General features: G+C 44.7%; 1 long non-coding RNA gene across 2 annotated transcripts; it reads right to left on the minus strand.

The window, feature by feature from the left end:
* Nucleotides 1-4,530: 4,530 nt before the first annotated feature.
* On the minus strand, nucleotides 4,531-34,949 carry LOC125388362 (uncharacterized). Of its 2 annotated transcripts, XR_015005170.2 has the most exons (7): nucleotides 34,738-34,949; nucleotides 30,210-30,317; nucleotides 26,112-26,273; nucleotides 15,291-16,753; nucleotides 11,771-11,926; nucleotides 10,771-11,023; nucleotides 4,531-6,153 (listed from the first exon to the last, which is right to left on the minus strand). It is a non-coding gene; the product is annotated as an uncharacterized LOC125388362 (long non-coding RNA). The 2 variants fall into 2 exon arrangements; XR_015005171.2 differs by lacking the exon at nucleotides 15,291-16,753 and having other exon boundaries at nucleotides 34,738-34,948.
* Between the last annotated feature and the right edge of the window lie 37,140 nt (nucleotides 34,950-72,089).

The raw sequence follows: 72,089 nt of genomic DNA on the forward strand, positions 1-72,089 counted from the left end.
TGGCTGAACATGGACACAATGATGCTTGCCCCATCTGTGGGCACGGGTGAAGCCAATCGTGCCAGTCTGTTGGCCTGTGGGAGAGAGCATAAGGCTAGTGCCTCGTTCTCTGTCTCTATGGAGCCTGGGAACTTGGGGTCCGTTTTCTCCTCTGTAACTGTCTTAGGAGAATCAGTGCCTGAAGACGGGTATGCAGGAGGCTTGGTCTACTTGGCTGGAGCCCCGATTGCTTCCAAACAATTCTCAGCCACAAGTTCCTGAGTACCTGCAGGGACTCATGTTGCTCCTGTGTCTTAGTTATGGTTTCTATTGCTGTGAAGAGTCACCAGGACTATAGTAGCTCTTATAAAGGAAAACATTTAATTGGGTGGCTTACAGTTCAGAGGTTCAGTCCATTATCAGTATGGTGGGCCATGGCAGAGTTCAGGCAGACATGGTTCTGGAGAGGTAGCTGAGACTTCTACATCTTAAACAGGCAACAGGAAGTAATCTGAGGTACTAGGTGTAGCTTGAGCATGTATGAAACCTCAAAGCCCACCTCCACAGTGACACACTTCCTCCAACAAGGCCACACCTTCCTATAGTGTCATTCCCTATGAGCTTATGGGAGGCAATTATATTCAAGCTACCACATCTTGGGATACTGGATCAGAACCAACTGGGTATGTGTTAACCCCAACCCAAGGTATATAAAACCCTCTTTCCCTTCAGTTAAGCTCCTGGGACTGGAAATCTTTTTCTTTGGGTCTATCATTGGTTAAACTATTGTAGCTCCTGCACTATGGTATGCAAGGCGGGAACTAGGCTGGGGATTTTAAAACATATACACAGAGAGACACGGGGACACGGGTCATCTTTGAATTCCCCAAGAATGCCAAGAATGCCCACTTTATTGTGTTCAGTGGCAGCTTATATAGGGATCTGGCCACACCCCAATTCTCAGAATCCTTCAGCTGCAGACCCATCAGACTGACATCAGGGTCTCCTGCTCAGAGCAGCTGCAAACACAGAAAAGCAAGTTGTTTTGCCCAGAGCAGCTGCAAGCATAAGAAGTGGTTTACAGGAAATTCAGGGTCTGGGGGTCCACAGCTCCCAACAAACTCTGTTTCCTCAAAATGCACATTGACTCCCGGTACCTCAGGATGTGAGTCTGGAGGTATGGGCTTCACTGAGATGATGAGTCTACATGAGGCCATTTAGGTATGGTAGTAATTCAGACTGACTGATGTCGTTATAAGAGAAAGTCACCATGGACACTCAGTGGCATGGCCATGGGAGGATGCAGGAACACAACTATAATCTGGAAGCCAGGGAGATAGGACCCAAGAGAAACCAACCTTGCTGATAACTTGGTGTTGGACGTCCAGATTGTAGAGCAGCGAGAAAATAAAAGCCCGGTGTGCGAGCCCTTCCACCAGGGGTAGGTTATTATGTCCACCTGAAGCATTGAACACAGGCTCCTTAAAGCATAAATGGTATCGCCACACCATCCTGAACAGTGATGGTCACCCCTGTCATGGTGAGAACTTTCCTCTGACAATGACTACCATAGTCCAGGACAGAGGGCACAGGCAAGTTCCTCCTAGCTCCGCCTCCACCCCACTAAATCCCTGTCACACCTTGGATCACGGAGACCCTAGCTGACACACGCATGTTTTCTTCTCGGAGTTTTTCCCATATTAACTTGGTTTTTATCCTCTTGCACCTTTGCCACCCTCCCCCACCCATGGCTTTGCTTTATTTTCCAAATTCTTTTGGGGCCTCCACTGCATGACATTGGACTTTTCATTCATGAAGTGCTCTGATCCTTGGCTCGTGTAAGGATTCATTTTTTTAAAGTAAATATTATGTAAATCAACTCTTATCCCTCGAACCTATCAAAGAACCTACAGTTCACACTTTCTTGGGTCCCCTACCTTCATCAATAGAAACATACTGAAGCGTGTGTTCATCAAGGACTTCCTTCATTATACAACATTAGTCTAGTCTCTAAAGAACCTGTGTGCATGTGAGAGCATGCGTGCGAGCGTGCGTATGTGTATGTGTATATCCAGTATTTTCTACTGGAGATATATCCTGCATCAAAGCATACATACATACTATTTTGAGAAATCCACAATAGACTCCAGTATTGGAATGTTTGGTTCCCAGCTGGTTGTGCTGTGTGGGGAGGTGACACAGCCTTGCTGGAAGAGACACGTCCGTGGGGGTGGAGTGGAGATTTGAGAGTTTGCATCCTTGCTCCACTTACAGTTTGCTTTCTCAGTTTTTATGCTTGAAGATGTGATTGTTTTCTCAGCTTCCTGCTACCGTCACAATGCCTACTGTTTGTTGTCTTGCCTCCCCACCATATTGGATGCTTAACCTTCTGGAGCCAAAAGCCAAAATAAAGTCTTTTGTTCATCAGTTACTTCTGGTCATGGTATCCTATCAAAGGAACAGAGAAGTAGCTAACATACGTATACACACGTGAATGGACCTGGATCATACACTACTGAACATTCAACACCACCGGCAAGCTAAGCAGTCTAGGAGAGCTGGAGTAACTTGTGCCAAGTCAAAGGTCACAACGCTATTGTGATCGCTTTGTGAATGCGAATTTTTAATCTCATTATCTGCAGTACTGGACAGCCGTTTAGTCCGCATTGTCTTCATCTGTTGTCACCCTGAACTCAACTTACTGGCAGTATTTCCCACTGGCTGTTTGGAACCTGCAGTATTTGGAATTCTGTCCATGTTTAACCACTGGGGTCATTTTATTTTCCAAAGAACCTCCTTAAGGCTTTATGGCTCATCTTGGTTGGCTTGTGTTTCCTATTTCATTGGCTTCCATTTCTGTTTTTGTGTTCTTCTTCTCTCTTGCCTTCTTCTTTTCATCTTTTTGTCAGTGGTTTCATTTTTATTTTTAGCCTTTCTTCTTTCATGATTGAGGCATTTTATGTTTTGATTTTACCATGACCCCTCTTTTACCATGTCTCACAAGTTTTAATATTTAGTATTTTCATCACCATACATTATCAAGTTTTTTTTATTTCCAGTTTGCTTTCATTTTTGGCTTATACGCCTGGAACTTTCCCTTTTAGTGTTATTTTAAATATTTTTATTAATTTTTTGACAATTACATACATGCCTATAATGTATTCTGATCTCACATTTGCTCTGCACTGCTTCCCTTAACTCCTCCTAAATCCCGTGTCCACTGTCCTGTCAATCCTCGCCCAGCTCCAGCCCCCTTCTAATCACTCCAACCCCCCCCCCCCAACCTCATGTCCTCTTTTCTCTAATGATTCACCAAGTCCGATTTGTGCTGCTTGTATACTCATGGGTGTGGAACCATGGGTGTGGAACCATGGGTGTGGAACCATCCACTGGAACATGGTCAGCCTACCCTTAAAGACGATGGTGGAAGTCGTCAGTTGTTAACTCCTCAGTTAAGAGCAGGACCTTTGAACATCCCCTCTTTGTTTGCTCGAATGCTGATTGCCTTGGTTGTGCACAGGTAACCACAGCTGCTGTGAATTCACAAGTACTGTGATCCTGCCACGTCCAGAAGATTTTTGCAGTCTCATTCTTTGCCTTTCTGTCCCCTCATCCATGGTGGCCCCTAAGCCTTGGGGTGTAGGTTGTTATATAGCTGTTCCACTTATGACTGAGGACAGCACAGATACTTCTCTGGACTTTAACCGAGTTCTACATTTCTGAGTTAGTCACCATTTACTACACAAATAAACTCTCCTGATGAGGTCTGAGAGCTGCACTCATCCGGGTCCTGTATTTAGAGGGTAGTTTGATACTATGTCCTTTCAGCAGAGCAATAGAAGTAGACTCACCCCCTGGGTCCTGTGAACTCCCAGACATGGACTCTTGGCCATGTTTACAGAACCAGGCATGTGTTCCTTCCTGTAGAGCTGGCCTGAAATCCAATCATAAAGTAGTTGGCTATTCCCATGACATTCATGCCACTATTGTCTGTGGGTGTTGTCTTACCATAATAGCCATTAATGTAGCTCACAGAGTTCACATCTGGGTAAGATTGTTGATAACTTTTCTCTTCCTGTAGTCTACATAGTCAGCTATGGAGCTAGCCAGCAGGGAGGAAGCTTCCCAGTCAATAACCAAACTGTTCTCCATTTTCTGTGAGCAAAGTATGTGATATTTTTAGTAATAGGATCTTATGATCATGTTCTGGCAGGCAACCTAGAAAAATGATAATAACCTATGTAGTTTGGTATATTCTGGAGTCTGGCCAATAACTAGAGGAGAGATATCCTACACCTGGCATCTGGCTATTTACCTGGCAACTTTTAACTTCTGGGAGGAATATTATCTTTGTGTAGGTTAACACCAATTAAATTTTATATGCATATATGTAACATATGCATACTGCTTATAAAACTGTAGGTTTTCAGATGGCTTTTCAGAAATTCCTTAATGCTTTTTATCCCACCCCCTCTTCTTCTCTACCTTTCCATCCTCCCCATATAAACCTCTCTTCCCACTGATCCTTCCTTGCCCCCCCTTCATGTCACCAGTACTTTGACATGATACTCCCTTAAGATCTTCCTTCTCCCCAAGAATCTTTCCTTTCTCATTTCCTTGCTTCTACAGATACTCCAAGTTAAACACATAAATCTACAGATTCAGTGTTAGGATCCACATATCAGTGAGAATAAGCAACATTCGTCTTTCTGGGTCCGGGTTGCCTCACTCAGTATAATATTTTCCAGCTTCATTCAGCTATCTCCAAATTTCATATTTCTTTACAGCTGAATAAAATAATATTCTTGAAAATGTGGTTTTTCTTTCATAAATTTTGTGACACTGTTTTCCCGTCTTTATTTTTTCCAACACTGATCTCAAGGAAGGTGTCTCGTGCTATTTTGTGGTCTTAAGACAGAGTGTCCAAGACTGGAGGATATATAAAGAAAAAAGACTTACTTATTACAGTTCTGGGGATTGGAAAGGTCAAGGTGGAAGGGGTCCAGGGCTGTTAAGGAGGGTCTTGCTGCATCAGCATCCACTGCAGAAGGCTGAAGGGCATGTGAGCATGAAGGGAGAGAATGGAATGAGACCAAGCTCATTCTTTGGTCAGGATCCCACTCCTATGATCACCAATCCACTCCTACGATGGTGCGAGATCCACTCAGGACACCAGAACTCCACAGCCTCGTAAACCTTAAAGTGTCCCACCTCTAACGTGGTTGCACAGGGGACTAAGTTTATAACACACATTTCAGGGACACTTTCACGCCATAGCAGTCAATGTCACGGTCTTAGAAGGAAGTAGAAGTCCTCTGTATCTTCCTTCTGGCTTCCTCAAACAAATGGAATGTCCCCTTCCTGTCCACCTATCTCCTCTGCCTCCATGCCTTAAGTTGTTACGGTGAAATAGTTATGCCTATCAAAAGCTAATTTTTTAAATGTCACTGTTACCTCACAAAGCTCTTAGACTGTAGTTCCTTTTCATTCTTCAAGAGTCTCTTCTCTGCCCCACCTCCTAAGGAGAGCACACACTCCATGACGACAAGGAAGTTCCTACCACATCACCCTCCAGAGTCCTAAAACCTGGAGCAGCTGTGTCCAACACACAGTAGGATCACAGGCTTCTCTTATTCCTAGAGTCCACAAACACATGACATTTATTCCAATGTATTTCTTTGATTGGTTTTGTAGTTGTTAATCTGTTACTTTGTCCGTTGTGTATATTAGTTTTTTTTCCTGAGTATGTACATATAGAGAAAACACAGAAGATATAGTGGGTTTGGTGCCATCCACAATTTCAGGCGTCCACTGGTATCTTGGCACAGAGTCACTAGGGCCAAAGAGTAACACTGAACTTGTCAAGAAAAATGGGATCAGCACAATGGCTGAGTGGGTAAAGGTTCTCGCTGCCGTGCCTGAGAACCTGAGTTCAATGCCCAGAACTCACATGGTGGAAGGAGATAACTGGCTCCCAAAAGTTGTCCTTTGACCTTCCCAGGAACACCATGACACACTTGGGCATGCACATTTGCAGGAGTAGCAGGGAGACAGAGGCTCCCAGGAGGTATCTCCAAGAGCTTCCAAAGATCTTTTGTTGGGAAATCTGATAGAAGTGTTACTGTAGGAACATAGTAGATGGATCAAGTAGAGAAACATGGCAATATATAACTCCTGGAAAAACAAAGAGTCATGTAAGAAAGAAAATACAATCATAAAGAGGGATGTGTTGCTACTGTGAGCAAAACCTCCATAGTTTAATCAGATGTTTTCAGAGAGTTCTGTGTGGAGAATGTGGAGGAGGGGTGTGCATAGTTATACAGAAGATGGCCTTCAGGGAAATTTTCTGTACAAGTGTTTCTATGTATGTTTCATACAGAGAGTTAACAGATAACATCAAAAACAGAAAAAAAACAATAAATAATAAGAGTGTTCCTTAGAAAATTGGAAGTAAATACAGGAATTGATACTAAAGTTATTTAAATTGGTTGCCTCAGAATTACAGAAATCAGGCAGATGGAAGGCAAGTGAAAGGGATTTTGTAGCGCTATATGACAGAATAAATTCTGTATATTTATTATTCTGATAAAATTAAAGTTATGACAGAATCTATTTAGATAAATCTTGAATAACCTTTTGTTTTCTTTTTAAATTGTTTCTTATTTTTTTTAATTAAAATACAATCACATCACTCCCTTCCCCTCCCCTTTCCTCATTCCAACCCTCCCCATGCTCTCCTCTCAAATTCATAGTCTCTTTTCCTTTAATGATTGTTGATACACACACACACACACACACACACACACACACACACACACACACACACATCTATATATAGGGAGAAAGAGAGATAGACAGAGAGATGCATACACATAAGCATAACTATGTAAATACAACCTGCTGAGTCCATTTAGTGTCCTTGCATAAATATGACTTCAGGACTGAACACGGGGTATTGGATAATCAATTAGGGGCTCATCCCTGGGAAAGACTAATTCCTCCTTTCTCTGCTTGTATCAGCTGCTGTCGTCCTTTGTCTAGAGTTGGAGTCCTGTGAGAATTTCCACTTCCACATTAGCATGTCTATTGGTATTGTCATCGTTCAGGTCTTATTTAGGCAGCCATATTGTTGAAGCATCATGGATGTGGCTTCCCTGTCATTTCTAAGAGGGACAACCTCAGAGCAGACTTCCTGGCCCTCTGGTTCTTCACATCTTTCTTCCCTGCCTTCCATGATGTTTCCTGAGCCTCTGGTTCTGGAGTTGTATTGTAGGTGTATCTAATGGGGCTGAGCACCCCATTAATAGCTGTTCTCTGTGTTTTGACCAGTTGTAGTTTTCTGTAATGGTCCCTGCTGAACCATGACATGCTGAAAAGACATGCTTCTTTGATGAGGAGTCAGAGCTACAGTTACCTGTGGTTATAAGGATACATATTTGGAAAGAAGTTAAGCATCATTCTTGTTGACTGAGGTGACATTAGTAGGTTCCCCTACAAAGGTCCATTGGTTCGCTAACCGTAGACAGTTTGCTGGGGTTCCCGTACCAGGCATGGTTTTGTTCCTGCTGAGCAAGCCGTAAGTCCAATTAGACAGCTATTATTTCCCGCCAGGATATGAGATGGCCAGGGGTTCTTTGTGAAACAATCAGCAGAAATTTCAAGATGGTGACAGCCATCAAAGGACCTCATGGGTCTGCACAGTATGCAGCCCACAGAATTCCCCTGGGTGTATGCCATGAGAACATATAATCTGGATTAGAGTGTAGACTTACGTTGACCATTTGTTCATTAGAAATGAATGTGATGGTCAGACCATTAGGGACAGAGCTCATGGATCGGAAACCTATGTGTGTGCTCCCCTTCCACGTAGATGTTCACAGTGACGGACTGTGACTGTGGCAAAAGGAACATCAGAGCAGATGCCATGCTGTGTGACCCAGCAGCTGCATCTGAACTGGTCTGCAGTCTGGGCCACTGCCTGGTCTCACAGGCTGATGGTGTCCACACTGCCAACTACCTCCTTTCTTCTTGTGATCCCAGGAAGCCTCCGAGGGCTGTGAGAGCCCCTTAGCTAGGATTCTGAGACCCTCATACAGTCTGACTCTAGTTCTGCCTACTTGGAAGCCAGGTCTGAATATATATCCCCTACCCTTCTAATTAAATCTTCACCAGTCTGCTCTTTTCCTCGAACTTTCTCAGACAAGATTGTATTTGTCCTGTGGCTTCCAGGAATTAAGTGTACATGTCATTCATGTTTGCTGGCGCACAACCTCTGAAGACAGTGTGGCTCTCCCTAAAGTGTACAGGACAGGCCTGTTCCGCAGAGTCCCTTCCTGGTGCGGTGGTATCTAGCTATCTCTCTCACTCTGTCAACAATAGCACTAATCACTAGGATGCAGGCCCTGTTACAGCCGCTGCAGTGAAATCTCCATTTACAATGTGTGAAGCTTGTTTGCTTGGGGAAACAAACTTGGAAGGATCGTTTTCATAATTTGTGATATCTTGTACTAGGTACGATGTGTTCATCCCATGGACTCTAACAGCTAAGAGCATTGTAAGGTACAGCGCATGTCAAGCACGCACAGCTCCACCAAAGAAAACAGCCTTGACAAACGGCCGAAGGTAAACAATACAAAGCACAGAAGCTTGAAAGAAACACACAGAGAGGAAGAGCCCAAAAGACGGAACCAAGGCATTGATGTTCTTGGCCCAGGTATAGCTGAACTTTCCTGCTTCTGAAATAAAAGACGAGCATATGATCTTTGTGAACTCTGTAAGATTTCATATTCTCTGTCATTTTTTAAAGTTATTTTTAAGCTCACAAAGGTACCGTGGGACCCTTATAAAAGTTTCAAACGATGCAGAGCTTTCACATGAAAAGTGATTGTTGTCCTTTACTATTCCCTATGACCCTCCCCTCCCAGACGCCTTTGAATTTCTGCACACCACATGTGTGCTTTCATGCATGTAGGAACACATAGAGATCTTGCTTGTGTAAAAACAACATATATATATATATATATATGCATATAGAGAGAGACAGAGACAGAGGCAGAGGTATAGATAGATAGATAGATAGATAGATAGATAGATAGATAGATAGATAGATAGATACAAATATAGATAGATTGTTTACAGCTTTACTGAATATTATTTAATAACTGGTAGCTTTATATATCATGAAAGCAGAAGAGAGTGCTATGGTATGAAGAATGAGAGAGGCAAAAGGAGGAAAAGGGTAGAATAGGAATAAAGTATAACAACATCATACATACATGCACACACACATGCAAAGTTGCCACGATAAAACTCACTTCTTTGTATACTAACCAAAACCTCAACAGAAATTAAAGCAACAGAACCCCGATCTAAATTATTCCCAACACCTTTTCACCCCAGGACAACTAAACGTTTTCTCTACTAATGAGCTACACAATAGTATAACAATATAAGTAACCTGTGAAGGTACAGTTATCCCTCCACTTAAAGTCCCCTCAGTTCTTCTTATTTTGATTCTATATGAAGTGTTGCCGTGAGCATCCTTGTACAATTATCTTTGAGTGTATACATAAGTATTTTTATCAGACATATCTAGAAAAACTTCTGAATCCAAGTGGGTTAATGTTCTAATGTGAAGGGTTTTATCAGCTGACTTCCCAAGAATCATTTTATTTTTTGTTGAGAGAAAATGTTTGTACATTATTTGTGTAATGGATGATCTAATGCATGCATACAATATGTAATGATCAATTCTGGTCAATTAGCACTTCTGATTCCTCAAACATTAGTCATTTTTGTATATTGGTAACTATACACTCTCAGTTACTTTAAAATACATCATAGATCTTTGTAGACTATAGTTCCCCTTCACTATGCTATAGGGCACCAGAACCAATTCTCTTCCAATCATGCTTTGGTGACCCTAACATACCCCTTTCCTATCCCTGGAGGACAGGTAGAATGATTGACATGTCCAGCTCATGAAACACAATCAAGTATGGTATTTAGTACCAGCTGGGAGTTGTCCAGATTAATGACTGGGATGAAATTTGGCTCTTTATAGCCTTCAAATCATGCTATCCCCCATCAAAAAGAAATTTATCTTCTAAAATAAGGAGCAGAAAAGGGATATGGAGGCAGGGTGGCCAATTTATCACTGGGAATGAGATTAAAATTGCAGAATTCTAGCAGCTCTTAGTTTTCAATGTGGACCCAGACCCAGAATTGATCTTGCTGTGTGTGTGTGTGCACACACGTGTGCACGTGTGTACATGTGCAAGCCTGGGCATGGGGGTGGACAATATACTTTAAACCGAATTGTTAATATTTTTTTTATTGGATGAGCATCTTTTTGTGCTGCCTTTCAGTATAATGAGTTGCACCACTGAGTACAGTCAACACTCACAATGTAAGACAGACACCACCGACGCTAACACTCACATCACCCCACTGTCATTTGCCATTGATTCATCTCTGTGATTTCACACGCCCCTGTCCCGTGTCACTTCACACAAATGAGGACTGTATCCCCTCTACGTGTTCTTGTGCTATCTCAAACACTGTCATAGTCTCAGATGAGACTCTTGTTAAGAATTTCACTGGAAAGCCTCCCAAATAAATGATCTGTTAGAGAACCTAGCTCAGCACATTTTCCCACACCCAGCAGGTGCTCATTTTCTGCTTCCCGAGATGAATGGCCTGAAAGTCAAGAATAGAACTGATGGATGGAGGTTGAGCACAGAATTACAAATCCTTAAATCAAAAGTGCTTGGGATGTATGGGCATCCTTACCTCCTGCCTTTAGAGGTGGTTTTGTTGTTCTTGCTTTGAGAACAAAAGCTGGAGGCAAATTAATGACAATTCTCTTCCTCATTTGGCATCCGAGAGTGTCAGTTCTAAACGGCAGTGAGTACCTTCTTGCTGTGTGATAAGTGCTTTGGGGCTTGACTGTGTGGCAGGAGAGGGGATCAGAAAGGACACAGTGACAGTGCCGAAATTCGTGGTCACAGTTAGCACGGACAAGAAGCATGTGTGGTTCCTGTTCCTTGGGTAATGAAAGAAGAGTCAACACATCCTGGTTCCTTTTCTAGTCTGGATTCTCGGTCACCACCCGCCCTCTCTATGCAGAGCCCAGCCCTAATGCAGGGGAAAGAAGGGAACTGTTTGCCAGAAGAACTTGCAGCCGGGGTAACCCCAAGCCTCCTGGAGCTCCTGGGGGACAAAATATGTCATGGTAAGTTTTGCTCACTGAAACCTCTAACCCGCTTACAGAGGAACACTAGACCTGCCAGGGTTACTATCCAGTACTTCCTCCCACAAGGACCATTTTGTCTGCTCCAGTTGGCTATCTCTCAGGACATGTGCACCCTTGCATTCCCTCTTCTAGTTCCTCGTTATCTTCACTTTGTATATGAATAACAAAGGCTCAAGGAAAGTAAAGAAGTGAATAAGGTCCTATGATTTAAAAGGGCAAAATCAAGTTTGAATTTAACTAATCCGATAGAGAGCCCAAGTCTTTAGGTATTCTACCCCCATGTCTTCTAGGAGGAGTAAAGTTCAAGGTGCGCCCAGTGCCATGGAAGAGGAGGGGGAGCAATGTATTGGGGATCACAGTCATTACAAACCCCCTATTCAAAGAGCAGAAGACTTGAAGGTGGAAGAATGGACCAATGTTCCCCAGAACTGTTTGACACCAACAGGCTTAGAGAAATGAAAGCTATCCATGTGTCGAGTTCAATGTTAAACTGATGACACAGTAAGCAATGAGAAAAGTACACTTTCTTTAACTTACTATGTGTGTGGTTTGTACTCTGAAAAGCAGTTGAAGACAGCCCTTTCCTTGGGTTCCTGAGAGCCATGACAAAGAACAGCGGCCAAGCTCTCTGCATGGAGCTATATCCAGGCAATGCTTCACAGGTTTCCGATAGCAATGTTTCCCAGTGAGTCGCTGTAAACAAGGAAAGTGAACCTGAGTTGGCCATACTCAATGACTTATTTATTCTACCCACTATTTCCCTAAGGAGAGAGATCAGAGGGTTTATAAGACTAAGTCCTTCTCTGTTTTCCTTCTGGAATGTTCCACAGTTTTACAAGAATGTAAAGGGCCTTTCAAAAAGAGGGGAGAAGCATGCAGTGGTTCAAGAAGGGGAATGAGCTTCAAGGTATCACGGGAAGAATGAGGAGAGGCTTTGTGAGCGGGGTGGGTTCTGAAGGCTACACAACAGAAAGAGCAGCCATCAAGAGGAAACCAACAGAGGGGACCCCTTCACCTGACACTGTATCCAGAGCTGTAAGGGAACAATGTCTGTTGTTGAAGGCACCCAGTCTGTGGCACTCTGCACCACGGCAGCTAAAGCTGTGGGATCCGCCTGCCATTCCCAGCTTCACCAGATCCTAACTTCCCACCACTCCACTCCCTTTCACTTGAGGTAAAGAAGGCAGTGAACTGCTTCTTCCTAGATTTCTCTTACCGAGAATCACCAGAGGAGAGCAAGAAAAAAAAGCAAGAAGGGGAGTTCTCAGAGTAGACAGTGTAACATGAGGGAGCCAGGCCTGCTTGTTTGTGTTTCTGTCCTGCCCGGCCCCCAGCTGTTTAGTCCCAGAGAAAATCACACACAGGACTCCGTAAGTTATAAAGCCGACTGGCCCATTAGGTCAGGCTTCTTACTGGCTAACTCTCACATACTGATTAACCCATTTTTCTGATCTATGTTAGCCATGTGGCTCAGTACCTTTTTTCAGTGGGGCAGCTCACATCCTGCTGCTTCGGTGATCTGGGCAGGAGTGGGAAGAATCAACCTTCTCCTCCCCAGAATTCTCCTGCTCTCCTTGCATCATTTCCACTTCCTGTCTGATTTCCCTGCCTACACCTCCTGCCTGGCCAATCTGTGTTTATTTAAAACATGACTGACAGAATATAGACAATTCTCCCGTACCACTTCCCCCTCTTTTTTTAAAAAAAGAAAAACAAAGGAAAATATCCATAGTCCATTTTTGGGAATGTGAGTGTAGTATTCCAGACTACTTCCAGCTGGTTGGGGGTGCTGACAATCTTATGGGAACCTAAAGAAAATTTAGAGTTATGATCAAGTCCTGACTGAAGTATCCTATGAGTCCTGATCATCTCAGGCAGCTGTCTTGAATCTGTTCTGGATGAAGAACTCAGACATCTGGGCCATTTGTTCCTACTGGAGATTTCTCAGGTGGTCTCCCTTTGTCAAAGATGATTTTTCTTAACTCTGAATAAATCCAGAGCCTCTTATTTTCTGTGGAAACAAAAGCAAAATCTCTTTTTGAAAGTAACATACCTTTTGACTTTAATTTTGAAGCCAAGGTATTTTCAAAATGCCTATCTTGGATTAATTCTGCAGCATTTATAAGCAAATACCTTTTAGCAGCTGTTTCTCCTTCCTCAGCATTCAAACAATTCAAAGAGAGCATAATAGCAAACAGTATCAAGATTCTCTGTGTATTTTCTATCTTTACGTGGCTTTATTTTAACCTCTATTTCTTTTATTTTTACTTTTAACTTTTGGCTTTTTGAGACAGGTTCTCTGCATATCTTTGTCCTGGAACTCCCTCTGTAGACCAGGCTATCCTTGAACTCCCAGAGATCCGTCTGTCTCTGCCTCCCCAGTGCTGAGATTAAAGGTGTGTACCACCACACCCAACTACTCTCTTTATTTCTTTTTTTAGTTTAAGGCTTTAAACCTTTTTTTTAAGACTGCATATATTTTTAACACATTGTAAACCATTTAGAGGTTTTCTTAGTCTTTGAATCTCTCTTTACTGTAGATCTCTCTTTTTCTGACCACATGGGTCTTTAATTTGCTAAGGAATATGGAGAAAACAACAGGCAAAAGTTCTTAAGGCGTTTCAAGGTCATTGCCAGGAAGCAAGCTGCAACAGTGTTTCCATAGTCTGGACTGCCTGCTTGAAAGAGTCAGAGTTTTCCCTGGCCCAACGGCCCAGAAAGCCAGCATTTTAAAACAGCGTAGCTTTTTTCCTGCTACTGCTGAAAACTGAAATGCTTTAGTCTAGTCTTTCCCAAGCTTTCTCAGGCTTTTTGTGGATGCAGTTATCCACGTGGGCGCCATTCTGTAACATGAAAAGGCCGGGCCTGCTTGTTGGGGTTTTTGTCCTGCCCTGTTCCCCCAGCTGTTTATTCCCAAAGTAAAATCACACTGAGATCTCTATAAGTTATAAAGCTGATTGGCCCACTAGGTCAGGCTTCTTACTGGCTAACTCTCACATATTGATTAACCCATTTTTCTGATCTATGTTAGCCATGTGGCTCAGTACCTTTTTTCAGTGGGGCAGATCACATTCTGCTGCTTCAGTGATCTGGGCAGGAGTGGGAAGAATCAACTTCCTTCTCCCCAGAATTCTCCTGCTCTCCTTGCATCATTTCCACTTCCTGTCTGGTTTCCCCACCTACACCTCCTGCCTGGCCAATCAGTGTTTATTAAAACATGACTGACAGAATACAGACAATTCTCCCCCACCAAGACAGGGCATTGCTTGAGGGGTCCGTAGGATGCTGTGGATGCCAGAGAGAGTCCTTGGCAGAAACTTCTGGAGTCTCACCCGCAGATACCATCTGTGCATTGGTTAATCTGAAGGACGTGCAAAGAGAAGAGGGACCAGGTCCCTGGAAAGGCCACCTTGACTCCTAGTGAAGCTCCCCGACAAGCACTGGCAGATGGCATTTGGAAAAGGGATAGCATTTTTTTTTAACCTACCCTTTGGCCTGAGCAACTAAGCTCCACCCCCTGGCAGATCCTTGGTCCAGTTCCTCCCTCCCACACAGATAGGGAGACTTGGAAGGGCACAGGCCTGCTTCAGAGATCACCACTTTTAAACCTTCCCCATTGCCCTTCTCTTTGCTTCTCGCCTGAGTCCAGAAAGCTTACCAGGCTGTAACTAATATTTATTATCGTGTGTGTGTGTGTGTGTGTGTGTGTGTGTGTGTGTGTGTGTGGTGCATGCCTACACATATATGTGCGGAGGCCAGAGATCAATGCTGGGCTTCTTCCTCACTCACTCTCCACCCTGTATTTTGAGTCTTTCACTGAACCTGGAGCTCACTGGTTTGGCTAGACCAGCGGGCGGGTAAATTCCAACAATCCTCATGTCTTTGTCTCAGAGCTGAGACGGCAGCAAACTTTTTACAGGCTTGCTGGGGATCCAAATCCAGGTCCTCGTGCAAATGCTTTCCCCACTAAGTCAACCCCGCAGACTGTGGATATTACTTATTAGTATTAATTTGTATCAGGTCCCATTAATTTGGACAGTCCATGGAAGGAACTCACGTCAGCACAAAACTGCAGCCAGCCAGTGTGTTGGAATTAATTGGGCCAGGAGGCCGCCAGTTCCTTGGCTTCTGCGGTCAGTCTTTGTGGATTTTTTTTCTCTCTTGCTCTCTCCCAGCAAGTGCTGGGGCCGAGCGATGCCTCAATCCTTACTCCGCATGCGCTGAAAACTTGCAGATAAAAGCTGTGGCTGGGACCAGCCTAATTGGAGAGAATTGCAGTTTAGAGGTAAGGGCTGCAGCTAATAAGTCAATGGAGGAGCAGGGTGCAGAAGAGGAGGTGGAGCACGGCTCTTTTTTATGAAAATGTGGGCCTCCCCACAGTCTTTCCTCTTCAGCTGCTGCCTCACAGATGGACCCTTTAATTGAATTTTCCTACAAGCCTGGGGGAGGGAGTCATTGCGGGTCCAGGAGCAATTGAAGTGAATCCGATGGCTTGCGTTTCTTTTCATCAGGGGCTGAGGGCCAGGTGGGCAGTTGTCATTCTTGGCATTTTTAATCTTCTTCCTGTTCCCTCTTCTATTTTTTTTCCCCATTCACCTAAAGGTTTGTCCTCCTTTGAAGTCCCCACCCAGCGTTTTCTGGCTATATCCTGGTCTTATTCCCAAGGGCAAGCTTAGAGAAAGATGAATTGGGAAGACGGGATTCTGTTTAACTCCACTGCTTCCATTGACCTCTTATTGAGCATCTGAGCTATGTCGAGGCCTGGGTGCCACAAGGAAGGAGAAAATGAGAAGTTTAAAGTCTGCCTTTGGAGAACTTAGGCCTCGCCTGGAAGAACACTCGTTGCTGTTTAATCTTACTTGAGAATTTCACACACGAATACTGTGTTTACAGCATCTCTGCCTCTTCTCTTCCGTTCTGAAATGCCTCCCATGCAACCCGAACTCCCTCTCGAATCCAGGACCTCTTCTTTAAACATGGTTTTATATATCACATAGGGATATGCATAATGTAGTTATAAATGAAGTCTGCCGAGACTATTTCATGTTGTTCATTTGTCTATGTGTTTAGGACTGACCGCTTGGGATGACTAGCCTACCCAGGGCTCATCCTTGGAGAAGGCTGATTCTCCCTCTGTGAGTAGCCATTATTTGCCTGTAGCTCCAGTGGGGCCCTGAGAAATTTCAGTTCACATTGGCTCGTCAACTGGTGTTGTCATTTTGCGAGTCTTTTTTTAGGCAGCCGTATTTTTTGAGAGTTGGTGGCTACAGCTTCTTTGTCACATATAGAAGCCACTACATTGCCTCAGAGGTCCCGGTTCTTTAGCTCTTGCCATCTTTCTGTGCTCTCTTCTGAGATGTTCCCTGAGCCTTAGACATAGGGACTGTGGTGTAAAAATATAAGACTGGACACCCCTGGGCAGTTCTTTTCTGCATTTTGCCCAGCGGTGGCTTTCTGTGACGGTCTTCATCTATTGCAGAGAAAAAAGCTTCTTTGATGAGGGATGAGAGTCCCATTCATCTGTGATTATAAGCAGAAATATTTAGAATGCAGTTAGGAATTTTGCTGGTTTGGGAAACTGGCAGGAGTAGGTTCTCCCCTGGGGTTCGTGGCCTTGCAGGCCACAGGTAGTTATAATCCCAGGCAAGAATTCTCTTCCACTGAGCAGGACTTAAGCTCAATTAGGTAGCCATCAGTTGCCCCAAGAAGCAAATCTGCCCAAGGAATAACACTCTTTAAAATAAAAGCAAAAGACAGTGAGCAAAGCAATAGCTAAAGGCAACCAAGGGACAAGAGAGGCAGTAGAAAGTCTTAAATGTAATACGATGTAAGACTAAAAGATACAGGGCAACCATAAGAAGCCCCTTGGGAGTCAGAGGGGTTGAGGGATACTTCATTTGGGAATGACCTATAAGTTAACTCGTTTGGGGTGAGGCAGGGGGGGCTAACTCCTTTTGTCAGGAAGAGCAATAGATCTGGCAGTGTTCAAGAGAAGAGAAGAGAAGAGAAGAGAAATGAGTCCCATCTTCCTCCTCTTGTGCAAATATGTATGTGTCTATGCCTAGCTCTGAAATATGGACTTTCTAAGAACTCTTAGGATTTCTTCTTTTAAAATATCCAGTTTTGTTCCTTATCGTCGACTATGGCTATTTTTCGGGGTTCGAGATTCTCTTCTGTTAGAATCAAAGAAATTTTTGGGTAATGATTATTATAACTTTAAAGTATTTACTCAGAAAATATGGGGGTGTCTAATAAATCAGAGCACTTAATAATACTAGAACTGAAACTAGATTAAAAGTTTAATTTAAAAGCCAGGTCTGTCTCCCACATCTATACCCCAGCCCTTGTCAAGGCTGCCTCCAAGACCTTTCCCACCAAAGGCCTGGAGTGTAGACCCCACAAACATGTTTCCAGAGATCAGCCCATGCCACCCACTGCTAGCCACATATCTTGCCTCCTCTATTAGAAAATCAAAAACAAACTCTCTTCAATGCACGTACATCATGATTCATAAGTAATGAGAGCCCTTGTGCTGGTGGGCACAGGCAGCGGGCCACAGCTGGTGTGTGCTCAGTGCTCAGAGACCTCTGCAGTCACAGGAAAGAGGGAGACACCCAGTTCTGCCTTGCTTCTCCAGGGGGGATCCCAGCACCGCCTGTCAAGAGCTGCCAGCTCAGTCCTCAGGAAGACAGCCTGGCATACTGAGCAGCTATGGTGAGCTATTTGCTGATCTCTGCATAGTACTGTGCTAAGAATTTCACGTCATTGCTGAGATTCTTTTTCATTGCAGGCCATCTCAGTCTGAGCACTATGGGTAATCTGTGCCAAATAACCCTTGCTCATAGGGAGCTTTTTGTGCATCAGGAAGATGCTAAACAATATTCTGACTTCTACTCACTAGATGCCAAAAACGATCTCCAGATAGGGCTAACTGTCCCCTGAGTGACAGACTGTCCCAGTGAGGACCACTCACTGTTTCTGAGTCAATCTGCTGGATCTTTATATCGACACTTTGGGACCACTTGCCTCTAATTCGGGATGGCACTGTATCTGACATTCTTTGTCCTGGGTCACTAAGGCTACACTATTCTACCACTTGAAGTTCTGGGTGACAGGCTAGACCCTCCATAAGCCAATGCATCTGAATATGAGCTTGATTAACAAGGGGGCAAAAGCAGGATCCAAGTCCCTGGGGCTCATGTTTCCTGGGTTGACTTGCTTGGAAACAGAGGCCAGTGGACATAAAACCCTGGATGAAGCCTTTCAATTGCTACCTGGTCATTAGTTAGATGTGTAGCCTCAAAAGGGGACACAGGCTCTCTGAGATTCAGTGATACCTGTAAAATCCATCACATAGGATCTTGGGAGAATTGGACAGGGTGTTAAATATTCAGTTCCTACCCACCTGTTGGGCACCTAGAAGGTTCACTCCATCTGAATGGTTTGGTCCTACCCTTTAGACAAGCATAGGTTTTTATCTGTAATAAAAACCAGTGAGCACCAAGCCGAGAATCCCACTAAATGGGTGTGTTATGAATAGAGGGCAGTATTTCCTTCCAAGCGAGGCATTTGAACTTGGCATAATCCAATCCCTTTGTGAATCTCCAAGTGATCCCCCTGTGACGGTGTACACAGGCCTATGGGACCAGGGTTGTTGTCTGAGTGCTCACGGAGGGGACAGGTGGGGGCTCTGCAGGTGTCTGTTCTCACAAGCTTGTCACCAGGAGCTTTGCCAAAGCCCAGCTCATCTGTCAGGTGTACAGGTGTGTCTGGGCTCAGTTTACACCCTGGAGTAAAGGTCATGGTTGCCAGGGTAGAGGGGCCTCCTCCTCCTCTACCCTCTAGGGATGGGAGCTTTTATCAACTTACATAAGAGCCTGCTACACCCTAGGACCCACAGAGGGCAACGAATAGGTTTCTCTCCCCACTCACACCGGAGAGTCATGAACCAGAGCTCCTTTGCAAAGGATCCTGGCGCTCAGTTCCCCTGAGGTTTGGAAGAATCTTGATGAAGGTTTGGGTCGCCAGGCAGAGGACCAGGGAGGCAGATTCGGCTGCCCTGTGAGGCATCACGCCTTGAGAAAGTAAAGCAAAATGAGCAATAGCTGGCAGATTCTGGGGCCGGCAATCTAGCTCAGGATTGCCTCTGTTCTTCACTTCTCTTTCAGACAGGCATTTTCCTGACTCTCTCCGGGTGGGTTGGGGGCAGACAGAGCGGAATAAATGAGGAAGCTCTTGCCGATCCATTCTGAAAGCCTCTCTAATGGCTGCGATTGGAAGAAGCGGGCCAAATGGAGTCCGAGGGTCATTCCGATTTCATGTATTCACAATCCCCAATCTTCCATTGAGTCATCGGGGTCCTAGAACCACTCTTGATGTTCAGCATACAGCAGGCTACTTCCGGTGTGGCTGAGGAGGCAGAGTTACGGAGGAAACACAGAGAGCCTGAGTATTTAAGCTCTACAGTGTCACTAGACCAAGCCATTCAAGCTCGGTAAGAGCCCCCGAGGAAGAAGAGCCTCGGCCACCAGGCTGCTGAGACCCAGTTGTGCTGGGAACAGGGTGGGTGTTGTGCAAACTTTGTGAAAATTGCATGAGTTCGGCACAAACTCAACTGGGCTAATGAGGACAGGATTTAACACAAGCCTGTGACAACATCACTCTTATATTGCAGACTAATGCCTCGGGGATAGTAGATGATAGAATCCACTAAAATTTAAAACTTGGAAAGAAAAGTGCGTGTGTTTCCCAAGAAAATGACAGGACCAGAGGAACCCATTTGAATGTAACCTAATAATTAAGACTGCACACTCTAGGGCCAGGCCTGGCTTCGAATCCCAATTCATTTACTGACTAAGGGAAAATATTTATTCTGTGTCTCAGTTTCGACATCTGTACAATAAGAACACAACACAATGTAACTCGTGCTGTTTTTCTGGCACGGTAAGTTAGCCCAAGCTATGGGACTCAACAACAACCTGGACCTATTCTTTTCAAGTTCCAGAAGCCTGAGGGCCGGGAGGGCTACCCTCCCCCTTGAGGCTCCAGGAAGGAAGGACTCCTTGTGTCCTCCAGCATCTTAGGGGTGGCTAAGGATCCTGTACTCCTCTGTCTTTTGGCTACTGTGTCTCTAGCCACAGGGCTCTCTCCTTTGGCCGCATCTCCAATGAGGATACTAGTTATATGTGGGATTTAGGGCCTACAGTAACCCTTCGGATTGCATCCTAATTAACTACATCTACAGAGATTCAATTTTCAAATATCAGGATTAGAATTTCAATGTAATTTTTAGGGGGGAGATGCATTTCTAAACTTAGAAACTAGCTCAGTCGGGTAGGTACCACTGCACTTCTTCAACAGCAGGGAACCTAGATTAGGGTTTTATGGAAACTGGGCCAAGGCCACCGAACTAGTGAATGGTAAAATGAGATCTAGGCAGGGTCCCTTCTGTTCCAGAATCTCTATGACTTCTGCACACGTTCGAGGGCAACTTGGTTTCTGTTTTCATCTAGTTACTTTATGGACTTCACGTAAATCTCATTTTCCAATCCCCGGGTTCCTCCACATGACACCCCACCACACACAAATTACTCAATTTCTACTTCACTGCTTTAGAAACCCAAATTCAAAGACTTTTGACTACGGTGGTATTGACACTTACATTTAACACATGTCTTAAAAACCCTTACTGTGCCAAGGACCTCACAATATTTAATTAGCAGACCAAAGCAGACTGTGAACTTCTCTTCCTTCATGAGTCTGAAAAGACTACAAGGCCTAAAATATTTGGAAAGCTGAATCAGGGGGATTGTGAGTTCAAGGCCAGCCTGGGCTACATAGCAAAACTGTAATTTGAAATTTCAAAACATATAAGATTTTCAGATAGATCTATCCAGAATTAGCCACATACAAAACAGAATTGGGAAGTGCCCGCTACCCATATAATCTCCCCAACAACTCTGTGAAGGGAGGGGTCAGTCTATGACCATGTTGCAGATCAGACAATGGAGGCACAGGAAGCCTAGGATCACACAGCTGAAAGGTACCTCAGTGATCCAGAACAAGGACCAGCCCTAAGTAGCCTGCCTTTTGGCTCTAGCGACTGTGGTTTGGTGTGTGCCATTCCCTGTGTGCATAGGGATGTTAAAATCATGTTTAATAGTTAAACATTGGAGATGCCACAGTAAGCTTCCTTTAGTTAAATATGCACCCCCTGAACGAGCATTCTTATGGGAGAATCAATGTTAGAGCAGGCGTGTCACTAAGGCTTTGGTTCATCGTGTCCAGTTGCAGGAATGAGGGAAGGACTTCTCGGGAAGCGAAAATGTGATCAGCCGAAGCACGAGACAGAGAGAAAATGGATGCCCGAAAATAGCAAACACTCCAGATGAATGCAGCGCGCCGTGCTCAAGGGCGAGGGCCTGGAGAGCCACCTCTCAAGTGGCCAGCTCCAAGCTCAGGAGCAATCAGAACAGCAGACTGGGGACTGCAGACATTGTCAAGTGACCCTCAAGCCCCAGCACATGCTTGTGGGAGGGAGATGATCAGATTCTGTCTGAAAGAATCCTCAAGGAGAACTTCCTGTTTCCCATGATTCACTAGCATACCTACTCAGTGCCAATAGAAGTGGAGTGGAGGGGGGTTCCTACCTAGTTTTGTTTTTACCTGATGTATTCTTGAAATTACCTACTATAATATATAGGGAATAATATAAATAATAGTGTATTAGAAGTATTAGAAGCTATTATGTATCTAGTATTCCATGCTAGAAATGTACAATAATGATATAACTATGTATATGAAATAGTACCTAGTAATGCAAGGAAGAGCATAAAAGATCCAATCTTATCTAGAGTTCATCTACTTCTTGCACAATTTTCCATGTTTCTACTCAGTTTTATGTAAATATGAAGGGGCAATAAACAATGGCACATTGTCTGTGTTAAAATCTGATGCAAGTAGAATCGTGATGTGCATTTCCCTGCAAATCTGGTTCTTATTTCACTTTTTCCAAGAAATTATTATTATTGGTACATGTAGTATCTGTTTCTTCACGGCCATTCTGTATTCTAATCCTGAAATTCACGTGTTTTTCTCTTTTACTTAGTTCACTTTTAAAATGTAGCTGTTATAAATGATGCCATGGTGCTATCTTCATATTGTTCTCCAGGTCTGCTTGTGTAGAGGCCAAGAGCAAAGATCTCAGAACTCGACTGAGTTCCTCCGAGTCACAGGAGGCAGACAGCTGAGTAACTGGGTTTGCAAGCTGCCCATTCGTGATGCAGAAGGGAGAGGAGGCTATGCTTCATGAAACAGATGCCTAAGGGTTGGAGTCCTGAATCCATTACCAAAAAAAAAAAAAAAAAAAAAAGAAAAAAGGTGGGCACAATTGCTCTTTTACCTGGAGGTTCCAAAAAGCTGTAGCCAAGTGGACTTCCCAGTGACAGAGCCCAGTGCCGCACAGAACTGTGAGCCTGTGGGGGATGGGGATCAGACTGGGGAAACGCTTGCTCGAAAGCGGGTGGAGCAGCTTCTAGGGCACTGAACTTGCTTTCCTGTAGTGCCCAGGATGGAATTTCTTGCTTTATATTTTCATAAACTACGCTGTTTGCGTTTCCCTTTCTGAATGCCCTGTCCAAACCTCTCTCAATCTAATTCGTCTCTATCTGATTATTTGTCCGTTGGTAGGCCTTTACATATCGCTTCCTTTCTTTTCCTGAGAATTGCATAGACATGCCTGCTCACCCAAGAAAGAAAGAGCAACAAGAGACCAAAGAAATAATCTATCTAAGTATAGCTTGGTGACCCAGTGAGTTTACTGAACTAACCTGACAGGAACACACATGAGGAGTGACTTATGATCAGGTAACTGGATCACAGGAAAGCTCCTCACACCAGCTCATGGCCGCTGCATGGGCGCTTCCTGTGCAACACGCACCTACGTCATTAAAGGGTCTCCTCTTTCCCAGCAGCTGTGGAGGCTGGTGAGGCTCCTGCTTTGGTCTGCTAGCTTCCTGAATCTTCCTGGGTCTTCCTTAGGAGTTTCCCGTGCTTTGTGACCCCAACGCCCTCCACAACAATGTTTCAGTTCCTAGGAAACAGCTACTTAGGATACACTCTGATATTGATCTAAATCGTTAATGATGAACACACGGGGGGGGGGGGGGGGGGTGCAAGCTGGCTCAGTGGGTAAAGGGGCTTGTCACCAAGTTTGAACACCTGAATTCCATCCCCAGAACCAGCAGAATGAGATAAAAAAAAACCTTCCAAAAGTTGTCCTCTGACCTGCACAGACACACACACACACACATACACACACACACACACACACACACACACACACACACACACTGTGACACATGTGTGCTGCCCCAACAGTGAACTAAATGAAAAATAAATGTGATTAAGATTTTAGATAATTAATGTAATTGAAACCCCTTCAGTATGAATTTTAAGTTGTACTGAGTCCTACTACTTTAAGGCCAATGAGAGAGAGAGAGAGAGAGAGAGAGAGAGAGAGAGAGAGAGAGAGAGAGATTCCTAAGGAACCGTTACATTGGCAGCACTTCACTCAAGAGGTGGGTTCTGAGAGTCTCCTGTGAATTAGACTGTGGGAGAAAGTGTACAAATAGAGACGTAACAAAGATGGGCTGTCTACTCTTCAGAGAGGTGCCGTTTAGAGCAGAAAAGAGGCAGCCATTTAAGATCAGTTACCGTCTCACAAGTGGCATCATACCCAGCCACATGTGTTAGTCACCCTGACACCGCTTCAGGACAGAAAGAACAAACTGCTTCCGTGGCTCTTCACTGAATGGCAGAGTAAGCAGGAATGGTGAGGATAGCTGCCGTCCTGAGCCTTAGGCCCCATTCAAGGCAGGACCCAAGGTGGCCAGCCTAGGGTGTGGTCTCACCTGCCACCTCCCAGAGCTAAGGCCCCTGGCAGAACTCAGTCCTTATCAAAACCACACTCTGTGCCCCTCATTCTTACACACCTCACTGAGCAAGGCGTCCTGCTCCTGTCCCCATCAACTGCTCCCCGCGACAGTGTGGAAAGACTGTCACACTGCACTTGTCGGGAACTGCGGCGTAGCCAGCCGTGACAGCTGGTGGCACGGAGCCCCCGTGCATCTGCTTTCCTCTCCCTGAATAATGTGGGGTCTTGTGTATGTAAGAATGGTGCTATCGATCCTCCAACAGTGGGCTCCACGCACTGCACTGCTCTTAAAGTGGCTGGGGCTTGCTATCCACTGACCTACATACACACGGCTGCCTCCTTTGCCCTGAGTCCCGGGGAGCACATTTGCACTTGGTTTATAACTGTAAGGAGCCCTGGAGTCCTCGTCAAGAGAACAGTGTTTTGGTGGCATTTCTGTCACATACGAGCTGGGTGGCCATGGGGAAGTCATTAGGCCTGCATCTCTTCCCTTCAATGTAAAAGAGGAGAATCCTACCCGTCCCGACTCCCAGAGATGTATGTATAAAATTACTTTTGAAATTGATTTGGGAACTCTTTCGCATGAGGCAAATAGAAAAGATGGTAATTATTTGCCAAGATAGAGCCCACACTATACTGGTACAGAAGGCACAGGGCAAAGGGGACCGATAATTGCATCCTATGGCTTCTCTGTCCACACAGCTGGGACCCAACGCAAATGGGCACGAACCTTTGTTCTTGGACAGCTGAGACACTCAACCCTGATGAGGGGAAACCTAAGAAAAACAACCAGGGATTCTTCTCAGCTTTGTAGAGCCATGGACTGCTAAGTCCGTTCATTGTCCGTGGGATGATCAGGATGGATTCAGTCACAGGCTTGAAGCAGGGATGTGCTTCGGAACTCACCTTCAGAGAACAGGTGTGTACTGTCATTCACTCTTAAACCACAGATGGCTGGGTGTACATGATCATCTGTGGAAGCCTACACATTGCTAGACAACTTAAAAGTACAACGGAAGCTCCGTTTTCCTCCGACAAGACGAAAGGCCATCATCCCGGGAGGGCGTACCAATGAATGCAGAATCCTCCAGACAAACCAGGAAGCTGAGGCTCAGAAAGTTGAAATGACTTCCTCACAGTGAGGCAGCTAGTTAGTGACGGAGCTGACACACTGGTCTGGGGCGGTTACTTCCTGACCCAGGTGTGATCCCAAAGTTCACGTGGGTTGCAAAAAACCACAACGTAATTATCACATTGTCTAGTCTATTTCTTAGCACATTGAGATGCTTTGCAAAAAAAAAAAAATAAGAATAAATAAAAAATTAAACCACCCTTTTTCCTTTTAATTTCTGAGAGCGGATCTGAGAATGTGGGTATAGATTCCCCTCACGTGACAACGTGAGGAATAATAGAGAAAGATTGTATGTCACAGATGAAAACGCTGTATTTATGCCTCATTGTAATCCATTCATTGCTTTATGGATCTGGAGTCCCCTTGGGACTGTCACAAATCCACATAATGTTCCTGAGTGCAGGGCTTGGCATTTGGGTCTCTGATTTAGCTGTCAGATATGTAAAATCACATGTCGCCAGACAACTCCCTGGGGACTGCACAGCTGTGCACGTGGCGGAGCGCAAGCTACTCACAAGGCCAACATTAATTTACGCCCTCACGCTGGCCCCCTGGAGCCGCCCTTCCACTGCCATGGCTAATTTTTAGTGTGGCTCACAGAGCTCTGGGAGAGCGATTCCAGTGGTGTTTTCTTGTCCTGGACTTTGTCAAGATTTCTGGGGACAACGTTCAAGGGAGTCACTGGGGGCAGGGGATGTGGGTCAGTGGTAAAACAGCTTCCCTGGCAGGCACAGATCTTGTTCTACACACACACACACACACACACACACACACACACACACACACACCCCTTTAAGGGGAATAACAATTACCTGAGAACATCACACGGCTCTGAACAGCAGCTTCACCTTCTGGTCCTCTCAGACATCTCCGTGACCATGATCCCGACCCACCAGGTAAACACAGAGTAGATGGCCCCACTGCCGGACTGGGCGTCATCAACCGCAGCATCCTCTCTTACTTCCATATGAGAGCTACCGGCGAGGGATGAGAGACTGTAAATGAAGACCAAACTCTTGTTAACAGAAAAATGAGCTGGAATGTAAGCAATCACTTCTCTCGATGCCAGAGAGCGCCCAGAGAAAGTACTCTACTGAGTGGGGGGCTGGAGCTCATGCTCTTTCTGTCCTCTTCCAAACTGAGAGGAAATAAGAAAAGGGGGTGTTGAATCAGTCAGGTCTGGACTTAAAATCCCCCCTGCCAGCTGGTCCTTAAATACTTAGAGTCAGGAACTTTCTGTCCAGTTGTGCATGTTATTTCAACTCTTCTGAGCTCACACTCTGATTGTACATGAGAATGGCCACAATCCTAACAGAACTGTGGTGGTAACTACCACTCAGTGAGGAGTTTTGTAAATGAAGGGTAAAATAGAAGTGACGAAAAAACAAATAAAGGGAGGGGGGAGGGTCTGGAGATATAACTCAGTCAGCAGAGGGCTTAATAAACAAAGCCCTGAATTCAAGCTTTGATACTGCATAGAATCAGATGTGGCGGCCCACATCTGTAAGCCCGGAAGTCAGGAGGTAGAGGCAGGAGGAATGGAAGCTCAAGTTCATCTTCTGCTCCCCTGCTCCATAGCAACTCAGCTCAGGCAGTAGAGGCAGAGGATATGATGCTCAAACTCATCCTGTGTTCCACTGTTCCGTAGCAATTTCAGTGTAGACCTAGACCTACAGTGCAAGACTTGCTGAGAGAGGCTGGGGGAGGTAGGGACGGACAGACAGACAGACAGACAGACAGGCAGACAGATAGACAGATAGACAGATAAAGAGATCTGAATGTTTTTAATTCACTAGCAGGCGTGTCCAGCTTATAGCCCATGGGCCTTGTACGAGGATAGCTATGAATGTGGAAACTTACAACATACTCTGTGTGTGTGTGTGTGACTCAATTGTGAGCTTCTCAAGTGTGAACTTTGTAGGTGAATGTACCACAAGTTCAGAATGCTGGACCTGCCTGATGGTTTCAACACTTCAAAATGGGCAATGCTAAACCACAGCTTCCAAGAGGCCTCACCTTCTGGAGCCCTTTCTAGATAGGACAAGCTTGAAAGTAACCTCTGTCTTCACTGGTGCCCTCCAAGATTAAAGCCAACTCTGCAGGCATTCCTAGAACTAATGGATATCACTGGAAAGGACTTCCAGTCCTTTGGCGTCTCCTCTTAGTTCTGGTCGCCGCCTCTGCGTCTGTTCTGTGTCCAGACAGAGTGAGGAAGCCACAGCTTACTTCAGTTGTCTAGGGTGGAGCTCTCCGCCATTTTCCTTCCCCTTCCCTCTTCCAGATCTCCTTTCTCTTCCCTCATTCTTAGTCTGCCCAGTTCTCCTTCCTCTAAAAACAAGATGGTGCCCCGAGCCTTCCTGTCTCTATGTGGTAAACCACTCAACCCTTGCTCTGCTGCTCGTAAAACACGTGACCCTCAGCAGACAACTTAGCTTTTATGAAACCAGGTTTCCACTTGCCAGTCAGGAACGAGGGCCAAACCTCAGGGAACTTTTGGAGAATCCAGTGGAGGTGTGTGAAGGGTCTGGCATGGAGTGGGCATCCAGCAAGTCACATGTCTGTCCCCTGGGTCCTTGGGTGTCGCCTCGGCCAAGGACTGTGGATTTTTTGGAATCTGTTTCTTGAATTAAAAGGAGCAGGTACTAATGCTGAATGAGGCCATCTCTGGACCTCCTTGAAGAGGCCAACACCCCACTTTGTAAATCATGCTGCTCTGTGCTTTTAGTGCGTTTTCAAATGACCTGTTCATTCTTACAATCCTTTGATTAACACCTGCAACCTCCCTGGACTGTGTCTATTCCTGGGGTTTGGGTAGGACCCGGGCTCAGCTGTTTCTATCCAATCCCCAGCCACTTGATGCCTCAGATGACACATGAATGAAGGAGTAGACATAGAGGAACATGCTACATCTTGGTGGGAGAAGTTTGAGCATGGACTATCTCATAAGAATATCTCAGGTCACTGGTTCTAATTATGTGCGATGTAGAGAGAGATGGGTGGGGGCGGTGTTCTTCCCTTCCCCCTCTGTCCTTTCATCCCACTGGAGTCCTGGAGAAAGACAGTGCATGGGAGGTGGGGGGGTGTGTGAAAACAATGGACTTTCAGGCATGGAAGGAAACCAGCTGGCCACGTCTCTACACTGTCTATATTTAAGCAATTCTAGGGATTATGGGGAGAAGGAATGGACTTCAGTCTTTAGGGAATCTCAACAAACTCGTTGGCCTATCCATACCCTCCCTTCAATGATGGATATTGCATTCAGATAGCTCCAGCTGATGGACACCTAACATGGTCCATGGTGAGCAGCGTTCTGTCTGAGCCTCTTTATTCCTCCTAGGTCTAGGTGTGGTCTTCCAGTTCTAACCTGCCCCGCTACTCAGGATCTCCATCCTCAAAACCTGAAGAAACTAAGCAGACTTCTTACAACATTTGTTTAAGTAAGTCTTTTATCACGCTCTCCCCAACCCAGTCTCTGTAGCCTTAGGGTTTCCCCAGGCATTGGCTGAGTAGTGGCGCCCGGTATAATAGCTGCCTATTTGAGTTCATCTAGAATAGTTTACTCATAAATGTTTTTATGGAGATCTGCTCTTTTATACGGGAGGAAAATGAAAAGGTTGCCCCAATAAATGACTTAGTCGTGTTGTAAAAGAAGAAAGGAATTGCTTGTGTCTCCATGTTTAAGTTATGGAAGACGGAGAATCACTTTCATCATTCTCTTCCATGCAACCTAGCATGTTTATGGAATCAGATCATACCAGGTTCATGAGTCAGGGCATTGAAGCTAGCCTCCCAATACCTCACATATCCCCTCACTACCGGCTTCCATTTCATGCTCACAGAAAATGGGGGTACCGACCATCGTTCAATTGTCCTACACAAGGAGCTGAAGACAGAGAGATACCAGATTGAACGGGTTCATTTGGAGCAAACATTTTGAGGAGAGTGAAACGAGTCCAACCAGACACGAATAGAACCCCCGGGAGCAGTGATGGCTCCACATGGGTAGAGGAAGCCATGAGGGAAATTAGAGGCCGTGTGGAGTCACTATTGGGGAAGGTTACACTGCTGGGGTTGTTGACCGCTAGGCTGGGACTAAGATGCAAAAGAAAGCACTACCATCCGTCAGATCTTCTTGCTGTAGCAAACACAAAGCCAAGGTCAAGAAACCCTACAACTGTGTGAAGCTGGTGAGAGGACTTCAGCACTCCCCCTTAGTGTGTATCTCTAGACTTCTAAACAGATGCTGAAAATGGTAATTAGACTCACGTTGAAGGTTTATTAAAATCCTATGACCCCCCCCCCCTCTGGACCATAATTTCTTCTTCTGTACAAAGAGACTGGGCTGGAGAAGTGCTATTTTTTTTTCTTAGAGGCATGAATAAGATTTCCTTTTTTTTGCTTTGACTAACAAAAATAATGCAAAATTTAATTGGAAAATAATTAATATAGAAAATTACGAATAATATGGAAAAATAATTCTAAACCTACTACCTAGAAACAGCCACGATTATCTTTGGTATGCACATCTTTTAAGATTTCTTTTACAAGTTTTCTAATTTTGATAAAAATTCCAGTGCAGTAGCAATGATCTATTAACTTTTGAAAAATCAGATTCCATGAAAGTTAGGTGGCCCAGCAGGTGAAAGCACTTGTCACTAAGCCTGGGGTCATGAGTTTGCTCTTCAGAACCATGGGCGGAAGGAGAGGAACAACTCCTAAACGTCACCCTCTGACATCTTCCTATATGGCACATGCATGCACACACATGAGCATGCGTGTTCACAAACGTGCACACGCACACACGCACATGCATGAGCACACAGGTGCATGCGCGTTCACATATGTGCACATGCACACATACACACACACACATGGGAGGGCTACATTTCTAAAACTTGAAAACTAAATACCTTGCAGATTGCTGCTATGGTCGGGACAACTGTGGCTCCGTCTCATTTTCCGCAACTGCATAGTTTTCTACTCGGTACATTTTCAGCTGACCAGGCATTTGTTTGTCACTGAAAATAAGACACCAGTAAGTGTTATTTGACATCTCTCTTTGTAGTCAACCTCTTACTTCTTCGAAATTCGCTTTTAGAAATGGAATTATGGGCATTTGGTGCGCTGTAAACTACATGGTCACTGTGATTCATACCAGCAATTTCCCTGTATGAGCTGGGCTCAGCTCCTTTCCATACGGTCCCCAGTCATGTGGCGCCTCAGATGACCAATGAATGAGTTAGTGGATTCAAGGAGGAAATGGTACACACATGGCTGGGAGGAAGTTGGATGCAGACTGTCTCGGGACCCGGGTTCTAATGTAAGGCTCAGAAACAAAAGGGATGAAGGCATCTTCATTGTCTTCTCCTCCATTTCATAGAAGCCCTCACTTCACCACATCTGTCCTGGTGACAGATGAGTCATGGACAAACCGAAAGACTTTTCCTAAACCCTGATTTTATAAAGGAGACGTGATTTGCTGGTGGTCATGTGTAGTTGGTTTGTTTGTTTTTTGTTGTTTGTTTTGTTTTTATTCTTTGGGGGCCCACAACCCAGCTCCCAAAGATATGTACAGAGACTTATTCTTGCTTCTGAATGCCCAGACTTAGCTTAGCTTGTTTCTAGCTGACTTTCTAACCTAAATTATTCCATTTATTTTTAACTACATTTTGTCTATGGGCCTTTTACCTTTCTTTATTCTATATATCTTTCTTTTCTTCTTATTCCATGGCTGATTGGCTGGGTGGCTGGCTGGGTGGCTGGGTGGCTGGCTGGGTGGCTGGCTGGGTGGCTGGGTGGCTGGCTGGGTGGCTGGCTGGGTGGCTGGGTGGCTAGCTGGGTGGCTGGGTGGCTGGGTGGGTGGCTGAGTGACTGGCTAGGTGGCTGAGTGGCTGGCTAGGTGGCTGGGTGGCTGGGTGGGTGACTGGGTGGCTGGGTGGCTGGGTAGTGACTGGGTGGCTGGGTGGCTGGCTGGTCAGCCCCTAGCATCCTCCTCGCCTCCTTTTCTTGTTTCTCACTTTTTTTCTCTTGAGCTTAGATGTCTCCTCCTATTTATTTTCTCTGCCTGACAGCCCCACCTATTTCTCTCTCCTGCCTAGCTATTGGCCATTCAGCTCTTCATTAGACCAATCGGGTGCTTTAGACAGACAAAGTCACACAACTTTACAGAGTTCAACAAATGCAACATAAAAGAATGCAGCACATCTTTGCATCATCAAACAAATACTCCACTGCATAAATGAATGTTACACATTTTAAACTAATACCCTACAACAATCATGTGCCTTGTGAGAAGCAGGGTGAGGGCTTAAGCCCAGCAGCACTGCAACAAGTGGCAAAGAGACAGGAGACCTAGGGGATCTATCTTGCTTTTAAAGAAAGGACTTGGAAGACTAATGGGGAAAGAATAGACTCCCAGGAGGAAGAGGAAGGGAATGGGTATGAAAGAGGCCTCCTAGCCAGTCTGTCACACTCTCCAGCTCCCCAGTGAACCCGGGAGTGACCGTTAGCTATGATTTGAATGTGTCTCCTGAGTCACATGGTGGAATTGCAACCCTCAAGGTATAAGTACTGGCGGGTATAGGCCAAGGGGGACTCTGGTCCTGGGGATGGTCTGCCGTCCCTGTGAAAGGAAGTGAGTCTGTAAAGCCCCAGCTCGAGCTCTCTCCTCTTGCCTCCCACCCCCTGCCACACGATGAGCCTTGTTCAGAGCTTCTTCGGATGCACACAGTCTTCCTGGCCTCCAGAACCACTGAGGACATTTCTCTCCGCTATTGTCTACCATGGCAGACATGGTCAGAACTCTAAAATGACTGAGACATCACTTTTTGTTTTTTTGAAATCTTTGTCAGTCCAAGAGTTGAAAAACAAGGACTTTTGTTTTACTAATTGAATTTTGCTTTTGTAATTGTTTGGTAATTGAATTCTATAATTCAAATGTTATTCGTTGCCTAACACGAGGCTTAGTGAATACTTGGTGTGTAGTAAGTAGTCATTAATTTTTATGAGCCTAATTAATTACCAAACTGAGTGTCTGCTTGAAAGCTTAGGAACAAACTTGCGATATATTTATAAGAAAAAGCCTAGGCCGTTGCCCTAGGGATGTTTTCTCAGTCTCTGTTGTGAGTAAAATATGAACTGTTCCGTCACCCCCTGGTTCATGTCTTAAAAAGCTTTGTCTCCCAATGCTGGCACTATGTGGGGAACTTCAGAAGGTGGGATCTAGAAGGAAGCAGGTGTATGTTTAGGAGGTACATCTTGTCCCCCACCCCCACTTCCTTCCACCATGATGCAAACAGCCCCCTTCTCCATATGTTTTGCCCCCATGTTTTCTATTGCCCCAGGCACACAGCAAAAGAGAGAATGGCCCGGACCAGAACCCTGAAAACGGTGTGCCAAACCAGCCCTTTCCGCCTTGGAAGTTGTTTCTCTCAGATGTGTGTCAGCAACAAGGGTCTGACTGACACAGACTGCTGACTGTTTGGATTCTTTTCCCATCTTTTATTTTTTTTCCCCCTTGGCATTTGCTGTGAGCCATTTTTGTTTCTTAGAATAATTCATTTATATTTTTCTTTTCTTATTGGGTGCATCGTGCATGGTTTCTAAGATGGAGAATGAACATGTGGAGGGACACACCAACAAGGAAAGTTTGTTGGAGGCTGTGGTGACAGTGGTAATGGTGATGACGTCATGCTTGGCATGTGTCACCAACCCCTTCTAAGCCATGAAGATGGGGGCAGCCCTTGAGGTCCCCCTTTCTCCTAGAAGAGGGTGTTTGGGGACGGCATCTGTGGTGGCTGCTCTTAGCTGTCTACTTCATGGAGAATCTCAGTAAAAACCTAACTCTGTGGTACTTGTGATGGCCTTTTCAGAGGGCTTTAAGTGAGAGCAGAGAGCCCCACCCTGACTGTGAGCCGGGGTCCCTGACTGAATCAGCAAGGAAAGCCAGTCAGGAGTCACTGATGATGGCAATAGACTGGTGATGTCATCATGGTGTGAAGCTTCAGAGAAAATGAGCTGAACACCAGCATTCCTTTCTCTGACACCCAGATATAGACACGATAAATCCAGGCATCTTGTGTATCCAAGTAGGAACCACCCTTATGGCCTTGAACTCCACACTGAGAGGGACCGTACCTTTAAATCTGAGCCAAACAAAACCCTTCCTTTTTTAAGCTAATTGTGCCAAACATTTTGCCATAGCAAAGAGAAAAATGACTGATACGAACAGCCAACAAACCCTTTTCCACATAGTGAACACTTGGGGGTTTCTAAGACACGTCTACGGAGACAAGACAGTGGATAGAGGATACAGTGACGGGTCCTTGAGGTTGTTGAGACGGGGTGCTCCAGAGGAAAATGGACCCTGAAGAAACTATCCTAAGTAAAGATGACAATATTTAACTGGTGCTGTTCTGGTACTGTAATCTGAAGACACATTTGTTTTTGGGAAAACTAAGCTATGATTCTATTAAGTGTCTCCTTGAGGAAACTTGACCGAGATTAATTGTCACAAATGGATTGAGCAGAATGCTGGGTGAAGATGCGGTCTCCCCCTCCACACACTCAACTAGAAGTATTCAAAGACCCCGTAACCTCAGCAGGCTGATAAAGAGTCTGACAGGACTCCTGGAGGAGCGCCCTCCTGCATTCCGCGCTGAGCCGCCTACGCTATTTTTCATTACCTCACAATCTGTTGCCATTTGATCAGTCAATTCAGCCCCACAATTAAATGGGAAGGAAAAGAGTCAAAGTGATTGTTTTACTTTTTTAGCGGGTAAGAATTGATTGTTCAACTCGGACAAAAATGTTGATCCCATTTTGCATGTGGAGATAGTCAATTTAGAAGGCCTGTTCTTGCTGGCCTAAGCCCGGGGAGACAGAAATTAAACTTGACACTGCAGCCGAGGCTGGCATGGGGGGAAGGTGAACGAATTACCAACTCCTTAGAGCCTTATCCTCTGGCTTCTCAGCGTTTTGCAATCTGGTGACTGCAGCAGAGTGGCGTCAATTATTGACAATTTAATAAACATTAAGCAAACATATATAATTGGGAGTTATTTGCTGGTGTGGAATCACTGGCTGTCTAGCTGGGGGAATCCTGAGAGATGTAGGGTACAAGGTGTAGTTATGAAACATGGCCCATCAATAAGATCCAGCAATGTCTCGGGGTGTTTACCTTCATTGTTTAGCCAAGAAGGTTACAGGGACCCGACAGATCACTGCGTTCACTTTTAGGTTCCAAACCCTAGCCAGAAGAAAGAGAATCTCACACACACACACAAAAAAACCAAAGTCTTTCTCTCTATATATCACATACTAAAGCGGTCTTGGAGAATACAAATGACAACAGAAAAAGAAACCCAGAATGATCACAACTGTCCAGGAATTAAAGCCAACACCAACAGGAAGAGATTAGAAAAGGCACAAACTCTTTACCTGGGAGCTTTGTAGGCAATCCCAGGCTTGTCCGGTGAATGTAAGGCTCACACTTCCAGGATAAGAGAGGGTTTGAGGGCTCTGACTAATCACTGGAGACTGCAAAAAGAGCCTGGTATCTTAAGAAGCAATGGGTGAGTTCTCTTGCTGGAATTCTATTGAGAGACTGAGGAAGACCCTCAGAGAACAAGGCTTTATGGAAAACCTAGCTAGTGATCTCAAATCACATGATTATTAAACTCACCAACTGTATCTATTTTTGCTATTCTCAAGGGTAGGAATAAAATCATCTAAAGTACCTAGAAGTATGTTCTTAAGGGTTATGAAATGTGAATCAAGACTCAGAAGAATTCGGCAATCTATGTAGTAATTTTAGTATTTCTTGTGTCAATAACTGGGATTTAGGGTGAGGAAAGCTGGCCAACAGTGAACTCTGAAGATGACATTATGGATAGGATCTAGATCACGGGGGCGTGACCTAAGAGGACAAGGAGTGGGTGGTAGCTTAGTGTACTAGCATGCAGCTCAGGAAGAGACAGAAGAATTCACCCAGCTATTCACCGGCCACAGTGGGAATGTTCTATCAATTCAAGCCTTGCAGATGCTCATTTGAGGTAGACACAGAGATGTGATGATCTAGACAGCCCTCAGGACAGATGATTCCATTGGTTAAGGTGCTTGCTATGCAACCATGAGGACCCAAATTCAATCTCAGTATCCAACATAAAAAGTTGGGTGTGGTGAAATGTCCTTGTAATCCCAGCACTAGAGGGTACAGACAGGAAATTCAATGGGGTTCACTGGCAGTCAGCCTAGCCTAATCAGGAAGTCTTAGGTCCCAGAGAAAGGTCCTATCTCTAAAACCAAGAAGAATAGCTTCCAAGAAATGATACCTGAGGTTGATACATATATGTATCCGCACAGACTTGTGCAACTAGAACATTGTGCAACTAGAAATATTGACACAATAAATAGAATAATTGGTTAAGAAGGCCCTCGGTTGTTAATTCTTTTAGATTTATTTCAATTTCAAGGCAAGAATATACTCCTCTCACAGTGGCCCCAACAGTGACTAGGTGGGACTCCTTTAACTTGCTGTCTTTGCCCCAAATCCCTCTCTTTGCTAGAAGACAGTGAAATTCATGGGAATCGTGCAGAGTCACTGACTAACCCTGATCTCCCCTTTCCCTTCCTCAGGAGTTGTACACTCCTATTTCCACCTCAGTATCCGGCAGCCAAGCTAACAGCTGGGGTTAAGTCTGCATTTTGCCCAGCTGAGACTACACTAAGTTTCATAAAGAAGGGAAGAAAGACAAAGAGTTAGCTAACCTGTGACAGCTGCTGTTTGGGGACACTCCTGGGACAACATTCTAAGTACATTCCAGTAAGGGCAAGAACAGGAGTTGGGTCAGGGCGCACACAGACTTGGGGGCGCGCTCTTGGACTTTCTTGACATGAAGCACTTCAAGAGCACACCAACAGAGGAAACGGTGAGATGAGGTTGAACCAAGTGTCTGAATGGAGAGAGAAACCCCAGCGTATGCATGCAATGAACTGTTATTCTGCCTTGTATGTGCTTTAACATGGATGAACCATGAGGATGTAGTTCACAATAAAATATTGCATGGACTCCCTTAGCGCAGAATCTAGAAAAATAAATCTCATTCCGACAGAATAGAATAGTGGTAATTAAGAGCTTTGGCTGGAGGGGAAAATGAGTTCTGTTTGATGGGTACAGGGCTGTAGTTTTGGATAATTATCAGGATAGATAAATGTGCAAAGTGAGCCTAAAGTCACTGGATGATGCACTTTAAAACAGTAAAATAAGTTTTACGTTAGGTGTATTTTGCTGCAACCAAAAACACTGGGTTTGGGACCTGTGTCTCTCATAACCAATTAGCAGTGATGCCTCCACCATGTGTATATAGAATCTCAATAATCTGACATAAAGTGGCAGTCCAACTTCTAAACTCTTCATGACAATCACAGGGAGACTTTGAAGTATATCCCAACATATATAAACACCCTGGTTGTTGGCGCAGTTCAGATATTTAAATGTAGGAGATAAGGGCATGCAACGCAGACCAGGTCCCTGTGTCCTGGTTGACACCAAGCAACACCACACTGCAAGATAATGGAGAAGTAATGGCACTTACTAAGCAGTTAAAACCTAGACATGAAGGCCAGCGGCCCCTTGCTACCTTACAAGGGTCTTTTTCTTCTGCAGCAAGAGATCAAAAAAGCTTTGAAGACTATGTTCACATTTTAATAGGTGGGGGAAGGGGCTCACAGAATGTACATCTGCTATGACAAAGCTAAGTTCCTGGTTGGGAGAGCCCAGGGCTCTCAAACAAGGCAGGGAACACCCGGTGGATGCCCCATCGGCTTAGCTGCCCAGACTCCTAGTCTGTAGAGACTGCAGAGATGGCTGACTTCTTTGTATGAGTATAGAGTTGTCATTTCCTCCTTATGGCACAAAATGGCAGTGTCCCTCTATTCCTTTTATTATCAAAAAATCATCCTACTTCCTGTCTTGACTTCCAGTACAGTAACTGGGTTTAAGTCTGAGAATAATCTATCTGGGGACATATTGGCTGATAAAGGAGCAAAGGAACTGCATGCCAAAGGATCTTCAAGTAGTAGCTAATTCTACACCAACAGGAACTTGGGAATACCCAAGGGAATCTAAGGATGTCCCATAAACGATCTGGACCATGAGCCTAGTTATACAGTATGCACAGAAATGAGGCGCCCTCTTCCCACCATACACCCACGATACTAAATGATTCTGTCCCCACCGCTATTTGGGAACCAAAGCATGTAACCAGAATTCCCTGTGACTTCTTGGGAATCTTTGTCCTTCCCATCCATAGTGTTCTGGCTTTTAGGTTTATTAAGTCAAGTCCCAGTAGTAGGCAGTTACCTAGAAAGTCTGAAGTCTAGTGTCTGAGGACCAACAGGCAAGAAAAGGAGTCAGCCCCACCGCACACTGGTATTTGATAAGCAAGAGGAGACAGGATAGCCGTTTCACAAGGGTGGTAGGGAAGAACATCCATCTAGGCAATCTGTTTATATGCCTCTTCGTCCATCCTTGATGCAGCATAGTAGCAACTGGGGAAATTCTGCCTTCAGAAGAGTATATTTACCAGGGGGGATGGTTGATCTTGATGGCCAATTTGATAACATTTCAAATCATATGAGAGCAATCTTCTGGGAATGCCTGTGGGGAGTTTCTAGATTGAGATAACTGAAGTAGGAAAACCCGCCCTACATGTGTTGAGCACTGTTGTCTGGGCTGGAACCCAGTACCAGAAAAAAAAATTAAAAAAGAAAAGAAAATGATATGACAAGGTGAGCAGCTGCATTCATGGCTTTCTGTTTCCTGATTACAGAATGACCAGCAGCCTCAGGTTTTGGCTACCATGATGGATCGCACCTCAAACTGTGAGCCAAAACATGGTAGGTAAGTAATACACCAGGGGAGTCTGCTCAGCATTGGGAAGTACAGCTCACTACTGTCCCTTCATCAGGTACAGCAGCTTTAAGCTGGGGTTCCAGTCTTAGCTTCCACCAGTGACTAAGCAAGACAATTACCTAAGCACTCAAGCATTTATGCCAACCCAGGACTCCTCCCAAGACTAGCTTGACCTTGGCCTTCCTTGTCCAGCTAACAGAAATTGGTATAAGGGAAAGATAAGCCCCAGAAGGGAGGTGATACACAAGTTAAGCCTGTAGCAAGACATGGTCAGATCTGCATCACTGTCTCATGCTCCCTCTCCCCATTTCCTTCCCTGAACATCAATTCAAAGTAAGCAGCTAGCCCCTCTAACTCCATCTCAACATCTGCCTATGGGAGGAACCACTAAGTGCTACTGAAGTCAGGTCATGTAAGCAGAGGCTCACTGGGCTCAAGGATACTTCAGAGCACCTCTCCAGTGAGATGCCTTTAAAGAGGAATGACAGTCGAGAAAGCGGGAAAGGATGCCATAAAATACTAAGCATAGATAAGGAGAAATGAAGACGCTGGATAAATCATGCTGTGAAACTCAGAAGGTATGGTGTTTAAAAAATGGGTGTGAAGGTTTGTAAAAGAATGACCCTCACAAGCTCCTATGCTTGGTCATCAGGGAGTGCCGTGATTTTGAGAGAGATTAAGAGGTATATGGCCTTGTTGGAGGAAGTATGTCACTGGAGGTGGGCTTTGGGGTTTCAAATGCTCAAGCCAGGTCCAGAGTCTCTCTCTCTCTCTTCCTGCTGCCTGCAGATCCAGATGTAGAACTCTCAACTCCATCTCCCATACCATATCTGCCTCCATGCTTCCTATATGATGAAAGTGGACCGAACCTCTGAACTGTAAGCCTGTCCCAATTAAATACTTCCCTTTATAAAAAGTTGCCTTGGTCATGGTGTCTCTTCACAGCAATAGAGCACTGACTAAGACAATGGGAATAACTAAAAGTTACTGGTAGTTTTGATTTTTAGAAAGTTAGTGAGCCAGGGACTAGGAGAAAAAAAAATAATCTGAGATGCCTGACTTTATTTAAGTCAGCAGAGTTTGAGTAACAAAATGAATTGGAGATAATTTGAAACAAATTGTTACAGCATAAGGCAATACATATAGATTGTTTCACCCAACTTGGGAGGAAAGAGATACACTACTGAAATACATTGATGGAAGGAAACATAAGCAGACCAATTTGACTGTTAGAGGAAGAGATTGAGTTGAGTGTAGTGACAAGAAGACAGACATCTTTGGGAAAATCCAGGGACCTCCGATGTGGAAGAATAGATAAAAGACAGGAAGAGAAGGGATAATGTTTCTCAAATCTAGCTAATCATCCAAATTGCTCAGAAGACTTTTAAATTGCAATGGGGTTTCAAACACCCTACTGCCTTACAAATTCTAGAAATTGGGTCTTAACATTTAACTTTTAAAAATCCTTTGGTGAATGCCTGGCTGGTGATGAAGGTGAAAAATAAAAGGTGGGCAGTCGGGGTGGGGGGGGAGATAGGGGAAAAGAGAGGGTGTGGGGAGTGCGGGAACCAATTTCTAAATATTTTTCTTAAAATTCCCTATAGATGGATTTGATTGCGCTGTAGGGTTTCAGCTCTCTAGACATTGATTAGAGGCCTTGTTTAGCCAAAGGCAAAACACAGCAAACTTTCAATACATTTCTACTAAAATAAAGGAACCAAATGAAAATAAAAACCAAAACTATTGTCCTGGGTTTAATTAAGACTGACTAGATTAAAGTGGTGTTTAACAGAGGGGATGAGAAAAACGCCTTGGGAGAAGGGTCTCTGTGATGGCCGGTCATTGCCAACTTAACTGAACTTATAATCACGTCTGGATGTTTCTGTGAGGGTGTCTACAGGTGTCTTCCTGAATGTGGGTATCATTATCCGATGGGCTGGCATCCCAGACTAAACACAGAGGAGAAAGTGCCTGACCAGTGACATTCATCACTCTGCTTCCTGACTGTGGATGCAATGTGACCAGCCACTTCACACCCCTGTGACCAGTCACTTCACACCAGTGGCCAGCCACTTCACATTTCCTCTGCCATAATCCCCTACCATTTTGAATTGTACCTTCATCTTTGTGTCAAAAGTAACTCTTCCTTTAGAATGCTTTGGTTAGGCATTTTGTTATACTCACTAAGTCCAAAGAGCACACATCTGACAACAAAAGGGGAAAGGGAAAATCAACATGTGGACATGAACATAATTTCAATGCATGAGGAAAGATGGTTCATTACCTGAGATGATTCAGGAATTTCTCAGTCGTATTGTGCCAGGCAAGCAGGTGAGGACAACAGAAAGAAAAATGAACTCTACAGATGCCACACCCAGCAAGCAAAGCAAACAAATGCTTTAGCTATCCACTGAAGGACTTTTAAAAATGATGCAAACACTTCCACCACTCCCTGGGGTTTATACCCGGTGTGTCTAGGGCAGAAAATCAATGTAAGTGATTCCCAGAAGGTTCTAGTATTTGACTATGCTTGTTGTTGGTGTTTAAGTTCAAAAAGCCAGAATGAGAAGGATGCAAACAACAACAACAACAGAAAAAAAAAACAGTAAAAGAAAGTGACAGAAAATTTTAGCAAAGCAAACAAATAAACGAACAGAGGCAAAAATCAAACCCAACATCCCCATCAGCTGTATTTAGAACACTTCAGAGATCAGAGAAAAGACAGTCTTACTGTTTGGGAAAAGGCCAAGATACCTTAGAAGGCTGTAAATGAATTCCTGATTTCTGAAATGGGTGGGAAAAAATCCTGGAGCCCATGGATGGTAGAACATGATGCGGAGGTCAGATGAGAGTCCAGAGCATGCTACTGAAGCATGCTGTAACCAGCACCCGAATGACAGTTGGCTAAAGGATGGAGCATAGGCTACTCAGAGCAAGTGCTGTTGGTCTGGCCCATTTCCAGTCATGCAGCAATACTTTCCAAAGGGAAACACTTCCATGCCTGAGGGAGGCCCCTTTAAGACTCAGGAAGTCAATAGCTCCAGTCTCTGGAAGTCCCTACTACTTGAAAGATTCACAAAGTTCCTCTCCCTTGGAGGCCATAGAATCAATAAGAACTGCTGGGGAAGGATACTCAACTTGGGGAGCTGCCTGCAAGTCAGAGTACTCCAGGGATGCAGCTTTAGTGAGTCCTTACCTATGCTGGGCTGGGCTTTGCAGTGATGCAGCTGTCTTTGACTTGTCCGTCCCTGTTTAAATAATCCCTTGCTCATACAGCTTTGGTTCACCATGTTGGACTTTGGCAGAAACAAGTCTCCATAGAAAAAGTTACACAGCACCAGTCCTCAGGGAAATTGTCAGAAAGATGAGGCCCACACATTTTCACTCAGGTTTCTGGACTAGCAAAACTATTGGCAATGTCTCCAAAGATACTTCAGTGGTTGTAACAGAATCCCAGCATGTTTCAATGGCTTTTTTTTTAAAGCATTCATAAGTCACATGGGAAAAAACCCAAGAAGACGTGTTGAATATAGTAAGGAGCTCCTAGGGTCATGATCATCTGCCACAGAACTAATTGACAGCCCTATGTGTGCCTCGATGTTTTTCTCAATGAGTTAGGTGGATATCCAAAAGCCTGTTCATCGTTAGCCATGTCATCCGACATCAGGAAGTGATGGTCTGGATATTTATTGCACTGAAGAACCAGGATGTAAAAAGGTGTTTCTTGTGCAGGGTTTTGCATTCATTTCCAGATTCCATATTTAAACACAGAGGTTGCTGTGGTTTGGATGTAAGATGTTCCCACACAGGCTCATGTTTTTGCATTGCTATAGCTTTGAGGAGCCGGAGACTGGCTAACACAGGCTGCCAGGGATGGGCCTTTGAGGGTTCCGTTCCTGTTTCCTCTGCTTCATGGGCATCACCTCATGACCACCTGCCTCACGCTTTCCCCATCACTGATGGAACTGTTCCCACTGCCGTGCCTTTTCTGGCACAATGGAATAGAATCCCTGAACCCTGAACCAAGAAAAAAATAATCTTTGACCCTCAGGCTTTTTAAAAATATATATATATATTTGCCGCTTAATTCATTGCTGTGACAAAATACGCAACCAAAGTGATGTAAGGAAGAAAAGGGTTGCTTCGGCTCACAATTTGAAGATAAAGAAAAAAGCAGAGGCCGGGACATGCTTTCCTTCTCCTCCTCCTTTTTCCCTTCATTGTCCTCCTTGTCCTCAAAAAGATTTATTTTACATGTGTGAGTGTTTTACCTGTCCGTGTGTAAACACACCATGTGCATGTATGGTGCCTGTGGAGGTAGAGGAAGGTGTCAGACTCTCTGGAATGGGGGTCACCATCCAGTTACGGACGGTTGTGAGCTGTGGTGGTTTGAACAGAACCCGGGTGCTCTGCCAGAACAGCGAGTGCTCTGAACCACTGAGCCATCTCTCCAGCCTCCCTTTCTTCTTATTCAGCTTGGGACTCTAGACCATGGACTGGTCCTACCTACATGTAGGGTTAGTCTTCTCATCTACATCGATTTAACCTAGAAACTCTTTTACAAGACATGGCCAGGGGTTTGTTTCCAAATTTATTTTAAATTCTGACAACTTGACCAGCACAGGCATTTTGGTCGCCGTGATGTATAAGTAACTGATATTGGTACCCCATCTGCATCCTATCCTAGAGAGAATCCCAGTGTAGTGAGAGAACTGACATCCAAGCTTTACCAAAAGCAAATGGGCAACTGGTTTCCTTGTTAGGAGGAAACCAGGGAGAAGAAGACATGTGCCCGCAATCACTAGACATCTGTTTTGTGGAAGCGCATTAGTGCGCTCTGTCCCCCAGCAATTGAGCAAGACCTGAAGCTGTGATTGGGCTGGAGGCTGCCTTATTTAGAAATCAGCATTAGCAATGAACTGTCTAAAATCAGAACCTCATGAGGATGACGGTCCCCAGTACAAGGGGCATTGTACAGGACAAGGAGGCACCAAATGAAGCCATGCATCTTAGGGGGCAGTTAGAGCCTGATATGTTATCATCCTAAGAACACAGAGTAGACATGTGTAATGCAGTGCCCAAAGCATGTCTCCATCCATGGGGACAGCGGAGGTATTTCTAGCAATAAGTAGGCTGGTGAACAGGCCTTCTTTCTAGCATATTGGATGGAAGATCAGTCAGTCTTCTATGGCTGGTGATCCTCTTGGCAGCAATACAAAATAGGGCAGTCTATTTAATGAGTGAGTTGGAACAAGGGACTGCCTTTTATCCAATTCTGCTTTTCAGTGTGGCCCAAACTAGATTTTTCTGAACTCCAATGAACCTTTAAGTGGGTCTGTTCCCCAAGGTCTGGTCTCAGTATCCCAATAATAATACAATGGGGAAGGACTGGGAAAAGATCCGCCCGTTTAGTTATTCTGCTTTCATCACCACAATGGGGCTCTCAGCTTCCCTGGGGGCCCTGTGAGGATACCCCTTCTTTTTCAACATCCCCATCCGTGGAGTCTTCTTTAGGATACACACATTGTCCCTGGAAGCCTTCCTTCCCAGAGCCCTGCACCTTCATATGAGCAAACTCTAGGTTCTTCTTGAGAGTCAAAGATCTGCCGCCTCGGGATTTGGCTGGATCTACTAGACTCTCCCATGAGGAGTTAAAGATGTCTTGTGGTTCTACTGTAGGAAAAGGACAAGGAGAAAGTGGATGAGGGCTCTTACAGGAGCATGTGACAGGGGATGAAGAGGCAGCTTGGCTTACAGCTTGAGTCCCTCTATGAACCAGACTCCAGCTATTTTCCCTTGAAAGTCTCTAAGCGAAACCTAGCCTGGACAACAGTGATAAAATGGCCTCCCGAAAGCTGCAGCTCAGAATCTGGGAGCGCAGACTCTCGTGCACACTAACCTCTGACCCATAGCAGCCAAACAGGGAGGTAACTCTACCTACTCACACATCCTACCCACATCTATCAGTTTCTGAAAGTCATAAAGTATTGATTGCTCTGCTTGGCTTTCTCAAAGACAGAAAAATGGTACTTGCTCCCTCTGACATCCCCGGGGCCTCCGACATCTATGGGTTGAGTCTGTGAGTTGTACTAGGAACCTGTTACAAGCTTTCCTGCAGTAAGAACATTCTCCACGTTTCTTGGTAATGAAGCAGATATTTCTTCAGAAGGCTGTTAAGCCTCTGCTGCTCACTAGCTCTTCATCCCAGATGGAAGGCTCCAGGCTATCTACTGCTTGTCAGGGTCACCCCTCAACAGCTTTTTGGGGTTGAGGGCAGAACTCTACTAAGCCCATTAAACCATCTGTCTGCAGCTCTAGTTTAGAAAAAGGATCGCAAAGCCTAGGAGGCAAATGATAAGGAAGCGACTGGCTGGATCCAGCCTGGGATTGCTGGTAGATTGACTTTATCCAGTCTGTGCCCTAAACCACCACTGTCACAGGCAATGGACAGAGATGGACATTTGTCCAATGGTGCTGAACTTTATGATCTTCATGAAGACACGAACCGCTCACCTACCCAAACGCTTGTACCAAATAGTCAGACCATTTGGGCTGCAATGGTGGTGCTGAGCCACAAAATGGGAGAAGTGACAGCTGAGGAATATTCAAATTGAGAAGTTATTTTAAACACGGGGTAGTTTTAAAGTGTGGAAGTAAGTTGCCACTTACATTGAGGGAAAGCAAGAACGGACAATAATCACAGACAATAGTGATGGTGGTGACACTCGTTTGACACTTCTGTGTGGTTGACGCTGCTGAGTGTAGGATTTTAACCCTCACAGCAGCCCTGTCAGGTTACCACCATAAATGTCCCCATTTTACAGATGAGAATATGAAGGCAGAAGGCAGTTAAGTAGCTAATCTGAAGTCACATAGTTAATAAATGGACTGAAAGCCAAATGGTCTTCATCTGGGATGCTTCTGTGGCTACTGCTGGAAGTCAATTCTCCTATTCCTATAGGTATAGGTCCTATCTTCGGGGTAGGGAACCCAGCTGGGCTACACACTGAGGGAAAAGATGACCAGAGGCAAGTTCATTTGCTCATAACTCCATTAATTTCAAGATGAAATGAGAGTATTCATGTAGGCTCTGGGAGATGGCTCTTATAGACTTCTCTAGCTTCGATCCTCTCTCTCTCTCTCTCTCTCTCTCTCCCTCTTACTCTTTCTCCCTTTTTTTGTTTTTTGTTTTTTGAAGCTTCATAATCATCTCTCTTTAAGTTCTAGCAAATCTTTTCAAAGAAAAAAGAAAGAGAAGCATCCTGTCAGGAAAGAGGTGAGCGAGTGTACTAGTTTACCACACTCCTGGCATCTGTGTGTATCAAGGTCTCCTGTGAGACCTTCTTTAGAGGTGTGCAGAGACCCACCTGAGAGACAGTGTGACTGAGTGTGCCCGCCTCTCCCAAACTCAAGACCAGTAAATGGGTCGCTCATGGGAGGAGTGCTCATATTATGAAGTCAGCAGGTGTACCACTCAAGGCTCTGTGTGGGTGTGTGTGTGCACGTGTGTGTGTGTGTGTCTGAGTGTGTGTGCGCGCATGTGCGCACACGCATGTGCATGCTCAATCTTTCAACGCCAGCTTACCAGTCTGTCACCATACACTGCACAGACTGCCTCCCCTAGAGGCAGAGTGACAAGTCTCAAGCCATTCTGCTTCCTCCAGTAACTGCATTTAGGATAATGCCACACACACACTTGTCTTCCTTCATGCCTCCCTCTAGGGCCATTATCATCTGTCAAGCAGAACTTTCATTACGAACATTCTCCCTCCAAAGAGGCACTAATGCACCAGAGTCGCCTGACTCGCGACTTCCTGTGTCATGGGCACAGACAGACACAGCGCTTCCCACATCTGCTGGCTCTCTCCCAGGTCCCCAGCTCAGACTCCTTTCTTGCTGGCTCGCAGCACAGCTGAATTCTCTATTCCTGGTATCGGCTACAGCTATGGTTAGATCAGCATTTGAGTCCCAGCCTTACCCCTGAGATTCAGCTCCATCTTCTGAAAACTGAGGGGTAGCATAGAACTAAGTAAAATTCACGGAGTCAGCTTGGTGACGCCACTTTTTAAAATTAATTAATTAATTAATTAATTTTTTAAAAAAAAACTTTTCTTATTTTACATACCGATCCCAGTTTCCACTCCCGCCCTTCTCCCATTCCCTCCACCTTTTCCCTCCCCCCACCCACTCCTCAGAGAGGGTAAAGCTTCCCATGGGGAGTCAATAAACCCTAGCTCATCGCTTTGAGGCAGGACCAAGGCCCTCCCCCACTCTATCAAGACTGAGCAAGGTATCCCTCCAAATAGAATGGACTACAAAATGTCAGTTCAAGCAGTAGAGATAAATCCTGGTCCCACTGCCAGTGGCCTCACAGTCTGCCCCAGTCATACAACTGTCACCCACATTCAGAGGGCCTAGTTTGATCCTGTGCTGGTTCCCCTGCTGTCAGACGGAGTCAGTGAGCTCCCATTAGCTCAGGTCAGCTGTTTCAGGGGGTTTCCTCATCATGGTCTTGACCCTTTTGCTCATATTATTGCTCCTCCCTCTCTTTGACTGGATTTTGGGAGCTTCGCTGTGGATTTCTGCATCTGGGTGACGCCACTTTTTAAAGTATTTAAAGCGGATAGAGCACACCCGAAAGAACGAGTCCACATGCGTAAGCTGCTGCGCTGGTAACTTCTCCTGTGGCTCTGACTAAACCTCCCCTCACCCCCCCCCCCCCCCCCCGCAGACGCAACTTGAGGGAGGAGTTGCTTATTTGCGCTTGTGGTTCAAAGGGATACAGTCTTCATGGTGGGGACAACGTGGTGGTGACAGGGGCTCACCAGTGGCCATGGGAGCCGGCTGCATAGCTTGTTTCTCACATCTAGCAGCTTAGGCAACAGAGAACTCGGCAAGATGTAGGACCAGGTTATCATTCTCAAAGCCCGTTTCCCAGGTGACCCACTTCCTCCGCATAGACCCCGCCTACTAAAGCAGCACCGGCATCTGGAGAACAAGGGTTGAAACACATGCGCCTATGGGGGACACTTCACAGCCAAGCCACAGCCCGCCTCTTATCAGCATCTATCTCAAAGCACTGACTCCCCTCCAAGCTGACGTCCCCACCCTCCACTTCCCATCTCCTTGCTGTTGCTCATCAGAGCTCTTGTCTCAAAGTCCCGCCCCCTTACTCACTGACGTCATCCTCGGCCTTCAAATTCCTCCTCCGACAGCACTTTCTCTGTAAACGCTTGCTAATTTTCCCAACTCCAGCTGCACTTGGCTTTGCCACCCTGCTGGAAGCCAGGGCTTTCCTCATGGGGCATCTTCACCATCCCTACCTGGCCTGAAAGGCTCAGAGAACCTTGCTGCTTTGGAGTCCAGCTAACATTAGTTAAGTAGGAAAGCTGCACGTCTCCCCACGGTGGTATATTTTCCGACCCCTCGGGACTAGGTCATCTTCAGCACCGTGCGATCAGGGCATTGGAAGGTTCTGCAGACCACGGACTGACAACCATAACTCTGGATGAAGATATGGAGCCGGATGTGTGTGATCAGACTCTATGACTTCCTCTCCAACATCTGGGACTAAGCCTACCAGAAGTTGTTTGAAGGACAGTGCTCAAAGCGTAAGAGAACATTTCAAAGAAGGCTGGTGGCCATCTAGGAGATGGGATCATCCAGGGGGACCACGGAGACAGGAGCTGCAGGACGGATAGAGAATCGGAATTGGCCAAAGGTTCCAAATGAGTTTCTGGAGGAAAAGTCTTGGAGAGAAATGATCTGTTGGTTTCATCTTTTCATTCAGATTGGCGATATCCCAAACTGAAGCCCTGACCCGGCCACAGACAGCTGTGTGCAGGAAAGTAATCACGGGGAGTTCATCATTCTATGATGCAGGATGTGGGCTTTGTGCATTTGCTAATGGCTGCCCAGGTTCCTGTCCTTGGAAGACAGCCTGCAGCATAAAATATGCTCTATACCTCTAATTTGTTGTATTCTTTACCATTAATGTGCATCTCAGGACTTGAGAAGATACCGCTCATTCATTTTCTGATATGCTATCATGAGAAAGGAAGTTTGAGGGTTAGGGTCTTGGCCTTTTTTTCATAATGTACAAAGCACTTCATGAATATTTGCTGAGTAACTGGGTCAATGACATAACCAGGACATGTTATATTAATGGGGATTTGTTTTTTTCATCCTTCTTTTCGGAAGGATTCATTTTACTATGTATTTTCTAGCTTCTTAATTTGATGCTTTATCCTTTGTGACTATGAACATTTTATAACTACTTAACTGCATCCCTAAGTTTTGGTTTAAAAATGGTATGTACTATTCAGTGCCAAATATTTAATTTTTCATTGAGACTTCTTTATGATCCATAATTTATTCAGAAGCACATGTGGATGGACATGCACATATATTCCATTTACAAATAAGTAAGGGGCAGGAGTGATGGGTCAGTGGTTAAGAGCAGCTATTGCTCCTGCACAGGGCCTCAGGTTCGATTCCCATTACTCACATGGTGGCTTACTACCATCTGAAGTTCCAGTGGATTTTATGCCCTCTTCTGTCTTCCATAACCACCAAGCATGCACATGGTGCGCACACATACAAGTAGTGTATACATACAAGTAGTGTACACACTCATATGCATAAAACAAACCAAGTAAATAAAAAGAAAAAGCCTTTTAAATTGAATTGTTATCCTGTTTCTAAATACACTTGTGAGCTGAGACTATGCTGTAATTCTTGTCAGTTGATTACAGTGCTGGGGACAATCACAGAGCCTTATAGATATCTACCCTATCCTTGTCGATATAAGGGATGCACCCTACCACCAACCTGTATTCCATTCCTGAGTCCAGTCTTTTGGGACACCAGTACTTATGGCTTTCCAGTTTCCAGAAGGCGTTAATATTCCATGCACTCTGGAAAGGTCTATTCTCCTTCTTCATATAGATCCTGTTGACCATGCTTGATAACTGGGCTGCTCACATTTGTAGCCTTTCCTCTGCGCAGGGAATCATGAGTCTACGTTTCCATCCTCATTTAGACTCTAGCTCTTTGTAAGTTAGTCTTGGCTGTGTCTTTCGTGGCCACTGTTCCTTTGGGGAAGATAAGAACTATGCTCATGTCTGCAGCTCAGATCAATCCTCTCTCAACTTAAATGCTCTTGCTTTGTAATCTTTTCGTTTCTTTTTCATTCCATGGAGACCGGAAGTCAACCCCTCGCCTCAGTGTAGAAGCAGATGCTGGGGAACCTGCACTGGAGAGGCAGCGATAGGAGACTCCATGGGACTTGTTTAGCTGCCAGCTTTTCTACATAAACTAGACTCTGTTTTTTAGTTTTATTTATCTGCATCTTTCTCCATCACTTCTATCTGTGTCTCTGATCTTTCTCTGGGCATAATTTTCCTTCTGCCTGTAGGAATCTTCCAGAAATTTCCTTAATGGCAGTCTCTCAGTGATAATCTTGTGGTTTGCCTTTCTTTTGGCCTCATTCATTCTACTCTTGAGACAGACTCAGTATGTAGCCCAGATTATCCTCAAATTTATAATCCCCTGCCTCCCAAGTACTGGGGTAACAGGTATGCACCAACATAACCAGCTCAATTCCATTCATAAAACATTTCCCCACACACACAGGATAAAGTATTTTGAATTGACCAGTTTTCTCTGGCCATACCTTAAATATTACTCCTCTGCCTAGAAATTTTCACCACTGTTGAAGAAATGCATGTATCAGGAGCCAGGAAGACTCCATGCTTGCCTGGGCAAGCATGGAGACCGGAAGTCAACCCCTCGCCTCAGTGTAGAAGCAGATGCTGGGAAACCTGCACTGAGGAGGCAGCGATAGGAGACTCCACGGGATTTGTTTAGTTGCTCCAGCTGGCTTGGAGAGCTCTGGACTTCATGAGAGACCATGTCTCAAAAAATAAGGGAGAAAAAGATTAAAGAAGGTATTTAACATTGACCTTTGACATCCACACACAAGCAAAAGCATACACACACACACACACACACACACACACGCACGCACGCACGCACGCACGCATGCACACACACAAGCATGCACACCCCACAGGAGAAAAGCCAAAACAGATCAGCCAAATCCCCATATCCCTGGTAGGTGATCTGGCTATTCTCACTGGCTACCTTGTAAATATCTCGTCTCACTTTTTTTCCCCTGCAGTTTGTCTGTGACTGCTCAAGGTGTCATTTATTGTATTCATCTTACATAGACGTGGGGAGCTGCTATGGTTCAGATATGGTTTGCATCTATCTCTAGCCATTTGTGAGTTGCAGAGTTGATGCTCAGGGTAGCAGCACTGAGTGTTGGTGGAACCTGTAATTGGCAGGCCCTTAGGGACGTTTGAGGGCATGACTTTGGAAACGACCATGGGATCCCTCTGTTCTTCCCACACGCACTTTTGCACGTACCTCAGCTACCCTGAGAGCCTCACCAGAGCTGGACTCACACTGATGTCATACCCTGAACCTCCAGAACTGTGACCCCCAACCTGAGTATGTTGTTATAGGAACAGAAAACAGAAGACTTCGGGGATTTCTAGGATAAACATCAGTATGATTGGTTAATTCTGGAAACTTCTCAACCATTATCCCTTTGGATTGCACTTCATCCCCATTCTCATCATCCCCTTCTGGGACACTGATTAGAGGGCAGTTAAACCGGTACTCCCCTGTAGTAGCACCTGTGACTAGTTAGGGTATTTCCATCACTGAAGGCTGCCTCATCAGGCAGACCCAGCGCACACTTGCTTTCCCTTAACCTGTCTTTCATGTTTTCCAACTCTGTCTCATGGAACCACGCATAAACAATCTGTTGAGGTCAATCTTCTGGTTCTCCATTCACTGTTTATTAGTCTGTTTAATCACATAGTTTATTTTTTAAAATCCATTGTATATAGAGTTTTGCTTTCAGACATTATGTTTTGAGAGATATGTAAATCTAAACATAAAATATATCTGGTGATGCTATCAGTCTAGGATTTTTTTTTGAACTGTCTTTTTTAAAAGAAGTTTTTAATCAGTCCTTATACATGGTATGACTTCTGACCAGAAGTTCACGGGGGAGTTGGCTCACCGCAACTGGTTCTCACGGGAAACTCTGTTCCTCTTTTCCCCAGCCTGTAGAGTTGTGACAGATAGGTTTTCTGGCTGTCAGGTTCTCTATGTGGTGAAGTTTATTTCTCATTAATCTAACAGTGGCTGTTGTCCCTCGGGCTCCCAGCTTAACGCATGAGTGCTGGGATGGGAGATAGATGATGGTTTTCCACGGTGTTCTATTCTACACATTGGGAAAGCCCTAGATAGCAGGCCCTGCTTCACATGAAGTCATCAAGGTCTCAAGTCTGCATGGTTTGACAGCAAGCTCTGGGGGAGAAAGCCACCTCCACACTCAGAGTCCCCCTGGTTTCTTTTTAAATTGCTACAATTCTTGTCCATTGTGGTGGTTCATGCCCATACTCTCAATGTTTGGAAAGCTGAAGTGGAAGATTTTCATGAGTTCAAAGGTCAGCATAGGCTATATAGTTAAGACCGCATGAATTATATAGAGTTCAGAGTGAGGCCTTGCCTCAAAAAAAAAAAAAATGAATTCTAACAAAAACACCAGGAAAATCAAATAGAGGGGCATTTCACATAATACACACTTCAAAAGTTCTTAACAAGAATGAGTAAAAATAAAATGTCACAGGCTAGACCAGAGACTAAATGTACTGTGATACCTTGATGTTTCATAGAGCCCTGGACTGGAATCTGGAACAAGGAAGATCATTAACTGAGAAATTAGTGAGCTCTTTGCAAAGGGTACGGTTCAGCTAATAGTTTGGACCAATATTGACAGGCAGTTTTGACAAAGTGCTACATCAGTGTAAGATGACAGAAAACAAAGCAGAACTTAGCACTCTTTTGGCAACTTTTCTTTAAAAACTAAACTTAATCTCAAAGACAAAGTTGATCGAAAAGTAGAATCCCTATGACCTCTCATTTTTATTGAGGGTATTGACAGTCTTCTTCACTGGGGCTGGGCGTGTATGTGAGGTAGAAGATTACTTCCCTGGCATGTACCCAAGCCTCGGGTTCATGTCCCAGCGCTGCATATAACTGGATACGAGGAAGCTCACACTGATAAGCCCAGCTCTCCGGAGGCAGAGGTGGAGGCAAGAGGCAAGAAGACAAACTTTAAGGTAGTTCTTGGCTACATACCAAAGCAGAGGCCATCCTGGGATAGATGAGACTGTGCTGCGGGAGTACCTTCCGCTGCTTCAGCCAATAGTCGCTGAAGCAGGAGCCCACAGTGCTGTGGAGCGCCTTCCGCTGCTTCAGCCAATAGCCCCTGAAATACCAGCCCACTGGGGCGTGGTATATTTCTCTTTAAAAGAAGAGCGGCAAGCTCGGCTTGGCCTCTTGGTTCCAGTGCTTGGTTCCGGCTCCTGCTCCCGGCTCCTGCTCCAGTGACTAGGCTCCCTTCCTGACAGTTTATCGTGTATGTAAGTTTTACCCCCCAAAATAAATAACCCCTTAAAGCATAACTGGTGTGGGATTGATTCGCCATTAAGACTGTCAGAGAGAGAGAGAGAAAGAGAGAGAGAGAGAGAGAGAGAGAGAGAGAGAGAGAGAGAGAGAATTATAAAAGTCCTGTTATGGTCTGTCCTTTCTCTTTTGCTTTTACTTTATTTTTCTCTCTCTCCTTTTCCCTTCCTCCCTCCTTTGCTCCTTTTAAAATCACCACTGCAGTTACCCCACAAGACCCACACCAGACACGCCTCCAGAAACAGAGCCTCTTCTTTGCAGAAGAGCTGGCCAGAACCCTCAGGGCCAGATAGCCAGTGGGGGAAGGGCAGTTGAAGGGACAATTACAATAATTGCAGGAAAGTAAGCCCCGTTCCCACTTTCCCCTCAAAAGGGAAAACCCCTTAGCTCAACTGGCCCAAAACAGAGCAAAAATATCAATCCTTCTCTTATGTAGTTCATGGCATCCTTCCGGTCAGCTTTATATGCTGAAATCCTAAGCGCCCCTTAGTGCCTCCTCAACACACACACACACACACACACACACACACCGGACCTCAGGACAGGAAGCGATCTTGTTTAGCTGCGGGTTGGTTCCTCACAGAAGTGCTCAGGATAGCACGAAGTTGTTAAGGAGCAAATCCTGATCCTTACAGGAAGAGAGGATGTAGATGCAGCCATATGCACTTGGGGCACTTGGGGGCTGGGCACGGACACGGACCCACCAGGTGAGTGAAGACAAATTGCAGGGTGATGTGTCTACAGGTCTATAACCACCAAAGCCCCTTAGCAAAGAACCAAGATCCAGGAGAGTTCTGGAAGTTTCTCCTCTCGGCCTTGAGAGAAAAACCAACCCTCCTGGCACCTTGACTCCCAGCACTCTAACGTATGCGACAATGCACCATCATTGTTTAAACTGCTGTCGAGTTTGTCCCTAGGACTGCGATATTATGTCATCTGTTAGAAGACGTCTTCCTAGCTCTTCTGTGTGCAAATAGTTTAGACCTCAGATATTTAAACTTTAGAAGTAACTTAGAAGCTCCAGGTTCAGCTCTGTTCCCGGCAGCATTCCCAACACTGGGTAGTGTTCTCTTCTATTATAATATTGCTGTCTTACAGGTAGTTCTGGTACACAGCCAATTATCCTCATCAGAGAACTCTCTGCCTGAGAGACACAATGTTCTTATCGACGACACTGCTCTCTACAAATGTTCCGAAGCAAATCTAAGAGTTCCCTGTTTTTTCTGTGCAGAAGCTGGTTAGCCAGTGAGGACGTAAAGTCACAGGAAGATACACCAGTTGTTGGCCATGTCACTCAGTGATTTAGTGCCCATGACTAGAACAGAGCCAGGGCCTCAGTACAGAGCATGGTCACAGACTGGGATAGCCTTCAGCAACCGACCTTGCTGGTCTCTGAGATTAGGGAACAGTGGATGGATTCTCTGAACTCGAGAAGTTCTTCCTGTCTCTCTCAGGCCAGTGTAGTCAGTTCTCTTGCCCATCATGAAATTCAACAGCTTATGGGTGAACCCAAAACTCACCCAGTAGAGCATGGTAGAAAATTGATAGGTTCTCAGACCTACCTGTAAAACACATGGAACAGGAGCAAGCTAGATTTAAGTCTGAAGAAGTCACTCAACCTTCCCTCTGCTGTCCAGCATGCATATGTCTCCCTTTTTCTTAGCAAAGCCCATGTCTCCATTCCCTTGTAGCAATAATGTCTCAGTAGCCACTGCACACCCCCATCTTGTGGGCTACTTCCTAAGGTGTTCCATAGATACTTAAAACCACAGATAGATAAACTAAAGGGTTTCATATATATATACATATATATATATTAGTATATAAATATTTTATATATAAATATAATTTTAAAATAAATACATATTTATAAATATATAATAGTATATATTTATATATTATATATAGTGTATATAATATATATTGTATATATAATTATAATGTATATATAATTTTCATATATATACACATATATTCACGATAAAGTTTGATTTATCAATTAGGCATAGCCAGATTTACAATAACTAATAATAAAATGGAACCACTATACTAATGCACTGCAATAAAATTTTCTAACACTTACAGATTCTATTTCTGGAATTTTTCCATTTAATATTTTTGAGCTGCAGTTGAATATGAACAACTGAAACCCTGGAAAGCAAACCCAAAGGAAAGCGGGGCGTACGGAGGAGCAAACACCGCAGGTGCCCTGCGTAGTCCTGCACTGACAGGAGTTCGGAGTTGGGATGTGGCGGAATAGAAACATCCTCTCCCACTGGGCACCAAGATGGTGTGTAGACCTACATGTCTGAGGCCACTCAGCACCTGGAACCTTGATGCTACCTCTTCCCCAGCTCCCTTTCCCCTAGACCTCACACTGGATCATTCAGCTCAGAGCGAGCACAGAAAATGCCACAGGCTGCCTTGATCCCACGCCTTTGTCCCATCTGATGGCACTGGGATCTGCGGCTCTCTTGCTTTATTATGGCCATAGCCAGCTGTCCAGTGCCGTGCCAGAGGGAGACAATACCAGCCACGCTGGGCAATCATGAGTAGTTTTAAACATCCCTGTCGCCTGTTTGTAAAAGGGGAAAATGGTGAAATTAATCTTACTCATGTGCTCTGTAAAAATACTGTGCTGACATATAGCGATGTTAAAAGGCTTTCTCGTTAAGGCATTTTACATTTATTTAGTTTGATTATATGCGTGTGTTCATGTATGTGCACATGCGCACGTGTGTAGGGGTAAGAGGTCAACCTTGCCCTTTAGCGTTACTCTTCAGAATGTCATTTATTTTGGTTTTTGAGACTCACTGATTCCACCAGGCTGGCTGGCCTGGAGCCCTGGGGGCCTCCTATCTCTGCTTTCCCAACACTGGAATTATCATGTGAGTGTCATATTATCTTATGTTATAGCATATTATATATAAATTATATATTATATAGTAAATACATTATCGCATTATGATGCGAGTGTCAGCATGCGGCTGTAAAAAAAACTTGGAATCAGCTTGTACAGCCAGCGCATTACCGACTGAGCCATCTCCCTGACTCAGTGTTAAAGTCATTAATGAGGGACCTTCCTTTCCTTTGGTTTGTCTTCAAACTTGGCCAGTTTATAGTCCAGAATATTTGATTCAGGCTAGTTATGTTTCATAAACCAAACTGCCACGCATGTCTGACACCTACCACATTGGATAGTGTTGCTCTCAAGTGGCCTAAGTGTTTCAAATGATCTCTCATAATTGAAATCTTGAGGAGCCAGAAGATTTTAGAGAACATTTTCCATACATTTTTAAAATGTTTTCGGTGGGACCCATAAATGAAAGCTCCAAAAAGTTATTTTCTCCTGCTAAATTGTTGCGCTCAATTCCCCTCCCTCACACACACAGCTGTCAGCATCAAAGGCCCAGTCCTTCCCTTCCCCAGCCACCTGGAAGGCATCTATTTTTTTCCTTGAGTTTAAAGGCAATTCCTGGGCAAACTAAAGCGGAAGCGGCGGTAGCTTTCCTGAAACCCACAGACCACTTGTCCACTCCACTGAGGTGTTTGCCCCCGTCTACCACAGGGCATCGCATCTTCTTGGCAACACTGCCCTAGCCCTACAGAACAGAATTGTTTTATGTTGGAGGGATAGTTCTCATCTCCGCTATGCCAGTCAGTTTTGTGTTACGATGAAAAAAATACCCGAGATTAGAACACTTCAAAGAGGAAAGGTTTCTTTAGCTTCGAGGTTTCCGTCTCCAACTGCCTGATTCTGTCATACCTTGCCTATTTCCCTGTGGTCCTTTATGAGCTCCACTGGGTGAGCCAGGGTTAAAGTCTGGTCAGCATCTGCCCCCAACAATATAAAAAGTGTATCTTGACACGCTATCAAGATACATGGGCCGGGCAGCGGTGGTGAATGCCTTTAATCCCAGCATTTGGGAGACAGAAGCAGACAGATCTCTGTGAGTTCAAGGCTAGCCTGGTTTACAGTGCGAGTTCCCGAACAGACTCCAAAGCTACAGAGAAATCCTGTCTTGAAAAACAAAACAAACAAAAAGAGATACATGGATTCACTCCTTAAACCTATTAGTACCTAACCTCTTCCCAGCTGACAGCAATTAAACACGGAGCCATACAGAATTTAAAGTGAGCATTAGACTCACAAATTGAAAAGATACTAAAGTTTTGTATCAACACAGGTGACAAGATGAAGTTATAAACAGCATCCACACCAAAATGTTGATGCTACTCACCAAAAATTTTAATGTGTGAATCTGAGGGTCTTGAAGGGAAACACAGAGTATTGGCAGGACAGTGAAAGCCAAGATGCTTTGTTACTGTACAGATGTATAAAAAGGGACTCGCAGGTACGATGCCTACACAGAACCTTATAACAGCCAGCTTCCAAATGAGATTATTAAACACATTTGTGCAAAAGCGACTAAGGTCTCTCTCTTATCTTCCCAGATCCATCTCGTGCACCCGCTGCTTTGCCTACTCTAGTGAGTCTGTACCGTGATTAGAATAAAAGAAGATATCTGATCATGGATTGTAGCATTATTTATTTATGTATGTCCAATCTGTGTGCACAACTGTTTTTAAGCTTGAGATTAAAAATAAATAGGAACTCTATAATTTATGTCCCTCATAACATCTTATGAAGTTCACTTTGAATATCTTTGTCTTAAACGTCTTGTGTACCTGTTCCGTTGTACTTGGCCGCAGGCCATGGATATCCAGTGGCATAGGAAAGAGGTAATAGAATTCCCTCCTGTATCTCTGTGTGCTTCCATCTACACAGGAGGGAGGGCGCTCTAGGGGAGAAAAAGTGGGATGATCTAGAATCCCCACGGATTTCCGGACTACAGAAGCACATGTAAGGAGTGGGATTGGTCTCAGGAAGCCTGGATGTCGGCAGTTTCACAGCAATGAGCTCATCATCACAGCAAACAGAGATATTTTCATCTGTGCTAAGGAGCAATCAGTTAGAAAGAGCAGAGAGCCTCTTGTTAGAGAAGGGAGTTGGGTGCAAGTAGGAGTTAGTAGATGTATTACGCTAGAACTTCCTCCACGAAACTTCTGTCAATAGAATTTGAGGCTAGAGGCAGAAGTATTCCCCCACCTCCTGGGGAAATGTTTAGACAGATGAGAAAGACCTACTGTGGGTGAGTTGATATGGCCACTTGACGGGAGCCTCATCCCTGAGAGACTATCTGAGCGGGAGCCAAAGAGTCCAAGTTCAACCTTACAGGAGAGAAGGAAACTTAGGAAACGAAATGGCACAAGAACTGCACTCTCAAGTGTCCAAGATGCAGACCCGTGTGAAAGCCGGGGACAAAGCCCTAGGTTCTCTGATCTGGAGAAAATAAGCCTGTTTTCATGGGTACTTCCAGAAGCACCGGCTCCAGGACAACCAGTGTAGTATCCTGCTGGAAATTTCCAGCTCAAGGCCATTGTGCGGTCTGATCTTAGTACGTCATGAATTCCTAAGTGACCAGCACTGATTTCTGGATAGATGGAAATATCCCTAGCAATTCTATCTAGGAAGAGAAAATATAGGAAAACAATCCTGGAAGCAACTCAGTATTTTGCAGCCAAGAAAGTCAATATTTATAACTATGGCTTTGTTTGGAGGAGCAAGCAAAAGTGACTGAGGAGCCCCTATTCAATACCCGGACCCTCCTAGTGAAGTTTAAAGACAACGCCATGAAAACATAACGACATCTAGCTATATCACCAAATAGTCCACTGCTTAGATAAAATACGTCACATCCTACAATAGCTTCCATTTTGAATCTCCATGAGAATATCCATAGGAATAATAATCAATCCCATGTAACATGAGGGCCAGCTTGTTCGGGTTTCTGTCCTGCCCAGTATCCCACAACCGGCAACTCCCAACGAAAATCACACACAGGACTCCATAAGATTATAAAGCTGATTGACCCATTAGGTCAGGCTACTTATTAGTTCTTTAACACATCTTACCCCATTATCCTTATCTACGTTAGCCACACGGCTCAGTACCTTTCTCAGCTGGGCAGCTTACATCTTTCCTTTCCGGTGGTCTGGGCAGAACTGGCGGAGGGCGCTTCCTCCTCCTTAGCCTGCTCCTATTCTCATTGCCCCACCTCTACTTCCTGTCTGGTTGACCCGCCTCTACTTCCTGCCTGGCCAATCAGCATTTTATTAAAATACATGATTGACAGAATACAGACAATTCTCCTGCACCAATCCCATATTTTGGGTATAAGAGCCTGATTAAGTGTTCACACAGAGGCATTGACACACTCATTCTTTTTGCCAGTCAGAAATGTCACTGAAACACAGGCAAGCAATAAGAAGGGGTTCAAACTCACAGGGACAAAGGTATGTCTGCCCGCGATGGCTATCAGCAAGAATTGAGAGACACTGGGCCCACAAACAAGTGATGCTTACAAGAACTGAAAGCTGGAGAGCAGAGAATGGCAGGCAGTGAGGCATCCGGGGAAAGAGGAACTAAAAACCACGGCAGAGAAAGTCACAAAACACGGGCTCCTTTCCCAGAGAGATCCTGATAAAACCATGGTGCTCAAGCTACAGACCCCCGAGGAGGCAGAGGAAACAGAAGAGGTCGTGCACTTAGCTCCCCAAATTCTGTCCCCTACTTCCTGGACCCAAACAATGGCTCTTCCCATCACCTGTGGGGACAGGGAGTTGAACAGTTGACTGTGCACTCCAGATGCCTTGAGCAGAATGAGACTTTTACTACAAAATGGAAGATTCAGTGGACAGTAGAAAAATTCCAGGGTAGGCCTTGGTGGGGTCCTTCAGGACCAGTGACTCAACCAGCCATGAGTTCATCTACCTTGGGCAGCTAGCCTGAGCCTTGGAGAACGAACTAGTGATGAATTTTAAATGTCTCTTGTCCCTTGCTGTCTACCTGCAGGTAAGAAACCTGCTGTATACAACTGTTGGGCACAAGTGTCCTACCTCACCAGATTCACTCCGGTTAGAGTGGTTTTAACCAAAGATTAGAAAAGCAAATGCTGGTGATGACGTAGAAGAAAATGAAGTCTCGAACACTGCTGGCAGAAATGTATTTGGTCTCAGCATTACGGGGAAATCCTGTAATCCAGTTATCTCACTGGTTACATAGCCAAAGGAAAGAAATTTACAGCAGGTACCTGGGCGCTTATGAAGGACCTTTTTACAATAGCTAAGCTATGGAATCAGCTTGACTGCCCAGCAAACGGTGAACAAATAAGGAAAGTGTAATGTATATATGTAATTAATTATCACATAACCATAAAGGATGACTTCCTTTGACGCAGTGTCTGGAACCGGAAGGCGCGCTGCCACACGAAATAAGCCCAGCTGTGAAACACAGCTACCACATCTTCTCTCTCATACGTGGAAACGCTCAAAAAGTCAAAGTGGCAGAGTGCTTCCTAGAGAGCCAGGGTGGGTAGAAGGGAAAGAAGGGTGAAGACAGGCTGGCTTTGACGATGTGTGCTGTATGTATGTGCCGAAGCATCACACTGGACCCCATTGACAGATGTAATTAATGCATATCAACCCAAAAGAAAATAAAGCGCAAGCTAGAAATTTTAGGAAAACGAAACCCTAGAGGAAGAGTGATGGGCAGTCCCAAGACTGTGCCTGTGCTGTAAGCCCAAGGAGACAAATCCAAACGGGAAGAGGAGAAACTTGAGACATGCGGCTAGGGAGAAGATGGAGAGGAAATAACAGCTGGCACATTTAGGGAAGAATGCTGGCTTTGTTCACAGTTCAGGGAAAGATTGATGATAAGTATCCCTAAAAATAAGCAAATGGGAGAGAGACGAGTTTAGCACCAAAGAGAATAGAAAAGCTGTCGGGAAAGGAACTGGATTTTGATTGGTTGCACACTTGCTGCAGGGCATGGCTGTGAGCAGGAGTTACACAGTCATAATGGGCAGAGGAATGGGAACCTGTGCATGTCCCTTACTAGGCACAAGGGCTTGCAGATATCACTAAGGAACCTCAGGTGACTTCAAGGTCATGAAGGACTTTGAGGCAGAACCACTCAGCTAAGACACCCCATGCTCCTGTCCCACAACAATGGTACAATAGCAAACATTCATTTCTTCATGGCACAAACTTCCGCAGTAACTGGTATTTGGTAACAGATACCTGATACACAGTTATCTCTGAAGGATGAGAGAGGAGAGTATGTGCATATTACTTTATAATAAGTGCAAAGGCAGGAGTTAAGAGATTATATTTCAGAAAAGAGAGTCAACACAAAGAATAGAAAACTGAACATTGAAAAATAGTAACAAAACCATATTTCTCAAGAGGCAGGAGGCATATTTGAAAGACTAGACAATGTTTTCCTTGAGGTCCAGGAACCAAGTGTGCAGAGTTGAGTGTGCAGGGTTGAGCTGGCTCTTATTAGTAATACCAAGAGATGAACTGGATGTTTAAATCCTATCCATATATCTATTAGAAAATAAATCTGTTAAAAATTCACTTCAATAAACTGCCTAACATGGTCAATTATCAGAGACCATCTTGTTTACGTTACAAGCAAAATTCTAGCCCTTTGATTCAGAGAGAGAATGTGAAAGGGGAAGGTTCTGAGATGAAGGCAGACCCCCATGAATGTCCTCTCAGGTCAGGGAGTCTGACAGCTTTTCAGAGCTGGATTGATTCATCCAAACCAGGCAGCAAGGGCCATGAGACCTACAGCAACATGGAAAGGAACCTAGAGTTGGATTGAAGAATAGGATCTTTATATTGAAAAGAAAACTGCCCACAAGGAGGATCCAATGATTTTAGGTCAAGGATTAGTCACACCAAAGCCCTGGAGCAATGTTCACCCATGAGAAGCAGATTAACTTTCATGAGGCCATCTTCAGAAGTACTCTACAGACATCCTTAGCTGCTTTTAACAGGCTGATGGGAAGAGTGACTGACAGGTCCTTGTAGATTATTTTCTATGAACCAGGCAGGGTCAATTCACTTCCTGTGCTGGCCAGATTCCTTGAAGAAATTAACATGCAAATAAAAGATTAACATTATTATTTTTATTACAAAATTCACTATGACTTTGACATATTGTATTATATTGGGCATGCAATTTTCAATTGTTGAAATTATAGTCTTGGTTGCTAAAATACCTTGAAGTCTGCTTTTGTGAACTGATGCCAGATGCCCATGAGATGAATCACCAACACTCTAAGATTCTAGCATGGGGAATGTATGAGTCTGGGACTGCCAAATGATGGTGGCTATGACAACGATGGTGATGACGACGACGGTGAAGATGATTATTATGATGACGATTGTAATGATGGTGATGATGATGTTGGTGATAGTGGTCCTGATGAGAGTAGCGACAATGGTGGTGATGGTGGTGATAAAGATAGGAATGAATGATGATAGTGATGGTGGCCATAGTGATGGGATTTAATGGTGGTGGTGATGATGGTGATAATGATGACAGTGATAGTAATGATTGGTCTTCTTTGTAAATCTTGTATGTTTCTAGAGCAGCTTCTTCTAGAATTTCATGGTAATCTGCTACTCTCTGCCCCAATCTATGAAAGATATCTTAGAACAAAAAAAAGGGAATAACAATATGAAAGTCCTGAAGACTTATCACATCCAGTGGGTGGCCTCACCATTCTCCACTGTCAGAAGATGTGCACACAAGGGAGTAGCAAGAGATCACACATACAGAAGGAAGAAGAATGCTTCTGGTTGCTATTTTTTGATTGCTTCTCCAGGTCTTGGCTTTCTTTCACCACACTTTCCATCTCTGGTCACACTTAATGATTCGCCCCCTCACCTGCCTCATTAAATCATTATTTCCCAGTCTAAGTGTGGGCAAAGTGTCCAGGTAACCTGTCAGATCTGGCAGTCTATCCCCAAGTCTCTGATCCTGCTTCCTTCCTCCCCATGCCTTCCGCACTCTCTCCTTCTCTTACTCTCTCACTTTTTTGCTTTCTCTGGTACCAAAGATCATCAGACAGTGTAAATGCACTCACAACAAATGGAAGCCCTCTTTTTTCAGCACAGTGACATCCAGGTATCCTTTGACTCCAAGGATTTTTATCATTCATGACAACCTATCTTAGAAAGCCATGTCTGAGCAGACATTCACCCCCTTCCGACTGCCTAGCCCACTCACCTATGCCTATATTTGCTAACATCTACAGATAGTTTTAGATTACAACTGCAATGTGCTCTACAGACCCCTGGACTTGTGATAAGGAGAAAGGCACACACTTACCACCTGGGGCTTAGGCAGGCACCTTTCAGAGATAAGGCCCCAAGTCAAGTCACACATGAGCTTTACAGTGCTTGTAAAGATAGTAATAAAAACAGCCATTGGGAGACAAAGCCACCAGCAAGTAGGAGACAGAACAGCAGAGGCATGAATCCTGTCCTTGGGGACCCGAACTCTATGCAAGCAAAGATAGAGGAAACCAGCCAGTGAAGCCATCCGTGCAACTCATTCTTGACTCTTAAGAGAAGTTATTACCTACAGAATACCAAGAGACACCTGCCTGCTTCGGCTGGGAGAGAAGTCATATGATCCTTATAACCTTCGGAAGGAAACATCAGAAGGCAATGAGAAAGTTAGTGAGAAACCATTTTCGAAGAACATCCAACTCTGTCAACAAATAGAAGCCCTCTTCTTGCAATTTGATGTCAGTCAGATGTCCTTTGACTCTAAGGATTATTTTACTATTTATGATGACCTATCTTAGCAAGTCATGCCAAGGCACATGTTCACCCCTTTCCCGACTATCCTAACCCACTCCCCTATGAAACTCCTTGGGGAACTAGACATAATGGCCAGGCATGCCTTAATCCCAGGATCTGGGATTTAGAGGCAAGGGGATCACTTGTTTAAAGCCAACCTGTGCTAAATAGTCAGACTTTGCCTTTAAAAAAATAAATTAACAAACAACCCTGTATTTGAGGTATTGTGACAATAAGGATCACAAGAAACCAGGTTATTAACTGCTCCTGTAATTCCTATTTTTGTGATGCTGTTTTCCCTTTATGATCCACAGTAAAATCCTTAAAGACCAGAGGTCTTCTCTGTTCATCTTTAGAAGATTTTAAGGGGGAAAAACTCCAAAGATGGTGGCCAATCCTGAAGGAGGGAGAAATTAGTTGATTCTTCTGGAGCCTTCTATAGAGTTGGGGAAGATACTGTAGGGAGTGGGGAAAGACTCTAGGAAAGGTCTCTATGTAACTTGAAGGGCCTGTTTGTTGGGGTTTCTGTCCCGCCCAGTACCCAACAGCCAGCAAGTCCCAAAGAAAATTACACACAGGACTCTATAAGATTATAAACTGATTGGCGCATTAGCTCAGTCTTCTTATTAACTAATTCTTACATCTACAGTAACCCATAATTCTTGTCTGTGTTAGCCATGTGGCTTAGTACCTTTTCCAGCTGTCAGCTCACATGTTGCTTCTTCGGTGATCTGGGCAGGAGTGGTGGAGGAATGGACTTCCTCCTTCCTACCCTTCTGTTCTCATCACCCCGCCTCTACTTCCTGTCTGGTTGACCCACCTATATTTCCTGCCTGGCCAATCAGCATTTATTTAAAACATGATTGACAGAATACAGATAATTCTCCCACACCAGTCTCTAGAGATATATCATGGAACCCAAGCACAGTGCTGTACATAAGCAATCTCAGCACTGGGGAAGAGGCAGGAGAATCACAGGTTCAAGGCCAGACTAGGACATACATAGAGACCTTCTCTCAAAAAGGAAAGAAGGAGGAAAGGAGGGAGGGAAGTGGAGGAGAAAATGAATGGGACAGAAGAGAGGGAAAAGAAAGCAAAGATGAGGAGGGGTAGGGAGAAAACAAGATAACATGCATTTTTACTGAACTTGGCAAAAGGCACATGGCCTGGGACACATCTTAACTCACAGCTTCCTCCCCTGCTTCCTGCTTCCCCTCTGGTGAAAACAGCATTTGTCTGGTGAATCTTCTGAAGCCAGCTTATGACATAAGAACAGCGTCAAGGCCCTCGGTCACTGATGGGTCCCTCTGGCAGTGTTGTGTGACAACCACCAAGATAAATCTTAAAGCCACCACTAGGCAATGATCTCTCCAAGTTCGCAACAGACGCTCCATCTTTTGGAACAGGTCGAATGTCTGGCTTCCTAATGATTCTCGTAGTACGCTGGAACCTTAAGAAACTAGACTACAATATTGTTGCCATTGGTCAGCCCCACGGTGGAGTGGAAAGGAGCTGTGGCTTGGGGAACGCCTCTTCCTGAACTCAGATACCAGCACCACTGTGCTGTATTCATCACTTTGACATCACAGTGACAAACCAACTCACGGAAGTCAATTCAAGGAGGAGGCTTTATCCTGGCTCACGGTTCAAGGGATGTGGTCCATCCTGGTGGAGAAAGCATGGCAGTAGGAGCAGCTCCCAGCTGTGGCAGCCAGAGCGTGAGGTGCCTGGTTATACTGTGCGGGCTGTCAGGAAACAGAAAGCTTTGGAACGCAACCAAGAAAAGGCATAACCCGCTTCTTAGAACTAGATCTTCACAGCAAAGTGGCCCTGCACCCTTGCAAAGTAGGGTCACTAGACAGTGACTAACTGTTCAGACAGAAGAGCCCGTGGGGGACGTTTCACCCTCAAACCCAAACAACACATCCAGAATGACTTGTCCCAGGGCCTGCTCTAAATCATGGGCATTTGTCTCCTACATGTGTGCACCAACAAGTTGTTGACCTGTTTTCAAAGGATCAGAAAATGCTCTTGATACCCTGTCTTAGTTGGGGTTTCCATGGTAATAAAACACCATGACCAAAGTCAAGTCAGAGAGGAGAGTACTTCACCTTACAGCTTGGAGTTCATCATCCAGGGAAATCAGGGCAAGAACCTGGAGGTAGAAACCAATGAAGAGGCCGTGAAAGAGGGCAACTTATCGGATTACTCATTCTGGCCTGCTTTCTTATACACCACAGAACCACCTGCCTAGGGGTGGCAGCGCCCCCAGTAAGCTGAGCCCTCCCAGATTAAAATTAAGAAAATGCACTATGCACTTGCCTATAGACGAATGTTATGAAAGCATTTTCTCAATTGAGTCATCCTTTCTGTTAACTCTACCTTGTGTCGAGTTGACATAAAACCAACACACATCTCAAGGAGAGACCGATAATTGTACAGCAGCTCCAGCATGCATTTACACACAAACACACACACACACCCACACACACACACACAGAGAGAGAGAGAGAGACAGACAGACAGACAGACAGACAGACAGAGACAGAGACAGAGACAGAGACAGAATGAGAGTTTTCTCTTGCAAATACCCATCTGCACATGGGTGTCATTGGTAAATGCCAATTTCCTAGGTGCGATCTAGATGCCCAGATTTGATAACTTGGCACAGACAGGGTGCCCCAGCTCTGAGTCAGCTGCAGACTGTGATGGTCATTGTAATTAGTTCCAGTAGATACGTGTGCCATTCAATAATAATGCTGTATGATTCGGTCTCTCCTTCATCTCTCTGCAGCCCCGTCTCCCACTCAGCCCTTTTATCAGAACAGCCAGGCATGGTTTGCTTAGCCAACCTCCACATCACAACCCCAACAGTGAAGATGAGAAGCCCAGATGTGGATGACCCATCTGCAGTGTGTCACGGTTTTAGCATCTTCCTTATTTAGAGCTGGGAGAAAGAGACTCATTAGAGAGAGGAAGTCCACAATGAAATTAGGAAACATTTGATCAGACCATTATCCCTGCACAATGCGGGCAATGAGAGAAGTGCTGGCGTTGGCTGCAAACCCGAAATGTGTGCTGCAGCCTCCACGGCTTGCTTGTCACTCCTTTCCCTAGTGCTGACCAGGGACAGGAGCCTGACAACCAACCACACGGAAACTGAACACCATTAGGACATACCACTTCTCTTTTCCCTCACGGCTTTATCCTGACATTTGAAGTCTATGGCAATTAAAACATTCTAGGCTTTTGCCTACCTTGGTTCTTCTTTGTTGCCTTCACAGAAGCATTTGTGAGAGCCCAGGGATGCATAATAATCCCCCTCACGACAATGACCTCTGGACAACAGTCTTTCTCTTCGGCTTCCTGCCACACAAAGGGCAGAGGTTTGCTACCCGGAACCTATGCCTAGGGCTGCATGCTGTTCTTGAACTCCAGGTCTATTTCTCTTTCTCTGGTATCTCCGCTCCTTTGTCGAGTAAAGGCGAAGGTCAGAAATAGATAGGCTCCCAAACCAAATTGCTAATATGTGTTGAGTCCCAGGAGACCATTTGCTAAAAAAATGTCCAGTTTTATCTTTAAACATGCAATCTTAATGGCATAGACATTGGCTCCATACAAGACAAGCAGAAATGAAGTACAAAATGATGGTGTCTAGAGACTGGATTTAAGAGAGAAAAGAGTGAATTTTGCAGACTGAAAAAAAAACTCCAGGCCTGACTTGGTCACTGGCTGTGAGCCATTTGGACACTTAATCTCACTTGTAACAGGATTCAGAATGGTTGCTTTACTCCCCTCAAAAGGTGGTTGCAAAAGTATAATATAAAGATGGTTATTAAAGCAACCTAGAAAATTAAAGTGTTATATAAAAGGAAAGTGTGAGTTTTATTACTATCCGGTCCCAGAGAAAATGCACGGCCATTTGTGGGGTTAGAATTCATTCCCCATCTGGCACCAAATCCACACTGTTTCATCTGCTTAAATGGCATTAGAGACTTGGCATTCTCCAAAGACATGGAAAAACCATCTCTTGGTCCAGGTTTAAAGCAACATTTACCACTGAGCACATGGACTTAAGAAACTAAAGTCCACCACACCAGCATTAATGTCTACAAGCTCAGCATCATCTACACAGGATGGACACTCAGCATCATCTGCACAGGGGAGCACTCAGCATCATCTACACAGGATGGACACTCAGCGTCATCTGCATGGGGGAGCACTCAGCATCATCTACACAGGATAGACACTCAGCGTCTTCTGCACGGGGGAGCACTCAGCATCATTTACACAGGATGGACACTCAGCGTCTTCTGCACGGGGGAGCACTCAGCATCATCTACACAAGGGAGCACTCAGCATCAGCTGCACGGGGGAGCACTCAGCATCATTTGCACAGGTAGACACTCAGATCATCTGCACAGGGGAGCACTCAGTATCATCTGCACAGGTAGACACTCAGCATCATCTGCACAGGTAGACACTCAGCATCATCTGCTCACAGGATGATTAACTAAGAAAAATGTCACAGAAAAATCCTGTTAAAAAAGAAACTGAGGGCTAGAGAGATGGCTCCTCAGTTAAGAGCACTGGCTGTTTTTCCAGGGGACCGGGATCAATTCTCAGCATCCACCTAGTGGCTCACACCCCTTTGTAACTCTGATTTCAGGGAATCTGACACTCTCTTCTGGCCTGGGTAAGCACCAGGTGTGCACATGATGAACAAATATGTAAATAAAATACTGGTGCACATTAAAAAAAGAAAGAGAGAAAGAAAGAAAGGAAGGAAGGAAGGAAGGAAGGAAGGAAGGAAGGAAGGAAGGAAAGAAGGAAGAAGACAAGAGAAAAGAAATGTAACCCGCAGATGCAATGTCATTGGATGCCCAGCATGCTCATGCCTATGGTTTTAGACTAAACTGATGAATTGAGTTGGAATTCTCTTCCACATATCAGTCACCTAAAACCTTTCTTTATGAAGAAATTTGGTAAACAAGCAAAGAAAAGCAGTAAAAGTATCCTAACGAAGCACACCTAAGTCAGTTTCAATAAGTTTATTCCTACCTCTCCACTCTCCACAGAAAAAAAAACAATGAGAGGAGTGTGCACAAGCAGAAAGCAATGTGTATAAATGGCAAAAGGCAATATAACAACCAAACAAAGCAGCAGGAAAATTGAGAGATGCTAATGAGAACGGTGAGGGTTGGGCTGGCAAGATGGTTCAGAGGGTAAAGGCACATACAAACCTGACTACCTGAGTTTGACTTCCAGAACCCAGAAAGACAGACCAGACTCCATAGAGTTGTCCTCTGCCCTCCACACAGCACGACACACATGCACTAATATGTTATGTGTGCATATGGTAATAATAGATAGTATGTTTTAAATGAACGATGAGCTTGGGGTAAAGAATCCCATACATTTCTGTAAGTTTTGAAACATTATTATTTTAGGTTTCTTTGACACTGTTGTGACAGAAAAGTCTGTCCTTTCATTGTTGTGTTTGTCATGATGCCACTGAGGTTAACTTTTGATGAATCACTCACTAGATTTTCTCTAAAAGGTAGCAAATGTTTACTTTTAGTGGAATCAAGTGTTAAGGAGAGGCATGCATAAAGGGCAGTTACCTATGATTTTTCGTGTTTATCTCCCGCCATTCTCTTTAGTCTACTTTGTGGGTATAGTAGAAAATTTTCTCATACTGTCAGGAAATGCTTGAGTAAGCCAACTTAATAAGAGAAGCGGTCGGCTTGTTGACTCACCATTGCGAAAGTTTCAGTCCCTCACCAGTTGGCTCCATTGCTTTGGGCTTGCGGCAAACACATCACAGTGGAGCAAACAACTCGGCTTGTGCCTCAGATGCCAAAAAAGAGAGGATGAGACCCAAGTCTGCCAGTCGGTTTCAAGGGTGCATCCCCTGATGGGACACTTCCCTCAAGGCCTGTTCTTAGTTTCCGGTACCTCCCCATAGTATCTGGGGAGCAAGTGTTTAGCACATGGGCTTCATGGGGGACACTTCAAAGCCAAACCATAGCAGTGAGAGCAGCTATTTGAGAACTCTCTGTCAAGTTATCTGGTCCTCCTCGGCCCAGCCTCAATGTCATAAGCCGGGGACCAGTTCCCCTACATTCTGCCTGCAGAGTATGCTGACCAATGCATCAAACACCCTCCACCCCTCCACACACCCTTTCTCACCATTCTGGTGCTCCAAAGTCTTCCATATGCAACCTTCCTGACTTAACTTCAGCGTGAGAAAGAGGAACTTGGGAGACAGACACAGACCTTTATGTAAGAGATGCCCAGATAATTTTCTTACAAAGCATGTCTTGGTGCCCTGTCTCGTGTCTTGCTTTGCTCTCTGGCAGCTATTGCTTGTTTGCCCTCAGTCCAAACTTCCAATTTAGCACTTGCTTACCCTGAAGAACTCCCACATGGGATCATATTAAGGGAGAGGTGGGGGTAAGTCTTCAATGGGGTGACCACTGAGCATGCTCAGTTCCCCGTCCAACCTGAGGACACCTTTAACAGTTCTTATTTGGAAATATTTGGGGTTTTTGATGAGATGTTTCCAATTTAAATCCAGATGTTAGAGATCCTGGATGAAGCCAAGAACTGGAAAAATAAATTATAGTACAGCGAAAGAACCTTGGTTTTGATGTCTCTATTTAGACGCAATCTGACAGCTCATGGAATTGAATATCGGAATTCTGGATCTGGGTCTAGATGTAGACACTGAAATCTGCTGTAGCTGGAAGAAGCTATTTATCCCGTGGAACTCATTTTCTCCACGAGCAAAAAGAGGTTTATATATTGCATTCTGAGAAACCAATAAGGTAAGCAACTACTTCTATTGTGGAAAAGCTCATATTTTGTTTGGCATACAAACAACATGGGGGAAAATGCAGCTTCTGCCAAGGAACTGTAGGTTTTATAACACGTCCAAATATTATTCGATGCTTCATTTGAAAATGGAATCTATAGAGCCAGGCATGGTGACTCACCCTGGCCACCCTAGCACTCCGGAGGCAGACACAGGTGGATCAGAAGGTCAAGGCCAGCCTTACAGGCTTCAAGTCTTCAATGTAAACCTGAACTACATTTGACCCTGTCTCAAAAGATTTTTTTTTTTTTTTTTGGTTGATAGCATGTGGGAGTGTGAGGCAGGAAAAATCTCATGTTTAAGGTCAGTCTCAAAAATGCAGTAAGGTCCTGTATCTAATAGATAAATAGGCAAGTGAGGTCCAGGCAGAGGATACAGCTCAGTAACAGAATTCTTTTAGAGTCCAATTCTACTTTAGACTTTCCTTAGTAAGCTTCATCCAGTAAATACAGGCAGGAGAAATAATCATGTTCACTTGGCTCTGCAACTGAGGTATTGAAGACAAGGGCTTCTGTCTTGCTCTCCCTGATTGCCCCTTTGAAGAAGTCAGCTGCCATGTCATGAGGGCACGGAAAACAGGCCTAGGAAGAGGCCCACATTGTGAGGTGCTGAGGCTGCCTGCCCTTAGCCAGCTCAGAACTGACGCTACCTCCTAGCACCATCCAGGAGTAAGCTATCCTTGAAGCAGATTCTCAGGAGCTGGTCAGACATGAAGATCTCTAACCCTGATGTTCCCAATATGTCTGCCACCTCAAAAGAGACGCCAAGCTGGAAAATCCCAGCTTCACTATTCACCTACACCTGGGGCATGGCAATGGTAACTTAACAACTGCCTGTTGTGTGGACCCACTAAATTATAATATACATTATTATTTAAGATAATATAGAATGGGGTTGTTCCTTATTCTTTTATAGTAATCACTGATACTCATGAAGCAGTGTGATAATCACTGATGCTCATGAATCAGCATGTGTGTGTGTGTATGTGTGTGGGTGTGTAAAAACCTCACATCTGAATAGGAAGAATGGTGTTTCCTGATTTTTCACCATTGAAATCCTACTTTAAAAAATAGATAAATAAAATAAAAACTCCCAAATCCAAATCCCACCTTTTGAATCCACAGCTCACTGAAGTCACCACACAGATAAACACCTGTGCCAGCTCTTTTAAATACACGGGATAAGCACAGGTCCTTATGACCCCACACTGACTGCCACTAATAAACTTAACAATGCATCCAGGGTTACTCCTGGGTGCTTCCTGCATTAGCTCCCTTTTTTCAGAAGTTCACCAATTTACTTTTTATTTGTTTAGGAACTTGGGTTTTAAAAGGAAAGCAGCTGCGTGTTTATTGTGAAGATAAAACTTATCCTTCATGAGAGTGGGATAAGAGAAATTGCACATGGGATATTAAATAATGCTCATGCAACAGAGGCTGCAAGGGCTCCACACATTTGCCAAGAGTTCACAGCTACCGGAGTGAATCGCGTTTCAGGCCCATAATAGTCTTGGAGAGTGGCAGTGGACGGGATGTTTTCCTATTTTAAATAGGTGATGGCAAACAAACAAACAGGAAAAAAAACTCTTAATGTGAGAAACTTCTAGAACTCAGCCCCTCCCTGGGTCTGCAAAGAGAATACTCCATTTGCATGCCCAGTCTCCTCCTTCTCCTTCCCTGCAAGGGCACAGAGGGAAGGCAAGGTGGGGTGAAAGTCTCACCAGCTGCAGTTCGA

This window comes from Myodes glareolus, chromosome 14 (assembly GCF_982192425.1).
Source record: "Myodes glareolus chromosome 14, mMyoGla1.1, whole genome shotgun sequence".
NCBI lineage: Eukaryota > Metazoa > Chordata > Mammalia > Rodentia > Cricetidae > Myodes > Myodes glareolus.